Source organism: Dermacentor variabilis, chromosome 5 (assembly GCF_050947875.1).
Source record: "Dermacentor variabilis isolate Ectoservices chromosome 5, ASM5094787v1, whole genome shotgun sequence".
In the NCBI taxonomy this organism is placed as follows: Eukaryota; Metazoa; Arthropoda; class Arachnida; order Ixodida; family Ixodidae; genus Dermacentor; species Dermacentor variabilis.
Genome location: NC_134572.1, coordinates 33926159 through 33998247, shown reverse-complemented (window position 1 = coordinate 33998247; position 72089 = coordinate 33926159).

The following is a 72089-nucleotide window of genomic DNA, read 5'->3' as shown; positions in this document are numbered from 1 at the left end:
ATTCTAAGAGCAACCGTTCTCTTTTCGGCGATGAGATCCAACATCGAACATACGCTGCGTTCTCGAAGACAACCACACAAAAGGCGCAACGGAGAGAGGCATGATGTTAACTCCTGCTTGTTGAGTTCCGCGTGAGTGCCTGTGCTTGCTTATGAGCCGTTGCGTTCACCCATTTCTCGAAGATAATGTAACTGTGAAGTCTCGGAATGCAGCTACCTTGATAAAAGCACACACACAAAACAGAAACGCTCCGTGATAACAAGTGCCATGAAAGGTCGCCATTCCGGCCGAATGTTGCCGGCCGCTTGATATACAGGGACAGGCAATTGATGATGAGTGGCTTAGCCCTGAGTTGCAAGAGCGTGCCTGTCTCGTACTTGCCCTGCACGGCGGCAGAAAGCGATTAAAAAAATTATGCAGAACCGTCGCTCATGCTGAAATCGGTGTGAAGCAAAGCTTTTCTGAAGCGATTACTTAGCCGCTATAAAATCAAAAGGTGATGCCTACAATTGTCATCAACGTCATCTATGCAACGTGAAATATTATGCAATGTTTATGTTTAATAAAGTGAAAATGAGGCATTCACCTAATCGTAGCAACTGCTGCAAAGGAAACCATACGGGTTCCTCCAAAGAAAAGCCTCGCCGTTGAAAAAAATTCCTCCTGGTCTGGCACTCGAACTCAAGACCACCGCCTTTCTGGGGGCAGCCGCTCTACGATCTGAGCTAACAGGGTGGCTAGTAGATGGGAGGGTGAAGTCAAACTTATCAACAACTCGAAGCGGAGGCAAGAATTTCACGTAATAGTTCTGCGGAAACCCGCAAGGTGGAGGGAAGCAATTAATGAAGTCAAAATGAGACATCCACCCAATCGTAGCAATTGCTAGAAAGGAAACCAAAACGGGTACCTCGAAAGGAAAGCCTCGCAGTTGAAGAAAAATTCGTCCTGCTCCGGGTCTGGGTGCGTGTTTATGCACCCTACTGATGACATTATTTTGATGCAGTGTTCGTGTTTATGCACAAAACCATGCGCAATCTTAGCAGAAATTTAAATAGCAAGGTCATTCCATGCCAAATCAATCGGCATGTATTCCAGCGTCACCGATATAGTTGAAAAACATTTCCATGTGTTTGTTGGAACTCAAAACTCCCTCTCCCCGTTTATTTTTCTTCCCAAACACTTTCCATCATTCTGGCTAAAATTTATTGTTCTTTCTGAGCTGAGTCAGAAAGCATCAATCTTTTTTTTTTTTTCACAGGCGCATTGTTTGATTCAATAGTTCAAAAGGTGTGTATAGCAAGACAGTGAAGTGATGGGACTCCCAAAACAACCAATATTTCAAATGTTTGAATACATTAAGTGCTTTTGGTACCGACAAAAGGCGGTAAAATAGCAAAGTATTAATTTTTTTTGCAACGATTAGAACAACTTGTTTACGAATATATATCCGGCCATATATGTTTATGCCTATTTCATTTGAGAATAAAATTAGAGATGTAATTGAATAAGTAAATATGTACCTGGTAATTGGTTTGTTGAGCTATCCAACAATAAAAACTTGCTTCAGTGTATCTCAATTCTTATTCTAGGCCATTCGTTAGGTTTGCCTACTTAAATCAGAATTGTGAAGGGACAATAGGCTTGGTGTTACATGTGTGATACATTGAGCATTACAGAATATTTGCCCTCATCACATAACCGAAACGTTCTGCCCAACGTCGCCACGTAAGGATCAAATTGTGGACCCTCCGGCAATCAGCTATTGGTAAGTTTAGCTCTACCTAGGTTTTTAGCGATTTGCGCAGGGTTTTGTGCGTTGTGCAGATGCCGTATGTATTTATGTGCATGTATTTTGTGGAACAAAGCGGCCGCTACTGGCGATACTATAGCGGTCGAAGGCAATTCAGAAGTCGAAAGAAGAAGTTGTTCCAGAGGAAGCTATAGTGATATGCGCCATAAGCGAAAATGACAGTAAAGAAATAAATTTGCTTAAAATGACATCACTAACTGCTAGACAATCACTAAGCAATGGCGGAATAAAAACGACGGGGTGAACACTGAAAGGACGGACCCTGAAAACCTTGTTTCAAGCTGCCAAATATCCCGACTTCAATAGCAGTGAAATCTTCAGCCAAAAGTGGCCGAGCGACGTTACTGTCATGTACGTAATACGATTTGCGTGCAGTATAGTACAGAGAAGCCTCCCCAAAACACGAGTTCCTTTTTTCATTTAATTGCCGAGTAAACCTTTAGTTGTTGTTTTTTTACCGTTGCAGATCATTTTCATTTTTACCTGACGTCTGGGTGATCTCCGATAACTCATGCGTCTGCTGGGCTTGACCGCCATTTTGTGCTCGCTGGCAATAAGCTAATGCACTCGTGCCACATCAATAATTCACTCTTGCGTTTTGACTTCGTTACACGTATCTAGTGACCCGGATTATAATTTTTTGCTCACACAGAGAGCCTGCAATACAGCAATAATTAAAGTCGCTGTTTTTTGCCCTTCGCAGGTAAGATGGCTAAGGTTTCTTTAAATTTCCGGGAGAAAACTTTTCTTCCAACTTATACATGACATTAGATGGTGCCCCTAAGTGTGCACAGACCTTAATATCAGGTGGGATATGACAGGTTAAAATATCTGATTTTATGTACATTTTTTAAACTCTCAGATAAGTGCTGAGCTTGCTGTAGGGTATATTGATTATAACTATTAGTCAAGCAAAAGTCAAGTGGTGGCAATATTTTGAGATTAGAATGTTTGTCAGTATAAACAAAAATTTAAGGGTTAGTCATGAACATTACTGTTTTCCGCTCTCTGATTTGCCCGCTTTCGCGTGCCTGAAGAGATGGGAGAGGCCGGATGTGATTTGAGCATGTTCGAGTGCGAGCTTTTTTTTAGGACTTCACTGCTCAGACGTCTGTTTCCATCCCCCTGCATCGCGCCGTCTTGAGGAAAACGAGCAGGATTGATGCCGGAGGTAGCCAAGCGCCAGGGGGTGGCTATTCCGGAAATTAAATTCGCAGGGCAGTATAGATCAAGCTGCCCTCATAAAGCACGTCGTTTATCAAAACCCCCAGAAACGCAAGCACGACACGTGGCTCCCGAACACCGGAAGTGTGCAGTTCTCTTTAGACCACCCTCTGACTGTTTACTTCTAGTACTTTTTTTTTCTAATATTACGAAAGCATTCTTCTCTTCGCTTTATCAAAATAGTCGGCTTTTCCAGGTTTTAACTTTAAAATTAACGTTTAGATGGCTTTCAAGTTTGACCATTCGTTCATCATGAGACTTGAATTTGCCGAATATTGTTGACTTGCGTTTTATTCCTTACCACCGTATTTCTTTTTTCATATTATCCCTGGCTCAATAAATTTTTTGCCCCGTCTCTTTCTAGCCTTCCCAGATGTCTGAAAGGTCGGCAAAATAACTCTGGTACTTACTGTTTTCCTACATGGCCGTAAATCTAAGACTGCAATAATAAAAGGGAAAACAAGATCGACCTCGTGACGAGCCGACGCAGTGAAGGAGTCTTTCAGGATATTTGCGGTTTTTCCATGAGACTCTACACGCTCTACTCAAAAAGAACACTCAGTTTACCGCTACGCTGGATCGGTTACTATGATGCATGGGCTCTAAGGTGCCATGTGAGTATGCGCTTAAGACCCCGTGCAGACGTCAATGGCACTATTCAGCGTCGATTGTCGTTGAATACAAAAATGAAAAAAATAATAATTCGACATGCCTTCTGCTACCGTGCCACTCTGGATGTGCGTTAACGCCAGCACATCGTACCTGTGCTTTAGCGGATGCATACTATGATGACACAGCTCACATCCCCAGTTGTCAAACAACTTTCTTTGCTCTTGCTTTAGCAGGCATACAGCGATCATAGGTGCTGCTATGGCCGTTCTACAAGCCACTGGACTAGACACACGACTTTAGAGACGCCACAACGTTGGGAACTTGTATATACGCAACTATTCCTCTTATCATCATGATGCACCACCCCTTTTCCTCCCCGTTCCTTTTCCCAAGTGTAGAGTAGCAGGCCAGAGCATTCTATAGCTCAGGTGAACCTCTCGCCTTCACTGGAAATAAATATTCCTTCTCTTGACAAGGGTCATAGCCGTCTTTACACTGATGGTTTAACCACGGTGCACGGGTCAGCAGGATCAGTGATTATTGCTGCGAGAAAAACGAGCGTAAGTTACAAGACATCCCACCAGACGACATAGACACCCGCTGAGTTTCAGCGGCTGTTTTCAGCGGCTGCAATACAGCTCCACGTTGTTTGCTCTCCACCTTACGCCATGGATGCTACGAAGAACTAGTTCTAGTAATTAGAGAGTTCATCACTTCGTCGAGTAAAAACACGACGCCACGTTCTAGTGGCTCCCAAGCCACTGTGGTGTAATGGGCCACAATGGCTTGGAAGAACATGAGAAACATCCTTCAACATAAAATGAAGCTGGTCGATCTGCTCGTGTAGAGGGCGTTCAGGAACACATACTTCTGTAAAGAACTCATGCAGCAGCAAAACTTCAAGTGCTTTAGAATGGGGCCACACTATCCTTGTGGAGCAGTTTCCAGCACACACATCTGCATCATCTGAACCCTTCTCTTCCACTTCCTTCTCTGTGTGGGCTATCACCACCAGAGAAAACAGTACTTTGCCAACAGCGGCTCGGTGTAGCTTTCACAATTTTTGTTTACTTTTTGCATCAGAGGGAAAGATAGAGCTGCTTGTGGTCCCAGCAGCAGTCAGGAAACTATCGAACATGTCCTTTGCCGCTGTGCTCGCTACAACGCACATAGGCAGTTACTCGTCACCATGCTGGCCGGTCTTTTACGGGTCGCTTTCGGAACAGGCAGCCCTGGAACGCCGGCTATACACTGGTCACACCAGAAGTCTGTCAAGGCACTCTTGGAGTTATTGCTTTCGAGTGGCCTAATAAAGAGACTATAATTTTCCCAGATGCTATTCGCTTCTTCTACTTTTTTTTGCGTGTTTACTTTACTTCCCCGCTATCCTTCCCGTCTTTTCTTCCACCCTTACGCTTCCGCCAGTGTAGGGTAGCAAACCGGAAGCTTTTATTCCGGTTAATCTCCTTGCTTTTCTCATTTAATTTCTGTCGTCTTCCACTATGTTACGCAGATCAAATCGTCGCTAGGTTATACTGCATAAGCATGCTGCGACGTTACTTCTGAGCAGAGAGCGATTCGCGGCCGGTCCTGGTATGTAAGCGTGCGTCTGGGAACCAAGGCATGCCAAGATGAAACTTCTTCACTGTGGATAGCATTAAATAAAGGTAATTTCGGCATGCTAACTTGAATATTACTATCGCTTCGAATGTTATTTCCAATACGTAAATACGTTAAGTAATAGTATTGGTGCCAAACGTTCTCCATGTTTCATCGTGCATGCATTCATCATCCATGACTAAACGCACGGCATACGTCGCGCAAGCCCCCGGTGATAATTAATCTGTACAGACAAGACCCTCTCGCAGAGTGCCCAAAGAGTCCGCACCGGTGAACGAGCTTCGTACAGTCATGATGGTCGACCCCGTCCACAACCCAAACCTTCTGTCACGGCGTCTCACATCTTTAAATTGTAAAAGAAATACCAACAGGTACATATGCAGCGTCTGATCGCCGAGTAGCCTTTTTGTACGCGACGGCATCTGAACGGTTTGAATTGCAAACTAGGCTATACCATGAGATGTGCGGGAGGCGTGGTTCAAGTTCGCTGAGAGCTTTTGCGGGATGGCGGCATACGCTCTCTTAGCTAAGCTCAGACGACGTCCCTTCTCAAAGCTCGAGCTTCTTGAAGCCTGGATATAACGTGGGGTGATAAGCAGTGGGGTTCGCGCGGAAACAAACGAGAAGACAGAGAAAATAAATTTGACAAACATATCTCTCCTGCAGAAAGCAAACTTCTGCAATGAACCTTTGGCTCCTGCCTTTCCCCACCCACACTTCATTTGACAATATTAAAGCAAAGAGTCTTCTTTTCGGTGATTTTCAGCAGTTGTTTCAAACATATGCAGCAAGTCCATTGTTGTTTCTCCACCTCGGCGTTTCTAAACGGCTGAAATTGGCGAATAAGTAACATCTTAATGAGGGCTAGTTGGTTCGTATATAGAATTGAGATTGAACAGCGCGAATATAGAAAGGAGACGAAGAAACAAATAAAACAAATAAGCGCTGACCGTTAACTGGAAGATTATTTGAAATTATCCATTCATTTTATACATTTCCCGGGAGAGGCACGTCTACAGGAGTCACATATACAACAGTAATATCAGCAAAACCATAATCTTTAACACAAAAATACTTTATTTTTCCGACAAAGCGAGAGAGGGAGCGCTTACACATTTATATCCTTCCTTTCAATTGCGATATGCCTCTATTATATTCGTTTCTCTCTTACGTCTATCTTTTTACATAGGACAAACGGGACTAGTGTTTCAGTAACGGAGCTCACCGGCACTTCAGCAACTTAAATAATGGATATGGAAGTCATTTAGCGATACATTGTAACACGGGTGAACGCACTCCCATGATTGAAAAAACAAGCTTGATAGGAAAAGAAGGAAGTAAGAGGGAAAGTGAAACAATAGAGGCATATCACATTCGAAAGGAAGGAAATAGAAGTGTAAGCGCTCCATCTCTTGCTTTGTCAGAAAATGAAACAATTTTTTTGCTTGAAAGATTACAATTTTTCTTATTGTGCGGATGTATATGTGACTGATGTACGTCGGTATGGTTTAGTAGGAAAGTCATAAAAATGGTCTGGTAAACTGACATACACTTCTAGTTGGCTGTCACCGTTTTCTTGTAGCATTTGTTTCTTTATTCGTGTGGTCCTATATGACGAAACTTTATTGAAGTCCTGCAGATCGTGGGTCTTAATAAAGCGGGCCGTTCCCACGAGGGAACCACTACAGGGGAACCAAGCACACTGCTCTCTTTATTCTAATATTTCGAGAAATTTGCCGCAATGAATATACAGCAAATAATTATAGAGTATCTCAAATAAACGCATTCATCCCTGCGAGATAAGGGCAATACAACGAGTTAGCGCACTTCTACTCGCCCGCAGAAATTTAGCACCATCATCATCATCATCATCATCATCATCATCATCATCATCATCATCATCATCATCATCATCATATCTTATGTCCACTGCAGGAGGAAGACCTCTCCCTGCGATCTCCAATGACGCTTGTCCTGCGCCAACTGACTCGAACTAGCGCCAGCGAATTTCTTAATTTCATCACCCCAACTAGACTTCTGCCGTCCTCAACGGTGCTTCCCTTCCCTTGGTACCCATTCTGTAACCCTAATGGTGCACGCGTTATCTAACCTACAATGTATATGACCTGCCCAACTCCAATGTTTTTCATAATGTCAATTAGAATATCGGCTATCACCATTTGCTCTCTCATTCACATCGCCATCTTCCCGTCTCTTAATGTTACGCATAACATTATTCGTTCCATCGCTCTTTGCGCCGTCCTTAACTCGTTTTCGAGCTTCTATTTCAGTCTCCAATGTTATTACCGATGGAATGTATTGATTGTACACTTTTCAATAGTAATGGTAAGCTTCCAGTCATGATCTCACAATGTCTGCCGTATGCTCTCCAACACATTCTTATTCTTCGGTAAATTTCCTTCCCAGGATCAGTACTACCTTAGGTGAGAACAAAAAAAAGACGCTATATTTATATAGATTATTCAAATACCACGCAATCTTCTCTCGCGACAACTTATTGAGGTCTAAATAAAATGTTTCTGCGTACTTTACCAGGAAAAATCGATCGGTGTCCCAAACGGGTGTCAAAAAGCACGACTGCATCTTTTCTTTTTCGGCAAGGCTGCGCAGAATCACGCGAGGACAATGCCAACCAATTTTCTGGGAGGAAAAACAATGAGTGGGATAAAAAGGAACGAATCCAGATTGCTAGGCAATGGAAGTAATCTCAGGCCATGATCCCCCGACGACGATTCTGAGCCAGACAATCAATAATGGCGGTGATTTCATTTGTTCTTGAACCATCTGTCCAAGGTCATTTGTCGACATTTTTTTTCATCTTGCGCACTTGGCCCGAAGACCACAGTTGAAGGCTGATAATAATCCCTTCTATTCGACGGGCCGTATTTCCAACTTCTACGATGTTGCAAAAAGAAGTTGTGTACCAGGATGAAATGTTTAACAATAAATTTAGAACGGCGGTGCCATTAGTGGTAGGCACTGTTACCATAGGTGCTCCTAAGTACCTGCGCAGTTTTAACAAAATTGCATCCACTTTGGTTGAGTATTTGTAGAAATCACTACTGTAATGTCACCTTTCAAATTATTACCGAAGGAGTGAGCGCAGTTTTATATGTAGGTAGCATTAGCTGGCATAAAGGAAACTATTCGATGACCAGAAAAAGCTTGTCAATATGTTACCAGTATTATTTAGGTCCACTTTAGTGCAGGGTGCCTTACGTTATTCAAGCTATCAGGATTAAATGCCATTCGATAAATGTGTGTACCCCAGGCTGGCTGCACTCAACTCATAATTAGTGCACGTAAAAGCAAAGGAAGCTCTGCACTCACTATAAAGAAAAGCATTATCACTTATTGTACAAGTGGCGAAAAAAAAAAGAAAGCAGCACCACAATGAGGAAGAGGAACAAGCGCCGCAAGACAACGTGGACAGAAATACAAAATAATAGCACGAATGTGAGCAGTACCAACTGAAGCTTATTTACGGGAAAATCCATGTTAAAGTGCAGCCCTTCATAAAAAAACAGACAAAAGGAAAAATCTTCAGCATCACCAAATCAGCGCATTTTCCGCAGGCACAGCTGTCTGCACAGAATTACACTGCCGCACATAATGGCGTAAAATATATTTGCCACTAACACTCTCCTACTCATGGTGACGTAAAATTTGCAAATGAGTACAGTCTTGGAAATAAAGTAACTGACAGAGCCAACTTCATTACGAAATGTGAGGTTGATAGCTGGCAGTCGCGTTGGCATGTAGTACATTAGACGTTATAGTTGTGATAGCTTTGGCAACTGCCCTTAATGCTGTCACTTTCAAGCTACAGCTACACGTCAATGTCACGTTGAAATGTTAGATGTGAAGAAATTCCAAAAGAAGAAATCAGTGAACGGCACGAAAATCATAACGCTAGTCACTACTCAGGTCTTCGACTTGCGCAATAAACCTTACTACGAGTGAAGCCTCCCTAGGCGTATTTTGCGTTCACCTTTCCTTTTAAAACGACGTTTTCTTTGCTTCTTTCCCAACCTTTGCGCCTGTTGGCTAAAAATAACGTACAGCGCAAAGGACAAGGACAGCGATAGACGACATACACAGCGCTGTGTATGTCGTCTATCGCTGTCCTTGTCCTTTGCGCTGTACGTTATTTTTGATCATGAATTACCAACTAGCCCAAGCAACCACCATAGCCTGTTGGCTGCTGTCTTCCGTAATTGGCAGGTACCGGACATAATGCAAACAAGCACCAAATATTTCTAATCGAGCCGTCCCAGGGCGGCAGCTGATCTGCGTAAACGTCAAGGTAAGCAGCGACAGCACTTTGTCGTCTCTTGAAGCGTCCTATCGCTAAAACAAAAGCTAATTAAATTCAGCGGCTTTAGGTTCGTATCTGCTATCTCATCATGAGGCACGCCGTAGTGGGGAATTTCGGATTAATTTTGACCAACTGGGGTCCTTTAACATGCGCCTGAAATCTAATGTAGTAAACGAGTGTTCATACATTTCGCCCTATCGAAATGCTGCCGCCGCGGCGGTGGTGGAACCGGTGACCTCCAGCTCAGCAGCACCACGCTATATAGCCACTAAGCTACCGCGGTGGGTCATCCTATCGCCATCTCGCCTCGTCGGCGTCGCTTCTTCGTACTTTCATCGTCGTCATGTCGTCGTCGGCACTGAGCAGTGGTAATACAGTCATCGTCATGCCGTCGTGGTCATGCCGTCGTTTCCACGCCGTCTTTGTCGTAACGCTGTGATTACTATACTTCATGGCCATTACTTCGTCGTCACGTGTAGAACTCGTGCGTTTGGGCACCGGAAGTTTGCTGTGCGGGGCGTTCTCCGGTGAAAATGTGTCCAGCTAGGTTGTGTGGTCACGAAGCAGGAACAGTGTTCTTCGCAGGTAAACACAATTGAAAGCGTGGTTTACGTGATTCCTACAGGCGTGGGATTCTTAAATTTCGTAGCTCGCTTACTGTTCAAGTTACGCACTGATCGTCATGAGATACCAACCGCCTTAGAGAATCTCTTCTTATATGTCGCGGTAGTACAGTAGTCCGCTTTTATGGCGAAGAGCTGTGGGGGGTTAGAAAACGACCGATCTATCTCATTTATTCGCTCGTTCATAATATGATGTAAAAGTGTTGTATATTGAATTAAAAAAAATAAATTATGGTGTTTTACGTGTCAAAACCACTATCTGATTATGAAGCACGCCGTAGTGGAGGACTCCGGAAATTTCGACCACCTGGGATTCTTTAACGTGCACTTAAATCTAAGTACACGGGCGCTTTCGCATTTCGCCCCCATCGAAATGCGGCCGCCGTGGCCGGGATTCGATCCCGCAACCTCGTGCTCAGCAGCCCAACACCATAGTGTATATTGAATGAAGGCGTTGTGGAGAACAACAGAGAGAAATTTACTTACAGAAACATAGTGAGGCTTTGCGGAGTGCTTGCGTAAAACATTTATTTCCAGTAACGTTGATTCGCTCTGATTCCCTTAAAACGACATGAGCAAGAACTCCTGTTGTTTTCATTTTGTATAGGGTGCCAGGAAAAGCTCTCAGCAAATGTCCACGGCGCACGTGGACCTCAATGAATCCGCACTGTTTCTTTGAATTCAACAAAAGCATTAAAGAAAATGTAGCTTTTCACGATGTTAAGATCGGAAATTGAGACATATTTATAGCAACACAAATTTTAGTAAATCACAGTTCCGCTTATTACGAAAACGAAAGCCCAGTAGTTGTATGGTGGCGTCAGTCAGTGGCCGAATAGACACTATATGCATCGGTTGGGGAGCGATTGTGAAATATAGGTTGGCGTGCTTCTGAGTGTTTACAGTTGAGCCAAATTTATTTTTAGAAAAACAGTAAACAGGGCATGTTAGTACTAATTCATCATCACTGCTACTCGTGTGTGTCGCTGGAACACTGACGGAGTTCTAGTACATATTATCATTGCTTAAAATTTCAAACTCGCCGACGAAGGACATTTGTTCTTGGGAATCCATACTGTTCTACATTTTGGCTGGTAAAGGTGTGTATATATATATATATATATATATATATATATATATATATATATATATATATATATATATATATATATATATATATATATATATATATATATACATATATATATATATATATATGTATGTATATATATATATATGTATGTATATATATACACACATCAGTAAGCCGCCTTTCATGCACCTAGATGGCAATGACAAAGCTGAAGAACTGAGGCACGCCAGGCCGCAGCTTTTCATTTGACGCTTTCTGCATTGTACGTGGCTAATATTTTGGGTCAAGCATGAAGGGCTAATGAACGCACAATGTAAAAACGCCATGTAAAACAGGGTAAAACAGGTCAATTTTGTCCGATCTCTAGGGTATCAATACTGTGTGTACTTTGTATTTGTTTTGTTTTATTCTTTTCTTTTCTCTCTCTCTCCGTGTTTTTTCCAAGTATTTCTTTATTCGCAAAAGCATGTTGCACGCTTTTCGAAACATTCTTGCGCTCATGGCTGTGTGCACGAGAGCAAGGACACGTTAACCTTAGCGTGCGGTCGCAACAAGTTGCATACACGCCGACAGAAAGATGAAACCATCCAACAGTGAGATAGGGGTCTGGTGGAAGGAAACCTCGGGCTTTGCGAGCGCCCAGTGATGCATGCTGACGAAAGAGAACGTGCACTGCAGAAGACAAGGCTCACGGACGTGCGGCCAACAACAACAAAGCCGATCATGTTCCGTGCGGCGGCAGCCTGAATGCAAACGTGACGGCGCGTTGGTTCGACGCTGGTCCCGCGGCATCGACGCCACCGGGCCTCCAGCCTTTCTGTTCCCCTTTGCCTCGGAAAAATGTTTTCTAGTTCTGCGACTTGCCCGTTCACCGATTCTTTCGTTCCTGCCTTCGTTTGCGGGATATCGAAGGGGCTTGAAAGGCGCAGCCAGTGATACCAGAGACGTTCTACGCTGCATCGCTTGCTGCTGGCAGGTGGTATCGAGGGACGGGAACGAATTCCTCTGCCTCCCATGGCGGCATCTCATTCTTTGCTCTTGCTCACTTCGCCACACGGACGTGGCAACGACGTGAAGGGAATCGCTGGCGGTGCTGACGAGCCGGCCGCCGTAACAAAGGCACCGTGACAACGACGCCTCAGGGCAGAGGGAGCAGCCTGAACGCGCGGATGCGCCTGAAAGGCGAAATCGACAATGCTTCCACGGAGCATGCGTAGGGAAACATTTGGTACGTGTTAGGCCGTACAGAGTTTAATCCACTTTCCATCGTGGTATTTTTGCCACTGTTAGATTAGCTATAGGTAAAAGCTTCTGAAGAGTCTCTTTTACTGAGAGCGTCCGGGAAAACCACGTAAAACCACAATATTGACGCAACCTATGTGAAAGTATAAAGCTTGCCGTCGACCAACACCTGATTTCCTACTTCTATTGAATCAACACTATAGCGTGAAGCACTCATGCTAACAAAGCTACTGCACTTCGAAATGAAAAAGAGTGTAGTTTATGCAAATCCAGTAGACATTTTTGCATTAGAATTCTTGCACTGCACTTTGTTCTGTTCAATCTGAACTGAAGATGTGCGAAAAGGAGGATGATGATGATGTTTTTTAATTAACTGTCCTTTGAAACGAGTTAGCGACAAATTCCGATCTAGCCTGTATGAGCAAATAGTATTTTATTATCTGTGTTACAACCATAGCATTTCGCCGCTGCCTGCCTGATCTTGTGACTATACCAACGCCGGTGGCAATCCCATCCCATCTCATCCTTGCTTCCCCCCCCCTCCCACACACAATTTGCCTATAAACCTCTCTCTTGTTATCTTGACTGCTGAACAGAACACATCTCTGAGCATCAGCTGCGGCTCGTCGTCGTCGCAGATCGCGACCGCGAACCAATGGCTCAGCAACAGCGGTAGCAAGTCGAGCCCACAGGCTGCCACCGTATTAGTCACAGGCTGCCGGTTTGAACTCAACGTCGGCGTCCTTTGCCATCCATAGCGAACCCGTTAGCAAGGCCACCAAGACGGCGGATGAAGCCGCATCAGTAGCGGCGTCGGCATCAGCAGCGGGCGCCGCCGCCGTGGCTCCACTCCACTCAACTCCGACCAGGGGCCCAGCCAGGGGTAGGGGGGGGGGAGGAGGGGGCTTATGGGGCTTCAGCCTTCCCGCCTGAAATTCTTTCGTGCTAACATGCGCCGCCGACGAAAACCACCTCCGGTGCCCTAAGTCATGCTGGATTTCGTCTAGAATGTCCTTTTCGTGCTCGAAAAGACTTTTCAGTGCGAACAATGCGAAATCGGGCTGAATTTCGCGGCAACGCCCATGCACCGGTAGCCATATACTCTAACGCAAGGAGCCCCATCCGAGCCCAGTTTCAAAGGCGTTTTGATGGTGAGTGGGCTCGTCTCGACATTTCGTGGAGGACGCGGCATCTACGGAGTGCATGGATTTCACTTCTTAAACTTCATGGGTATAAAGTTCTAAACTTTTGATGCGAAAGGTCCATTGAAATTTCCAACGTCGTTCTTTAGATTTTCGATACCGGAATTTTGTGGGTTTAATGTTGTTATAAAAATTTGAAAGGGGACGCCAAAGACTTGAAAAATTATAGACCGATCAGCTTACCGTCCGTTGCCTACAAGGTATTTACTAAGGTAATCGCAAATCAGGAACACCTTAGACTTCTGACAACCAAAGACAGGATTCCGTAAAGTCTACTCAACAATAGACCATATCCAATCTATCAATCAGGCGATAGAGAAATGTGCGGAATATAACCACCCGTTATATATAGCTTTCATTGATTACGAGAAAGCGTTTGATTCAGTCGAAACCGTAGCAGTCATGGACGCATTACGCCATCAAGGTGTAGACGAGCCGTACGTAAAAGTACTGAAAGATATTTATAGCGGCTCCACAGCCACCGTAGTCCTCCATAAAGAAAGCAACAAATTTAAAAAAAAAAAGGCGTCAGGCAGGGAGATACGATCTCTCCAATGCTATTCACAGCATGTTTACAGGAGGTATTTAGAGACCGGGATTGGGAAGAATTGGGGATAAGAGTTAATGAAGAATACCTTAGTACCTTGCGATTCGCTGATGATATTGCCTTGCTTAGTAACTCAGGGGACCAACTGCAATGCATGCTCACTGATCTGGAAAGGCAAAGCAGAAGGGTGGGTCTAAAAATTAACCTGCAGAAAACTAAAGCAATGTTTAACAGTCTCGGAAGAGAGCAGCAGTTTACGATAGGTAGCAAAGCACTAGAAGTGGTAAATGAATATATCTATTTAGGGCAGGTAGTGACCGCGAATCCGGATCACGAGACTGAAGTAATCAGAAGAATAAGAATCGGCTGGAGTGCGTTTGGCGCGCATTCTCACATCATGAACAGGAGGTTGCCATTATCCCTCAAGAGAAAAGTGTATAACAGCTGTGTATTACCAGTACTCACGTACGGCGCAGAAACCTGGAGGCTTACGAAAAGGGTTCTACTTAAATTGAGGACGACGCAACGAGCTATGGAAAGAAGAATGATGGGTGTAACGTTAAGGGATAAGAAACGAGCAGATTGGGTGAGGGAAGAAACGCGACCTAATGACATGTTAGTTGAAATCAAGAAAAGGAAATGGGGCATGGGCAGGACAAGTAATGAGGAGGGAAGATAACCGATGGTCTTTAAGGGTTACGGACTGGATTCCAAGGGAAGGAAAGCGTAGCAGGGGGCGGCAGAAAGTTAGGTGGGTGGATGAGATTAAAAAGTTTGCAGAGACCACATGGCCCCAATTAGTACCTAACCGGGGCAGTTGGAGAAGTATGGGAGAGGATTTGCCCTGCAGTGGGCGTAACCAGGCTGATGATGGTGATGATGAAACATTTGACGCCAAAGGTGCACTGCCTTTTCTAAAGTCGTACATCGGACCATACAACGAGGCAATCCTAACGAACACACTATCAAACAAGTTGACAAAGCACACGGCGAGGTCTGATGAGATGAAGCGTTGTGGCGGTTCATTTGTGCCATCATGTCACACAACATCAGCAAAAGAATATCAACATTTTTTTTTTCACCTGCGCAAAAGCAACCATGTCAAGACACTAAAGCTAACAAAGGCAACTACTTTGTTATTTATTTTTCTACTTTGACTGTTATTCGCGAGCACACATTGAGCCTCTTCAATTTCTTTTTGTTCCCGCTAACCGCGGGCTGCCGGAACTAGTCAGAGCGCATGCTTTTTTCTCTTGTTTCCCCTACCACCGCGCGACACACTTCGACGCGTGTTCGTTTTTTTCTGGCCGATTGGATTTCCGCCTGGCAGAGTTTTGTATGCTTTCTGGCTAGCAGACGAGAAAAAGAAGCAACGCATTGTCGCTCGCCGCCATCATTGCGGGGACTCGACGGCTTACAACGCGTTCGCTTGAGCGCAACCTCTCTGGAAAGTCTTGTCTCGCCTGTGTAGGATACCGTGCAGTATGCGTGTGGTTCTCTGTGGACGAAGCGTTTTCCGTTTTCCTCGGCATCCCTTCGGAAGCCACATCAGGTGCCTAATGTAGGCATTCGATTGTGGCCAACATGCTTTTCTCTACGTTTCTTTTTTTTTTTATTTAGGTGCCCCCGCCCCACAGAAGAAAAGAAAAGACAGGGTTGCAGGGCACCGAATTGTCGCATGATTAAAGTTCGGTTTTGTTTCTTCTTCTTTTGCGGAAAGTAATGGGCCACGGGACGCCTTAGTTGCCGGATACTGTTACTATATTACTGTGATAGCAAGTATATGGAGACTCCAGGCGCATTTCTGCCGCCGCCATCGCCCTCATGTTCCATAAAAAGTCCGAGGGCGACAACGTCGTGACCGCAAGCGGCATGCTGTTTGCGCAAGTGAAAGCGCGCGGGGGGGCGGGGGGGGGTGGCATGGGTTATCTGACAATGGTGGCTCACTCCTATGTGCGCAAGGAAGAAAAGCGAGGAGAAAGCGTGACGCCATCTGTTGCGCGCTCCTGAACCAGCTCTTCCTCCGAGGCAGACCCCACTGCCAACAAAAATAGATACGCACGGCTTTGCATAACCTTTACAACAAGTCGGCTCTCGGACCGGAGGGGATTTCGAACAAGCTTTTGAAGAACCTGGACAACCTGTCATCAAGTACCTTACCGGGGAGGTTAACGCTATGTGGAGAGATGGGGTGGTTCCGGAGCAGTGGAAGACAGCTCTCACGATGCTGATTCCCAAGGCTGGTAAAGTCCCAAGCATTGATAACTTAAGGCCTATTTCGCTCACTTCGTGTGTGGGCAAAGTGGTCGAGCATGCGATGCTTAACCGGCTTACAAGGTACCTTGAGGAGGACGAGGTCTGCCTCCACACTATGATTGGTTTTCGGGCCGGGCTGTCGACTCAAGACGCAATGAAGCTCATGAAGCACAAGGTCATTGACGGAGATGGAAAGGGCGTTAAGGCTACCCTAGAGCTGGACCTGGAGAAGGCTTTTGACAACGTTCGGCACTCATATATTCTTAAGTCCATTTCGGATCTTGGCCTCGGCGCGCGCTTTCATGACTATGTCAGGCCCTTCCTGTCAGGCAGGAACGCTACCCTGAGGCTTGCGGAGCTAGAGTCAAAGACGTTAAATCTTGGAGACATGGACACTCCTCAGGGGGCCGTCATCTAGCCCACACTGTTCAATCTGCCCATGGTCGGATTGGCCAAGAAGCTTTTGGAGATTGAGGGGATTAAGCACACCATGTATGCAGATGACGTGACCATATGGTGTCCGGGGGGTAGTGAGGGCTATGTTGAGAGTGTTCTGCAGGTGGCAGTAGACGTAATCGAGACCTATTTGGACCCGACGGGGTTAAGGTGCTCCCCCTCCAAGTCGGAGCTGTTGATGTACAGTCCCACTAGAAGAGGACCCAAGCCAAGGGGATGGATCCCCGTGGACAAGCTGAATATTCAGCTTCGCATAAGAAATGGCGATCTCATAGCTAGGGTAGATAAGATCAGGGTTTCGTGGATGCTGATTGAGTCGAACGGCGCGAACACGCTGACGATCCAGAAGATCATTGCCAGGACAGAAAATACGGTGCGCCTAGGGAAGAGGGTGGCCAACAGGCAGACGGGGTTGAAGGAGGATAGTCTGATTAGGCTTATGCAAGCAAATGTATTGCGTCACTTTTCTGATGTGGCGGCCATGTACAAGTGGAAACCATCAGAGAAGGAGAAGCTTGACACGCAGATTAGGAAGATCATCAAGATAGTGTTGGGAGTGCCAATGTGCACCAGCAACGACCGACTTCTCTAGATGGGCATTCATAATACCTTGGATGAGATAGCTGAGGCTCAGAAGAGGACCCAGATGGTGCGTCTCTCTATGGCTAGCGCGGGTCGGCAGATTCTGAGAGTTAGGTGTTCCTCAGGAGAGCATTTCGCAGCTTCACGTCAGTATTCCCTTGAAGGTCCGTAAGCGGTATCACGTCAAGCCTGCTCCCAGGAACATGTTTCCAGAGCGAAATGCGTGTAGAAGGCCTAAGGGGCTTGCCTGCTGAGACTCATTCGCGATGAGAATCAGATAGTTGGCGTCGTCGATGCTTCTTTTAATGAGGAGAGGAAGGTGTTTGCTGTAGTTGTCGTGAACAATGAGGGCAGTGCCATTAACGCTGCTACCGTTCGGACTGATAGGCCAGACGTCGCGGAGCAAGCGGTTATTGCGCTCGCCCTGGTTGACAGGCGCAGGACTTTTGTATATAGTGATTCAAAGTCGGCCGTTAGGGCCTTTGAGAAAGGGTTGGTGGCTAAGACTGCTTTTAAAATTATGCAGACCTGTGAGATCTCTCAACACTACTTATGTTGGTTCCATGCTCATCTTAAGATGATTGAGGGAGCTCCTCCGAATTTCAATGAGTCCGCTCAGGAGGCAGCGCGAGATCTTACCCTCGGCTCTGCCCCTGCGCTATGGCGTGGCGGTACTCCCTGAGAACAGAGACAGCCCTTCCACTAAATGAGATCACGAAGTATTACCTTCTTAATCGCAGGGTTTACGGTTTGCGGCACCCTAAACTAAACAGGGCTCAGGGACTTACATTACGCTTACTACAAACTGGTACTTATGCTTGCTCACGGAGGCTGACCATGTTTTATCCTGAGACGTATACAGAGCCTTATTGCCAAGATTGTGGTGCTTTAGCCACGTTCGAACACATGCTCTGGCCTTGTGAAAGAATTGAGGACTCTGCGATCAAGGACGCGTCCAGGTGGGAGGCTGCACTTCGCAGCCCGGGCCTGGATGAACAGTTCTGGGCTTTCCAGCAGGCACACGACGTGGCCGTGAGGCTTGGTCTTCGGGCCCGACGCGGGAGCGGCCCGCTTAGTAGTTAATTATAATACTTGCAGTGCCAAATAAAGTTTTCTATCCATCCTGTTGCGCGCGATACATCAGTGGGAGTGGAGGGAGGAGTAGCTGTGATCGGTTAATATGTGCTTGCGCAGCAGCTTTATTTGCTTTGTTTGTTGTTGTTGTTGTTGTCCTGAGTGGCCGTGGCACATACCCACAGTGGGGGATTGGCCAAGGATTTGTTTGACGCATTATATACAGTGACTTCTTCTTAGATAAGTAGACTTATTAGATACTTATACGTATATTTAAATATCTTGTTTGGAAGTCTTGTGTAAACGTGCAGTGAACTTTTATGCAGTGAACGTGCAGTTTCCAGTGACACTCTTTTGCCCTTTATCAACATGTATCTTCGCATTTATAATGTACGAGGGCGCGTCAAAAGAAAGTGAGCCACCCACCCCGCGCTATAATGGTTCGGTTCATTATCTGTGAGGCATGCGCGTAGCACAGAGGCATCTGATTTAGAAAAGTGACATGCATGTGTGAGGACAAATGTCTTTTAATGCTCTCATACACTGGGTTGAACAAGGTTGCGTGGCTTAATGGACGCTGCAAAAGTTGAACAGCGTGGTGTCGTGAGGTTTTTAACTGCTGAAGATGTTTTCCCAAAAGAAATTAGTCGCCGCATACCTGCCGTGCACGTTGAACATTCCATTTCATTGGCCACTGTGAGGCGTTGGAGAAAACTGTTTAAAGGACGTGAAAGTTGCAAAGAGGATCCAAGACCGGGCCTAAAACCACCGTGCAATCACCGCAACACAATTGCAAAGGCTGATTAGATAAGAAGGGAGGATAAGCATCGATGAATTGGCAGGGCGTGTGAACATCAGTTACGGTTCGGGTCACACCATAATTCATGAACATCTCGGTTATCAGCTCTTGCGTGTGCAATGAATGACCATCATTTTGAGCTCCTGCCAGAAGACGGAGCGGTTCAGCGTTGCCTTGACTCATCTAATCCGGCATCACAATGAGGGTGACCAATTTTTTTCTGCAATTGTAACCCGGGACGAATCATGGTGCCGCTACTACGAGCCTTAAACACTACGGCAAAGGTTACACTGGAAACATTGCAATTCACCACTCTAAGGAAAGCAAAAGCCGTCATTTCTGCAAGAAAGGTGTTGTTGACTTTTTTTTTCGGTCGTCAGGAGCCATTACTGCTCGAATTTGCTAAATCTGGAGAGACTATCAATTGCTTCCGATATTGCGAAACGTCTGATCGGCTGCGTGTCGCAATCAACAACAAACGAAGTGGAAAATTAAGAAATGGGGTCATCTTAATCCCCGACAATGCCCGTCCCCACGTTGCTGATGTGGTTAGTACAAAACTGGCAAAAGTAAAGTGGCAAACGCTGCAATATCCGGCAGACAACCGAGACGTGTCGCCTTGCGACTTCCACATTTTGAAGCATTTGAAAAAACAGGTCAAGGGCATCAGATACATGTCAGACGATGACGTGAAAGGGTCAGTCAGTCTTTTTGAAGCACCAACCCAAGGAGTTTTATCAGACGGGAATCACGCGACTCGTTAGTCAGTGGGACAAATGTTTAAACGCTCTAAATTAAGGTACCCCGTTTGTCATATATTCGCATTGGCTCACTTTCATTTGACTCGCCCTCGTATATATTACAGAACTCCTGCTTGTGCGCTCTGTTGAGACTATAATTTTGGTGCAATTAATCACAATACACGACCGAAGAAAGCTGCTCCTGCGCAATACATTGTAACAAAGCAAAGCATCATTATTTTTCCCTGGTCACTCCATATGTACAAAAATGCAAACAAGGTTCTTGAATGACAGAGGAAGAGAGATGCAAATGAGAGAATGGCAGGGAGGTTACCAAAGTTGCATTAATATATTTGTCCTGAACTTGTTGATTTCATGGCCTTTACATTTTCAATATCAGCGGCATGCACTGCTTTCCTGGTTTCAAAGTAATATATTTCTAAAGCTCGTGTGATACTTTCTAGTTAAATAGACAGAAAACTTGGAATAATTAATATCAGTTACTTCAGGAACAATTTTTGAGGCATACTAGTATAATATTTTATTAAAAAATACATATTTTACTTGTCTTGACATTGCGTAGCGTTCGAGAATTCCTTCGCTGCATCTTTGGCAAAGGCAGCGCAGCTATTATTAATGTACTGCAAGCCTCGACGAATTCTCCAAGGAGGAGGCACCGCTGCAACGTGAGCCACCCCCCCCCCCCCCTACGAAATTTCTCGCTACGCTACTTACTGTGACACACGCAATCAATGCCGCAGGGCGGGGGGGGGGGAGGGGGGAGGGCGCGGTCTCACCAGCGTCACATATATGCGACCGTGTTCGACTCACGCGTGAAGCAGCGAGATCGGGACCAGGACTTGGACTGATCAGCCCAGAGCCCTGTACTCCTCGCTGGCCTACAGTAGCAGCCACGAGCAGGCCTCCTCTATCCGGTGCCGTCGTCGTCGTCTTCGGGATTGTCAGTTATCCAGGTCTCAGCGGAGGCATTACAAGACATCCCTCGCAGCAGGATTCTTGTTGCCCGAAGCCACCACTGTACCAGAGAAGCAGTAGCAGCGCTTCGGTACCTTCTTGTGTGAAGCAGCGACCAGCACCAACACCTCGTGATTCCAGCTGCACTGGTGGTGGCAATCCTTCATTTCCGATTCCTGCTACCGGTGGGCAGGCTTTCACCACCGAGCAAGCGTCAGCGGCAGACAAGGCTATTTCCCCGAACCATCCTTCATCACAGTCCCATATTTCCGAAAGCCCCCCTGCTGCACCTCTCGGCTATGTCGTCGTTAAGCGCAGCATCCACGTAGGTTTCAAGGTGCTCGTTTCAGAGTCACTGCGGCAGCCAAGGCGTGCTGACCGCAGAAAGGAAGAGGAGCCGATAACTTTGGCACCATTGCTGATCAATAGGTTCCGGTCTTCAGCCTTAGACAATGTGTAGTGATTTTCCTCCTCAGACAACAGTCCCCGCAGGCCAGACGATAAGCGAGCCCGGCATTGTAGGCTGCATCCAGCAGCTGCACGGCAGCGGCACTTCAGAATGGCTCCAACTGTGCCCTCCAGTCATTCAGAACATCAGCATCCGTGGACCACCTCTCGAACTTTTCCTGTGATAGTCATCGAAAATCTGAGGAGAAGCAGGGAAGGTTGATAGCAGTCGCATCACCCGCAGTAATCAATGCAGAACCCTGAAAGGGAATATCTTCAGTTTTGGCTGAAATTGAGAATGCTCAACGGTGGTTTTCTGACAACAGCAAACGGTATCCTGCGGCAAGACCGCTGCTTACGCACGATCAAAGCCCCAGATGGGACTCTAGACCAGATCGCGACTGCGGCCAGCCCTGGGACTTGCCCAGAGTCAGCGCAGCAATTGTGATTCGCCTCCGTAGGTCCCCGGCCATAGGTCCCGGCCGGCAGTCCAGTCGCCCACGCAGCACAGTCCAGCGGTGTTAGTGAATCATCATCGGCGAGACCTGCGACCAGCGCGCAACAGCCACTGCCGTCCGCCACAGGAGATGGTTGCGCACTGGAAGGTGCAGAAAAGACTTCACGCCCTTACAAGTTACCTGCATGTTAGTGGCCTGTAGGCAAGCGGTGCCGGTAACTTGCAGCGTGGCCGAGTGTGAAGAGATGCATTTGAACGCTTGGGCACAGACGTCAAGCGCGATAAAAGAAGACGACGAGCAAGCGAACAGACCAGCTGGCCCAGTGAACGGGTGTTTTCTCTGTTCTCTATTTTACAATATAACAATGCTACCCCGTGACCGGCTTTCAAGACTTCTTTGAACTTTGGAACTCCTAATAGCAACGCAATACATGTTTTCAGCGCATATAGAATTAGGTTATTCACTAACTAACTAAAAGAAAAGTAAGAACTTTTTTTTTGATAACTGCGTATTATAGAGAGACAAAGACAGCGGAGACTTGGAGATATTTTTATAAGACTGTTTTTGGCATGTTATAACGCTACACTCATAGCGCTCGGTAGCAGCTGCTCGGAAGATTCGCTGCTCACTTGAAAGGTAAACATACTTACATTACAAATCTTCATTTCATGGAGGTCGCGTTTCCTTTAGTTCTAAAACTACCTATCACCGTTTCCGTTACTAGGTCTCTCTTTAAAACGGGTTTTTGTCATGCTTCTTTCGTTGTCCTTCCAATAAAAGAAAGAAGTTTCATCATTACAAAACACTACATAGTTTCTTCACTTAATAAGTGCTCTAGATTTGTTACTTATCTCTTTGCAGTTATTAAGCTAGCTAGGAGCAAGCGACATACAACAGTGAGTCGTGGGATGAAAGCACAAGAGACGGCACGCAATTCTCAAGTTGCTACAATTTTTATTAGAAGAAACGCATGTTGGATCTACACTAAAGGGCAGAGAATCGCTCGTCACCAGCATCAACAAGAGTTTCATTACCAGTGAACCGGCAAGCGCCAAAGCAGTTTGATCAAAATCACTGGAACGTGTAATTTAGACTCCTCATCACTGCACCGGGCTGCCATATTGTTCCTCTTCAGTGCGCTAATAAGACTTCCGTATTCATGTAAACCATCGACTAAACTAACCTGTTTCAACCAAAACCTTATGACGGAGAACCAGATATTGCGTTGCAGATGAGCTTTTGCGTTCACAGTGAACATCGAATTATTGATAACTTGTTCGAGGCATGTGTTACATACATCACGTTTTTCTAGGTGCATTGTGGTACAAATTTACCAAAAAAATATAACAGGTATCTCAGAAGCTTCTTTTTAATCTAAGGAAAGCAGTCTTTTTTTTTTGTCAAAGGAGCGCATCAGCCTCCTAACAGGTTTCGCGACACCATAGCATTTTAGGGGTGTTTTTTTTGTTAGGTAATATACATGTCAGTCACTGCCAATTCCTACTCCTGCACATTACTTTATGCATTCTCAAATTAGACCGCACAACATCTATCAAGCTTCACAATGTATTAGCAAACTATTACCATAACTATTGTACTATATAATCCACATAGCGCATAAGAAATAGCACCAGGGTAGGATATTGATAAAAAAAAGTTCAGCAACATGTTACATGCTTGTAACACGTGAAGGCGAAAGCCTGCTGCACACTTGGTAATGTGGCATTTCGCATCGTCGCGTTGCTGGTCTCGCAATTCGGCTTGTTCGGCTCGTTTTCGGCGCTTAGCTGCGGCTTCGCGCGCTCGTATAGCGGGGTCAGATTTGCGTAAATGACGTTTCTCTTGGACTTTACGTTGCACGATCTCAGCAGGTGTTGGAAACGTGTGCTGTTCCGTGTGTTGTATGGGTGATAACAATGAATTTATGCATTGTTTGCTTCACTTCGCTGAGCGCTTATAGACTCAGCCTTACGGTCGTATGAGCCATCACATTTTTGTTTGCTTGCTGGGGTATGAGCCATTGAGAACGTCACGTGGTTTTTTGTACAACTAGACTAGACGCCGTGTTTCTGTGCGTTGTATTCGTGATTCCAATGAGTGTACGCACTGTACGATTCACTTTGCTAAGTGCTTGTGGCTTCTGCATTACGAAAGGGATGAGCCATTGCATTTTTTGCTTGCTTAGGGAAGAATGAGCCATTGCTCATGATGATAGCTTTTGTACCATTGGCGCGGACGACGCGCTTTATTTAAGGTCTTTGGGTATATGAGCCACTTAAAGCTTTCGCCTTAGCATAAATTGAAGCACATACCGTTCATTGCTATGAGGAAAGTTATAATACACTTAGTGCCACCCGATCAATGCCGTATTCCCCAATGAGGCTTTATGCCAGTTTTTAAGGGAACAGTTATGAGCACCACTAACACCAGTATCATAATAATCTTCAACGCCATCGTCGTAATCATGAGCGTGATTAAAAATGTAGGAAATGACTGTATCGACTATTAGCGGTTCCGTGCGCGGACAGGGCCATCACATCGGAACTACAGCTATATCGATTCGCAATTCTGACCCCCTTGCTCATCTGGGTACGACAAGTCTGAGCGTCGGTCCAGTTCTGCAGGAAAACCTTCATGCCCAAAAACCGCCTATCACAGTGGTCAGTAGACAGCTGCCTCCAGAATGGGCTTGTAAGGGTTATCAAATTGAGGAAGAGTACGGACAGCCCCTGAGGTGGTTTTCAGCGGACCTCATGTGTGCACTGGTGCCAGGACATCGTCGGTCTGAGAACTCCCTAAGCTCTCGCGATGGACTGTGACAGCTTCGATCCGCTCTGCCGAGGATCTTGTGCTCCTCATACGCTCCGCAGAGTGGGAAACATATCGATCGTGACCTCTCCAAGGCTTCACAGGCCGGAGAATGGTGTCAGCCAGGGATCCGAACGGAGAAGAAGTGGGGCAATTGGGCCAAAACCTTCTCCGCTGGTGTGCTCCTTCAACTATCTGCTCTTTTGTGCTCACTTTAATTTAAAAAAAGCTTTGTTCATGCCGAAACTTCTCGTTTTCTGGTCTCATCTTCGACAACTACCTTGTAGACACTTGCGCAGGACCGTCTATTGTTTTCCGATGATGGAGTGTAAGTCTCATTTGTCTAGTTGCTTCAGCTCGGCACAGCATTTAAGCTCAGCGTGACGCATGACGACAGTAGAGCTGACGGAGAAGCGACAATCATCGCTGAAATATGCATTGGTAGTGCTTCGAACGTAAGGCAAGTGTGGCACAGACAGCACAAAACAGTTTACATACCGCAAGATCCGAAAAAAAAGTTGAATTTTGGAAGAATGTGTGACCATAGCTGTCCAAACCATACAAAACTATGTTTTCAGCATAGGCTAGTACACACTGATAATCCATGTGCAAAGCTGCTAGCATAGGTTGAAGAAACATTCGGCGCCTTTTCTTTCGTTCTGCAGTTAATAACCTGTGGTACCGACCACATACAGGAATGTGTGTGGTCGGTATACGTTTTGAATAATTCTGAATAGGTTTTGCGCTTGTAGCCTGCGTTCCTAATCCGTCTTCATTCATCTGCGTTCACATGAGATTATCTGAGCTAAGGAAATAGAGTTTAGCTGAAACTCCACAATAAATGCAAGGAAACATATACAGGGTATCCTTGCTAACTTTATCCGGAGTTTACTTTACTGAATTACTTCTCTTCACCTTGCGAGTTTCCTCAGAACTACTACGTCAGAGTTTAAAATATGCGAATGCCACGTAGCTGGACAGAATCAAGGTAATGTTGTTTGCCGCCGCTTGGATATACAGAGATCATATTTTACATTCTATTTAATTACACAATTAGCCTTAATTGGTAATCAACATCTCAAATAATATAATTATATGAAAAGCATTAGTGAGAAAATTGTAGAGAAACATCAAAAACTCCCGATGCTGCTTCCCTGTTGCTCAATGCGTGCTACATAAAAGTGTTTTTCTGAGCGTGAAAGAAGCCCGCCAATACACGCAAATAGCCTCAACTGGCCCGTCGCGCGGCAATTTTGCGTGCGTTTGCGGGCTTCTTTTACGCTCGAAAAACACCTTTGTGTAACCCGTATTCACCAACATAAAGCTGTATCGGAAGTTTTCCATGTCGCTCTACAAATTTGTCATTGTCACTTCCATCTAATTATAATATTTGAGGAGCTTATTAATTAATTAGGACTAATTATCTACGCAGGCGGAATGAAAAAGTAATTTGAGTATCTCCAAGCGACGGCAAGCAAGATTGCCTTGGTTCTGTCCAGCTACGTGAAATTCGCATATTTATAAACTCTAGCTAAATTTAGCTGGGAAACCCTATACATAGGGCTGCTCATCTCCTCTACAATCGGTAATTGAGGTCAGCTGATTTTAAAACTTGTAGCAACGCATTCATTGCTTTGTGAGACTATGACGCATGTTGAGACCGTTCCTACATTGTGTATTTCTGAAAGTAACTTTCAAGACATATTTAGACTAGAAATAGCCTAAATAGGTGCCTACACAAGATGCACCCACCACGCTATTATCCTCTTCGATGCAGTTGAATGTCTAAGTCTGCATCGGCAAATGAATGCGGAGAGACGAGAAGCTAACAGAGGAGGCTAGACGAGATCACGGCGTTCGATGTTAAGGAGGGTAAGGCAAAGCACAGAACGCAGTTGGTTGCCCAAATCAGTGCCTCCATTTACCGCAGCACGAGCAATGTGCTTGCGGGGACTGACAACCCACCTCCTACTGCCTTTATTATACTTCAGAGGTGAAATACGCTAAGGACTAGACACATCTCGTTTCTTTCATTGCTGCAAACGATGTTTACGAAGTTTATGACAACAGTGTAACAAGCCGCACAGCTGCCGTATATTCCATTTCGCAGTCTCCAGAAACCCTTGAACAGAGAACGAGAGCACGTCGAAAAGTAGGTGGCGGCAACATAGAACACATGTGCAAAAGGATTGTCGCAATAGATCACCAGTTGCAGAAATTTGTATGTGTGCGTCCTTCGTGCCAGAGTGGATGCATGTCGAGAAGATAAATTCCTCTGCGCACAGAGCCACACTGATCATGCACGATGGAATGTTACTGTCAATGGAGGCGCAATTATTCCGCGCTGCGGTTGCGTTTCACAACGAGCCTGCGTGACGTAAACTCAACCAGAACTGATTGCACGGAACGTCGGAGGAGGAGCGGGGGGTGATGAAGCCGGAGGGCTGAGTGCCACACTCGTTCTCTAAAGTTGCGCCCTCGGAGTACACCCGAGGGCGCATAGCGGTGCTTTCGTCACACAACTTTTCAGGCAAGAATGCAAGGCCGGCGTTTGCGTTAAGCATGTGAGACGGTGCGGTACGACTGACTGCATGGCACGACCATGTTCGCGAGTGCAGTGACGACTTTGGTTTGTTCTCTGGTCTGCGGAAAACGCTTCGTTATGCCCCCTTTCCCCCCTCACATTTTTTGAATGAGTTGGAATTCTCGGGGCTGTTCATGACTTTCCAGGGCCTGTGCATATTCATCTCTAACCTTTTCGGAATGAGCCGGTATAAACAAAATGAAAAGTACAACAAGCATTAGTTCAACAATAGCACAAAATCGGTAAAGCGACATAAACTAAATAGTATATCAAGTGTTAGTTCAACAACGTACAAAAAAAGTGATGAAGGGGCGTGATCGATATTTTCAGAGTGTTAGTTGCTAAATCTCAAAAGAAACCGCAGCTTTTATTTCCCGTCATTAGTGCTCGAGCACGCAATATCCCAAGCTTGAACGATACGAGTGTTACAAATAAATGTCTTGTACGTAAGTCTTGAAACGGTGCTCATAAATTAGCACTTCGATGACCTGCGTGCTATCGCATTGCAAGAATTGTGCGACAAAAATTCGGTAGAGTAACTAGATTCATTTCACGAAAAAGAAGGCGCAGAATGCCCATAAAGCGCTAGAGGGGAGCCTCGTTACCGCATTACAGGTTACTCAGTGTTCGTACATATCGGCGCGCCATGCATTTTGGAGGCCACGTTTTGGAGCCATCTTTCTAATGGCTAGTTCACGTAGTTCAAAATTGATCGAATCCCGGCCACGGCGGCCGCATTTCGATGGGGGCGAAATGCGAAAACACCCGTGTGCTTAGATTTAGGTGCACGTTAAAGAACCCCAGGTGGTCGAAATTTCCGGAGTCCTCCACTACGGCGTGCCTCATAATCAGAAAGTGGTTTTGGCACGTAAAACCCCAAATATTATTATTATTACGTAGTTCAAAATTGATCGCCTTCACTATGAAATACACATAAATACATGAAGTAAAGAACGAAGGCCCGTACATTTGATCGTTAAGCTTATTTAAACGTTATTTCAATACTCTATACACTGCATTTCTTTCAACATTGTTCTATTGCTGCTGCCCCTAAAGTAAGGCTGGTATACCGCTTTCTTTTTTCTATTACTTTTGTACCGGCTCCTTCACAGTTCTAGGCAGCGAAGTTAGTGTTACTTTTGCGAGTTGTTTTCATATATGCCCCCGCCCAGCTTTCTACTATACTCTTACTATAAGTGACACTAAGCGTTTAGAAATAAGGTCAAGTGCGGGCGCTCTTCTTTCTTTTATTTTGCGACTAAGGTCTATCAACATGGCTTTTATTTTGTCCTTCTTCTACTTCTGTAGGTACAGATGCGCCCCGGAAGCGCCACTAAAAGGTCACATAGTGGCACGGCGGCCTCCAAGTTAATTGCCATCCCAAGCACGAAAAGCTTTCTCGGACCTGGAAGGCCACGTTTCGGTGTTCTCTCTATTGCTTTTGGCATCGGCGGAAGCGCACCTCATTCTCTGATGGCACCAGCCATGCACTCGGCACTACGGCACCCAAAGCAATCAAGTCCAAGTGGACAAAATCACGGACCTACAGGCGGTAGCACAAGGGGCACTTTGTCGCCGTGTCCTTTCCTGTCCCTATCCCTAGCGTCCTTTGTCTCCTCCTAGTAATCACCGAAAGAGAATTGGCTGGCGGCCGATAGACTGCAGCAACTGAAAACAGTGGTTTGAAATATTTAAGTATTTATTTAGTATTTTATTTATCGTTTATTTTGGCTGTACCCACAGCGCCAAAGCCATTACAGTTGAAAAGGAGGGACGAGGGGAAGGGTCTTGTCAAGTAAAACATTTGGATAGAAGATGACAGAGAACGTAACATTGACAAAAGGAGACAGCACAACAGAATTTCTCGCAAAAAGAAATTGTATGCTATACTACCAAAAATATATGTACAACAAATGAAAAGTGTCACATGAAATAATAAAGAATTATTCCCACAAGCGCAAAAGCTGGGGGCTAATAGATATTATCAGTCACTTAATCAAAAAATACAATACAAATTACCGTGCAAGAAAGCACTAGAATATAGAAAGGGGCCACCATTTGCAGAAAAAACTCGGCACTTATGCGATTTCATTGGACGGCAGAATAAACGGCAGAATAAGATCCCTCAGACTCACTAAAAAATACAATTGTTTGTTGATGGGCCCTACTCGAGCTCAGACTCAACAAAATTCTACTCAGTCGGCTCACTTGTTCTCAGACTCAGCCGCGCTTTATTGAAGCCAGATGTACGAGAATAACAGAATCAGACAGGCTCCCTTAGATTCATAGACTTACACAATCTCAGATTCATGGAATTACAGACACAATCAAACCAACAGTCATGGGCTCAGAGAACAATGAAATTCATGAAATTTCACACTTACTCACTTGGTCTGACCTGAAACGTAACTTGCGTAACTAATCGGAATCACCGTTTCACTAAAACGCTCACTAAAAAGCTCACTGATTCAGAGCAAAACCACAGCAAGTTGTACTCACAGTCATGTATGCTCACCCGCACTGCCACGCACTCAAACTGAAAGTTTATTGGACACCAGTGCATAAATATACAGTTGTCAGGAGCACAAACAAAAAGCACAAAAATAGGTTTGACGGGACCCGCACCTCGTAAAAAAATTCACATTGGCAACATGAACGATAGCAGCATTTGCACAATGACAAGGTAGTGTAAAGAAAGTACAGCTTATAAGAAAAAAAAAACGCACACATGCACGCACAAGGCAAGTACATCATATTGAAATAACAGCGAAACGCAAGCGCATCGCATTGAAATAATGAAAAATCTAGTCTGTTTAGACGAAATGGCAATCTGTAATGGATCGTTTGGTCACCGTATTGCGTTTGTGATTTGGGAATGCGCCATATTTCTTGGTTACGTGCGTTGTACGTGATACGACGTTTCCTGAGACTAGCTAACCTCTCAAGATCGCCTGAGTTTCCCCTTTGCAATCTGTTTAGGAGCAAATAAATGTCAAAATGATGCACCTTTTTTATTCACAAAGAGGCAAAGAGAGGCTCAATGTGAGCGTCGAATGTCAAATTCGTTATTGCAAGTAGTGCTTTCTTTTGCAACAAAAAAGTTTCATTTAATTTATCTCAGTTGTAGCGCAAACCAGGTGGCAGTAGGTGATATAGGTAGGAAAGAAAAAAGGGAAGTTGTATATGGGCAATTTAATATATTGAGGAAGAAAGAAGTGTAGTCTGACGAGGCTCCCAGGTACACGAGCAAGTTTAATAGCGACCCTATCGATATGAATATTCCACGTTAAATTTGACTCAAATATAACTCCTAAGATTTTGAGTCATGAAGTAACATCAACGTAAGCATCGCCAAATTTTAAGCCACTCTCGATGTTCACCTGACGATTTTTGTATTTAAAAAGCATAGCTTTGGTTTTGGTAGTATTAACTAAGAGACAGTTTGAGTTGTGCCATGCATTTAATTTAGTGAGCGTAGTGTTTGCTTTCGCACTAAATCTTCTGCGTGTGTCGACGTGAAGTATAGGCTGGTATCTACCGCATAGATAATAAACCGAATTGCTAGGTCAGTGTTTAGCATATCATCTATGTAAAGGTTAAATAAAAATGGTTCTAGAATACTTCCTTGCGGTACACATGATGTGACTGCGAGATTGTCCGAAGCTTCATTATTTATTACAAAATCAGATACAGATAGCTACAGATAGCTGAGAACAAATTTCAGATAGTTATAGACTAAAGCTAAAAAGAGACCCCTGAATCCATATATTTCACGTTGCATTAACAAAGTTTCATGATTTATCCGACAGAATTCCTTTTACTTGTACTCACTTGCACACTCGACTGCTGGCACTCACACGTACTGGTTCACGCTCATAATAACGTACACTCACACTCACCACTGTTAAGCGATATTTAAATTCCCGTCCATATATACTGAACAGCCCTCACTCGCAACAGTTGCCATTTGTGCTTGTCGGCACTGATTAACGACAACACAGTGGTACACGCACGCTCAACTGCAAGTATCTATACTTTGTCGCAGTTACGCATACCTAGTAATGTTCAATCTCAATGAGCCCAATTCCACCAACGTATTTAAGTAGGTGTGACTCTTAGTGGTTATAGCGGAGTTCGAGTAGATGTGAACTTAGTGAGATCATATGAATTGGAGCTTTTAATGCAGTAGCATTAGGAGAGTCTAAGTTGAAGAATGTGTATGTGTGTGAAGTCTGGGACGTAGGTCACGTGGTAGAGGTAAAGAGGAGCGAGCCTTAACGAGCGAGTATGTGTCTATGTATGTCTGCGTGTGTGCCAGCTGACGTCAGTCAGACTCTTTCCTAAAACAATTTAGAAACACGGTACAAGATAGAATTTTAATACCTACGGTGTCTGGTCGTCAGTATTCTGACGATAGAAGGCCGTAGGTCGTACGCGGTATATGCATGGTATACATATAAAGTGCCAATGACGGTGGTCTGCTCCGGACTGCTGTCAGTTACACTTCACTCCACGAAGAGGCAGGACGTCTGTCGAGTCGGCCCCTAAACAACACTTTACGTTGTGGTGAATTGGGTTAAATCATGGATCCAGGACCTCAAAAAGGTGTGACATAAAGCTAACACGATTCCCTCGCAGTTACCGCTGAATCGCCACTGGCTTATTATTTTTTTTTTCGAGTCTGGGACTCCGAATGAGATAGCTAGTGTGTCTCACACATGTGACTACATGCCTTCTTCAAATTGGCGACGCTAAACTAAAGCTGAATCTACGTTCCCTTCATTGTATTTGAGTCTGCATGTGCATTCACTTGCAATGTCTGTTCGATCTAGTAAGCTTGAGGGACAACATTCAAAGGCTTATGGCCTTTCAATCGAAGTTTGAATACATTAGCCGTCCGGTGGTCAACTGTGTAGTCAAGTTCTTGTGAATCTTACTTGTGCTACTAAAAGGACTTGCATTCCGCGCGCTCCCTATGCATCTGATGTGCAAGTATTTTCGAGCGCACTTCTGCAGCACACGCCGCTCACGCGCTTTCAATAACGTATCATTGGCGCCAATGCGGTGCTCGTTTAAAAAGTCTGGAAAAGAAAAAGAAACGGAAGCTTCACTTTCTTAAAAAGATAACAGTTCTGCCATAATGTTGAAGCAATGAATGAGATTGGAACATCTTTGAATATTACACGGAGTGTAACAGCCGTAGCTGTAGTGCCAGTATGAAGTGAAGTAAGCGTAACCTGAAAGTAAAAACGAGCTGTTAACTAGGGGTACCCTATTTCAATCCTGCCATCGGGCAATTTCCTTTATGCTTCTTAATGAACGCCACCGTCTCTCTTAGCGAATTTACCACCACTTTTCCGCATCGGGTATATTTAAAACCGTTTCTGGGCAGATTCCGGAGTTAGTGTATAGCCGCGCCAATAAAATTAAACCACTTTCACGTTTGAGCTCGGTTATTGCTTGGCACTATTAACGTTTAAGTCCCAGATGATTAAATATAAAAGGCATGCGCTATCGCTCTTTCTATTCATGGCATTGCTTGTCGGTGGCCATTATCTAAATTCTGAAGAATTTTGTCAAGAATATATGACCTGGTACGAGCAACCTTAGGTATCAAATGATGTGCCAATATAACTCGCATATAAAGCATGTCATTTATTATGGCGCAGTATATCGCATACATATGCCTAACTTTATACGGAACCTCACGGTGACGCAGACGGCGACGGCAAAACTTCGCTTGGAGTGTCCCTATAATTCTTATCGCTATAATATACGCTTTTCGCGAGCCTCAGATTTTAAAGGAGTCAAGACACCAACTTATCGGGTGACGATTTTTTACTCTTGGGCAATACACATAATCTAGGGGACCATGATAAAAATCGGCATATGCAGAATGAAATATCGCGCAATTTACACTGCCCACTTTCTCGTTTTATTGTTCCCGCTAACAGAGGTGAATAAACTTTGTCGCAACCAACGTATTTGACGTTAAAGGGTGTTTAACTGAGCTAGTTGGTTCATTCTTCGAGCATTGCAGTAGCAGATCTTGTGGAACACAGACACAGAAAGGAATGAATAGACCTAGACGCAGCTGCGCGTACGTCTATTCGTTCCTTGTTATGTCTGTGTTGTAGATGCAGCTGTGCCTACGTCTATTTTAATGTCTTTGTTCCACGACTTCTGCTACTACAATCTGCGAAGTCTTTAACATTACACTCTTTTGCGCTCAACAATGACATTTTTATCATGGCTATCTCCACGAGTCCGAAGAAGTGAGCGACGTTTCATTTCTAGACTTTAAAATTGAAATAAATAATCTTTTAGCCGTCTGCTGTCAGTCATAGCTTTTGAAAGCGTCACTCGTAAGCATCTAAAGCTTACGCTATATTTAGTTCGGGCTCTAAATTTAGTGTTTACACTCGTTTAGGGCAAGTCCGAAGTGTCTAGGGCCGAGTTATCTGAGCATAATATATGTGACAGGGCTTCGTAGACATTGTTGATTATTGCCCGATGCTGCGTATGTACAGCTCACACAATTTTGACTGTGTTCACGCAAGCATCCCCCTTAAATTATCGGTGCCCACACCCGTAGATTTTGCAAAGTGCGCAGGTCTTAGTAGACACACCAGTTCACGCAGCTTTCGTTTGAGCAGTGATGCCGGTCATGCGACTTCTGTGTATTCGCGCCCTCACTTGAGTTACTTCCCGACGCCGGCGCCTGAGCAATGGCTGCAGCGGTAGAGATAAGCTTGCTAATTGGTAGTGCAGTATTTGCGATGCCTGCAGGTTTACCAGCGACTCTAACTGCCTAGCCTTCGGCTAACGGATGGGTTGAATGTAAAACCTCCAAATCCCTGAAACTGTGTTTCCTGGGGAAAGCGATTCACGTAGCGTGAGTGCGTGTGCTTGCACAGATCCCGGAGCAAGGATTGTTTAAGAGGTTTAATATCCCGAAACTGAACCCTGGCTTATGTGGAACGCTGCAATGGAGGGCACTGGATTAACGTTGACTACCTGGGGTTCTTTAGCGGGCACCAAAAGGACGATACAGGATGCATTTTGCATTCTGTCCCCATAGACATATGGCCGCCACGGTCGGGAACTCAACCCGCAACCTTGCGCGGAGTACCGCAGCGAAATAACGGAGTGGGTGATCCCGCTGTTTACGTTGGAGATCCTGCTACTCGCGCACTACAATTGATGAGGTCCCTGCTAACGTGTCAGAGACTGCGTACGCCGAGCCCGACCTTTGTAGTGAATAACCGTGAAGCTCGTCGAATCAATACAGAGCGTGAGTGTCGGTCGAATGAAAATACCATTGAACACCAATTTTGCGGAGTCGACGGGCTATGGTGAAACTTTCGTTCAATTGGGAATCGCGCAGAATCTAAATATCGGGGCACTGCAGAGGATAAACGACAAATTTATTTATGTGCGAAAATTCGGTTATCTTGGATTGCCTACTGTTATTCAGTAAGGGCGTCACGCCGGTCTCGTAGCTCACGAGGGTGATAAAGGCCTATTTCCTTCCTTGAGAACCAGCAAATCACCTGAAGAGATAGACGACGTTCATGACATCGCTCGCTGTCGGCACGCGGTCTAAGTTTGTGTCTGTGTCGCCATCTTCTGACACTTGTTCCGAGAGGGCAACAATCTTCGCAAGGTCCTCGTCATCCAAATTTCATGTTGCGTCCATTTCTCCTCAGTGGGAGAAGTCCATGCCTGGTGGAATGGCGTCAAGCCGCCTGAGCTGTTCCCAGGAACTGCAAGTCCACTGTTCGACTGCTGCTCGGGGCTGGCATCTTCGCCTTACCAAGCTTCCTCGTGAACAATTCCGAAAGGGGTACACCTGAAGTAATTTATTATCATGGATTGCTTTGTTTACCTTGAGGCTACGGTCTCCAACTTGATCGCCATAGAAACATCGATTGCCGTAGCACGTGCGACATTTTAGTTGTTTTTTCACGTCATTTCATTTTGGTGGCTTCGTAAAGAAGGGAGCGTTGATCAAGCTCCCTGTGTGAGATTGAAGTGTTACCTGATACCCAAATGAAAAACATTTGGGAAATTGAATTTCTTTGCAAAATCGAGAAATTCGTAAAATCGTGTTTCGTAAAATACGGTTTTGTAAAATTCAGGTTCAGATGTAGTTAATGCTTTTGCAATATGAACGTTTTGCCAGTTTTTGTTTGCAGCTTTTTTAGTATCGCTAGTGCCGTCAATATTATGGGTGAAAAATTTCAGCCCCCCCTTCTAACAAGTCATTTCGCTCTTTAGTTAAGTTTATTACAAGTACAATGTGCTGCCCAACTTTCCTCTGCCTTTGCAGTTGAGGGGTGAGCCTTATCTTTGCTTTGTGTAGCAGCTTCCCTGTCATTATTGGCATTTTGCAGCAGTCGAAAACAATGACGAAAGCTTTTTCGCTCTCATTCAAAGAGTTGAATCATTATTAATAATTGGGAATAGATACGCATGTGAAAGTGAGCTCTAGTGCCACACGTAGTTGCCTGAAATTTTTTGTCTGTATAATCTCTAATCTAATCGGCTTCTTATTCCAAATGTCGTCCCTAAGTGAACCTATATTAGTTCATGTGCGTACCCTTTTGGAAGTTGCTGCAATAACTAAAAAGTGCATGATGATAATACCGATTCAGTGTGCTGGGCAAAGAGGTAAACCTATGTAAGACAAGAAGAAAGAAAAAGGTGAATATATGTTAAAATAGTAGCTTTCACTATACATAACATCTCCTTCTTTCTTTCTTATTTATCCTTTTGTCTCTAAGGAGCTTAGAATCATAGGTCTCTTCTAAACTTCAAAGGAACATTTATGTTGGTCGAGTACTTGTATTCTGCATATGTACAGTCGGAGCTTCCGTGGATAAGTGGGTGATGAGAAATTAGTGATAAATTTTTATTGGTGCAGAAGAGTTTGTTGTGGTTGCTTGAAGCATTTAAAAAGTAGATGTGAAAGGGCGAAAACATCGGTGATGATGTAATAAGGGAGAAACACATGCTTCAGCTGCGCCATGCTTAGTGCAAGACATGTTCCAGTGGGCGAGAGAGAGAGGGAGACAAATCACGTATTGGATTTATTTTTTCCTGTTGTGATGAACGTTGTGAGATTGATAAGTAGCTTGTCATTGACGAGAGCCTACGTTTTCCTAAGGCTAGTGAGGGATAACTAGATTGTCATTGACGAGAGCCTACGTTTTCCTAAGGCTAGTGAGGGATAACTAGATTGTGATTGACGAGAGCTTACGTTTTGCTAAGGCTAGTGAGGGACCTCTATGGGAGACCGGCAGAGGTTTTGATTGTCCCATATGAGACGTGTCTCGTTTATTCGGACCACTGTATTGTGATATCGCATAGTTGTAATATCGCTGGTTTACTCTTTATTGCCTAACCAACACCCAACTGGGCAGTTTCTTCTTGGAGAGATACACGAAGAAGCACGTGAACATATAAAATTTGATCTTTGATTGGCACATATATGTCATCTAAATTTCTTCCTAACAAGGCAACACTACCAGTTCGCACTCTGGTGCACTTTTTTTCAGCACAACCCTATTTTCATACGGTATTCACAAGACCATGAAGACCCATTGCAATAAGTCATCCGAAAGCCGTCCCGTCCTTGTAGATTTTTTCGCTCATGTGTTTTCCTTTCAATTATTAGCATTACAGAGGTATCGAAAAACGCACCGTCAAAGATGCTTAATTCAAGAACCTTATCTGAAATATTTCCACTCTCAACATCCTTCCTCGTTCCGCTTTCCTTCCGAAAGAAGAAAATATGGCAGTTCCAAATGAAAGAACAAAGAACTACAGATGTGTCTTTTTTTCATGCTTGTTCGGGGCTACGGGTACAAAGAAACCGCGCGCGTGAGTCGCCCGCTTCACGCGCAACCTTATCGCAGGAACGGCATTTGCAGGATTACGTCGCTGCTGTTTCCGGAAGTTCGTTGGCTCCTCGCAATTCTTGGATACGCTGTCCTTCCAAATAAACTAAATGATCGGAATACACGAGCAACTAAACCACCTTCCCTCCCACCTTCCTTCCGTATAAAGCTGTATAAAAAAATTAAAGAACGATAAAAAGACAACAAGAACAGAATAAAGACACGCATGAAAGTCAGAAGTAATGAACGATTTAAGATACGTCGTTGCGAGGCATGTGGCGTTTCCAGCGAGTTTCGCTGAAAAGATTCGGAAATAAATTACCGGCAGTGCGTAAGTAAACCGGCTCAGCAGTTGCGGTTACGCAAACGTGCAAATATTAGGTTTTTTTTCGAGTTCTTCCTCAACGCACTTGTTTGACTGTATCTTCACTGAATAGAACCTGTCCGAACGACGCTATCGCCTCAAACTTTCCTAGATTGAAATTAAACATGCCTTAGTCGCCAGAGGAAACAGCGTTTTATGTTGGAGCGGCCCTGCAGTTGAAAACGTGAAGGTGTTTCTGCGCTTTTCCCTCGTTTATGGCAGCGGTGTCTGAAGCAAAAGATAGAGAGGCAGAGGGAGAGAAATGCATTTTCGTTTTGTACGAAGACAAGCGACGTGATATTTTTGTCAGTATATGGGCAGTTCTTCGTAAAAAATAAAGGTCTCTTGAGGAAATATCTCTTTCATTACAAAATCCGCGTGTTGAATATCTGTGCGATGGATAAGTAGTTACCAGGCCTTAAGACTCAAGTGATCAGGTATTATAATTAGGGTCAAGAAAAAACAATGCCACTAAATACATACGGCACGCAGAAAACGTTTGACAAAGTACGACTGTGCTCGGATCGTTTGTTCTCTTGTATGTTGGTGAAAGAATTAAATAATGAATTATTTAGTTCTGGCGTATTACAATCCAAAACAACAATCTGCTTAAGTGACACTCGATTGCGCTTCATAATCACGTAATTTCATGAATGGGATATTTGATAAAAGAAAGTCAAATAAGATACATCAGTTTTGCTCATACACCCACACGCTGGAAAACGCTCTATCTCCTTTATTTTTTTTCACTTTTATCTTTCTTTTAATGGGTGATATCACTATTCTTTTATACAATTGGGAACCACCATGGTTCAATTTCACTGAATCACTGTTTTTCCTCCATGATTCTCTTGCGCTGCTCCTGCTAAGAAACACTGTATGGAGTTAAAAGTGTTATTCCGTTTTCTATTCATGAAAAACAGACTCAGAAATGGAAACTATACTGTGGGTGACATTAAGGACGAGCATCAAAATGCGCAAAAATCTCGTAGTGTACTTGTTGAAGATGAACCGAATTGTAGTTTTACTCATCACTTAATGTAGGGCGGCAGGAATTCATAAACCGAAATATAATCTCGTATGCTCATAACAAAAGCAAATAAATATAAAAATATTCTCTGACCTCCTTCTATGCGTTCATTCGCTGATGTAGACGCACAGCTTTAATTTAAAATTGAAGACAGTAAACGGGAAGACCACATATTGCAAGAAACTGCTAAAGATCGGAAATTAAACGTCCTTCCTCGCGAAATGTTTACGCTGAACAAAGGTTATTCATATTCTAAATGTAGCTTTCTCTGATAAATGTATGCGCCAAATCAGATGCGCTTTCTGGGTACAGAACCAGGAAACCATTCGTGGCAGTGTCTCCCATGGTGCGCGTTGTCTAATGAGAGTGCACTCAGCTGATTGGGGGAGCAATCGACTTCGCTAATGACCTAGATGACTTGGAAACTCCACCACGAAATCGCTTACTGCGAAAAAAAAAATAACGCGCTATAGTTGAGCGCAAGGCAACATCGCTGTGATGGTTATGAAAGTAATAACAAGACTTCTTTTGTAATTCGAAGGGGCTTCCGAGAAAAGTATTTAAACAGGTGGAGGAATGCGTCATTGTTCTGCCGTTTTTCTTACGAACCCGGGCTTCAAGGGAGGTTGTGCGGAGGCCTCCTGTATACATCAACGGCTGCGAAAATGCTTCAATATTTCAGTGACTGCAAAACGAGGTCGACGTTACCGAGTTCGGTTGCAATACGATGTAACTGGTTACCTTGTTATCTCGGTGAGCTGAATTCCGAAGATAATGCAGGCCATGTTATAGATCTAAGTGACAAGCTCAATCATGTCGCCTTGAGTAGAAGAATACCAATAGCCGTGAGCAACATTACGCATGCCAGAGCTGCCGTAGGTTACACGTGGCCAGCCATGCAAGCCATAAGTTCTGTCAACATATCAACTATCGTTTCAGGATGCCACTCGAAACTAGAATGCGAAGTAGGGCGTGGTAGAATTTTATACGTGAACAGAGAGAGAGAGAGAGAGAGAGAGATGCAAATGAGATAAAGGCAGGGAAGTTAACCAGACTTAAAGCCTCTGGTTTGCTACCGTGCACTAGTGGAAGGGAAAGGGCAAGGACGGCAAGAAGAGCGGGGTCCAAACGAAAGGCGTGAAAAAAGAAGGACGTGATCATTGCGTTAACAAAAACACCCCCAGCGTAGGTAAGGTAAGAAATATATTGTCATTTGTAGACAGCATGAAAGATTATTGCACTTGCAGAACGGCTCTGCCATTAGAGAATGGCCAGAGTGGAACCAGTTTGTTCCCTGTGATAAATTATGAGAAAGCGCTTGTTAAGAATATTCAAACGATCGTGCAGACGAAGGCGCTGTTGGTCACAATCAGGCGCTCAGCATATGATAATGCGATCTTCTGAAGCATCGGGATCATCGCAGGAATCAGAATGTGATAACTTTCTACTTTTGATGTAAGAGAATAAGTGAGGCGTGTAGACTGCGTCTAAGTGTAGACAATGGAGCACTGTTTCAAAACTGCATTCAAAGTTTTCGCTTGGCGAAAACTGCAAGAATAAGTCCACTCCGTACAGCATTGAAGACTATGCCTATTCATCGAACCATGCGCAATGGGTAAGTTTCTGCCGCAGAGTTTGTGGCGTTCTTGTGTTCACTAAAGTTTATATACATTGCTATGTACATATTGCACTGGTACTTTCTGTATATTTAACCCATTTTAAAAGAAAAGTACCGCTGGTTTAGGTGACCATGCCTCTTTGTTTGCAAATATTAATGCGTATCGAAGCACCAGGCTCATACTTTTTAAGACGTCCTTCTCTGGTTCAAAAACAGAAAAGCTGTAGGAAATGCGATGAAATGAATATTACTTAGAACATTTCGTTACGTGAAGTCTGAAGCATATCGTCATCAGGACACGAGTACATAATTTTGGTGTTAGATTAAATTTTTCTCATAACCGTGGAGATAACTGTGTCGATAGGTGGACAGTGCAGGCACGTTCTCCCGCCTATACCTCACCACCTCTAACGTAACAACAATAACAGCGTATGAAAAAAAGAAACATAATAACCATATTTGGATGACTCTAGCTCTATAAGAGCCGTAAAGTCATGTAAATTCGCATCACATGCTACAAGCAGTGACATTTCACTCGAGGAAGGTTGAGGTGCATACGAGACAGTTTAAAAAGCATCATTCTGCGCTGCTAGTTTCACCCTCCAATGAACCACATATGATTCAGCTTCGGGAGCATAAATAAGAACAGGCGATACAAAAGAATACCAAATATTCGAGTGATACAGCCCACATTTTTCAAAAGCGGCGTACCTTGATGCGACGGCGAGAGACCCAAGTTTTCGAGAATACATTTCCTACTTGCTACTTTCTGACGCAATCTCATGCATTCTTCGTGCGGAGGAGGGCGAAAAATCGCTGATTCTAAACACAAGGAGCTGAGTAAGCAGCAGAAGCAGCTGCGTTAGAACTAGATGGAATACCCAGGAAGTGCATACGAGTGCTGCGTCACGAGAAAGATGCGCCCAGCCGAAAAGCTCTCTGGGAATGGTGAGGCAGCATATGGTGTCGACGAAGGGCTGGTGCGCGTCACCGCACACGCATAATAAGCTTTAAGTTCTGTTCCATCATCACAAATTCTCTCGCTGTTTCTTCCTACATAGTAAAATAACAGGAGAACCAGAACACGCTTCACAACTATGCGAATCGTGTGGTTTGCTTATACATGTGGACGGAGACCACGTGCATGTGCCATGTGAGAGCGACTGCAGGCGTGGTGCTTTGGAAGTCAGGGGAATCTAAGCATGTGAGAGGGAAAGTTCTTCACTCTCTGCAAGCGACAGTCAAAGCTGGGGTTGAATGAGGAAACATTGAACAAGTCCTCGCTAAAAAATATATTGGTTGATCCCTCCTTCAGAGGAATGTGTCTTTATACGAAAGGGAATCATGTATTCTAAGAATGAGTACCAGCTTCGTTCCGCATTCACGAATACAAGTCCATAAATTTATAGCCTTCTTTTTAATTACAGTTTAATTCGTAGGGCGAAGCAATAATAGCGATAGGAAGCACACGAGGCCTCTGCTAGTGCGGAGCGTTAGCAGCATTACAGAGGCTACAAGGCGTCGTAGGTATATCGGATGTGATGGTAAGTGCGTATCTGGCAAAACTATGAACAGTGATCTGGAGAAGGAAATTACACGTAGTCGGACGATCCTTGAGAGAAAGCTTAACTGCATCGCGAGAACTATGGTGGCATCGCGCGCGAGTGCCCATACGCATTTATTTATCTTCTTTATATATTTACTCTCAGTGCCTTTCGGCATTACAGAGTGGAGTGTGTTGTACAAGAATAAGGAGGAAATATATTACGAGGTTATACACAATATTTGCTAATGATACAATGTTAGCTGGAAGTATGATAAATAGAGTAACAGAACGTGACATATATAACTAATATTAAAAAAGAAAACCAACCGTAGTTCGTACAAGTGTTTGCTATTATACAGGGTTTGCTAGTGCTTTTCGAAAATTATCATGGTTATTAATGAAAAAATTTCAAAGGTAAGTTAACTCCAATATTTCGACGTACGTAGTAAAAATAACTGTAAAAAGATATGTCATGTTACATGCACAATTCTAACTTTATGCTGATGATCAGCACAGTGAGATAAGTAATATTGTCACGTGGTGGTGACGTTGAAGAACACAGTAGCAATACTGTGAAAGACAAGACTAGCTTTTATTGGGAGAACCTGTGCCCACAAAAACAGGCTACACTTATAGCTCAACGATAGTGGCGAACACGGTCGGCGATCGTCGAAAGTCTGACCAGCGGGTCAAGCGCGTCGGCTTTTATACATCAGTCGTCGAATGTCCCAGAGTAATCGCTGGGACCCGCGTGCCTTCCACAAAGTTCTACAGTATTCGCGTCGCGCACACATGCGATCAGATTACACAAGGTTCGGTCAGAGACAGCGGATAGAAGCATCGATAACATTCCAGAAGCTTCCGATACATGCAGGCGCGTCCTGCGCTGTTGGATAAAATTTGTTAGGTGGTAAAACGTGTCGCCCGATAAAGACGAACAAGTACAAGTGTCAATATGGTCGCGACATCAATTTCGGGTGAAGAGCAGGGTGGTGATAGAGCTTATAAAAAATTAAAAGCGGGAAATTCTTCGACGTGGCTGCTAGTGGCTGAAGACCCAGATTCGATTTCATTGAAGATGGGCGCGTAGCACGGTTGTTGTCCCAAATAATAAAAAGTGTTGCGTTGTTTGCATTATTTCAAGCGAATGTATTAGGTTTTCGTGAAAGGGGCCCCATATAGCTGCAGCATGTTCTAATTTTGGCCGTAATGATGTTTTATAAAGTAGTAATATTAATGGCGAGGGAGCACGATAAAAGTTACGGCTTAAGTATCCAAGCAAGCGGTTGGCTTAGTTAATTATATATCCGACGGGATGATCCCATGTTAATTTTGATGTTATATGCACAGCTCAGTACTTACATGAATTGCTCGGTTCTAAAGCAACGTTATTCAAGTAGTACACAGGCAGGTTATCGTAAGATCGGGATACTCTCACAAGCTTACACTCGGTAATGTTGAGTTCCATTCGTCACAATCGCCACCAATTGGTGACGTTATTAAGATGGGCCTGAAGCAGGCTGATGTCGTGTTCGCTAGTTATTTCTCTGGAAATTACACAGTCGTCTGCAAGTAAGTGTAGGTCAGAAGTTATTGCTGAAGGTAGGTCATTCACATAGATAAGGAATAATAGAGGTCCCAGGACGGAGCCGTGTGGCACACCAGACTGAACGTCGCTATGAAGTGAGTCGTGACCATTAGCTGTTACGAATCCATTTTAGAACGTTACGATCTAGGTTTAATTTGCTTAGTTTATAAAAAAAAATTATGACACACTTTGTCAAAGGCTTTCGAAAAATCTAAAAAGATGCAATCGACAAGAAAATAAGGTCAAGTATTTGGTGTAGTCTGTGAATAAATGTTAATAATTGTGATTCACATGAGAGTGATTTTCGAAAACCGCGTTGTGATGGCGAAAAGTATGAATTACACTCAATAAAATTCGCAAGGTTAGCAAAAATAACATGTTCGAGTAGTTTGCAGCAGGTACTGGTTAATGATATCGGGCGATAATTTGTAGGCGATATCTGTAAATATGTATACGTCAATGGATAATAATAATAATATTTGGGGTTTTACGTGCCAAAACCACTTTCTGATTATGAGGCACGCCGTAGTGGAGGACTCCGGAAATTTTGACCACCTGGGGTTCTTTAACGTGCACCTAAATCTAAGCACACGGGTGTTTTCGCATTTCGCCCCCATCGAAATGCGGCCGCCGTGGCCGGGATTCGATCCGGCGACCTCGAGCTCAGCAGCCCAACACCATAGCCACTGAGCAACCACGGCGGGTACGTAAATGGATGACGATGGGATGTGTTTAGAAATGGCAAGAAGTACACCGCTGCCACGACGCTGTGTTCGGTCACAACGATATACTGTAAATTTTTTGCTATCATCAAATAGTTCTGAGTCATGAATGTCATTCGAGAGCCACGTTTCAGTTAGCGATATTACATTGGCTTAACACGTAACAATTGTGGATGATAATGAATCACGGATTTTACGAACACTTCTGATGTTAGTATAAATGATGCTGATTTGATTGCTTTGCGCATACTCACGCGTCCATAAGTACGAATGTGTTGCGAAGCAGCCGCGATGTGGTTGAGGCGGACGTTGCGTCCTGGCGTCTCCTATATTCTATTCGAGTTAGAATGGCACACGTAGCACTTGTTGTTTATCAGCGCTTTCCTGTAGCTGAGTTTAAACTGTGGCACGTTTGGTTGTGATTAAGCAAACTCAATTAGTTTTTTTACGGGCAAGTCGAGTTGCGCGTGAAAAGTCCTCATTAACTGCGATGTCTCTAGGTCTTAACTGTGCGCGTGATGAAAGTACTGTTTCTTTGGTTTTGTAGTTAGTAAATTTAGCAATAATGGGCGACATTTGTTAGTTTAGTAAGTGCTGAGCCCGTAGGATCACTGGATTGAATTGCTGGGAAAAGAACGAAGAGCAACGCTAAGCGCTGAGGCTTCCTTCAAGTCAGGCAGGCCACAATAAATAATTAATTATCGCGACGATACCTGTCTTCCAGATCCTCAAGACACGATAATAAGGAGCTGTTCTGAGCAGTGAGGCTGTCTACATTGTCTTGCGTTCGTCTTAGATTAATGTTGAAGTGGTCAATGGGATTTCGATTTCTCATATAAATCATCAAGCCTGTTTCTAATACCTACTAGCTCAGTTTGTATATTTTTTCTGTCCGTTTTAATGGCTTTCACGTCCGATACAACTTCGGTTTGACATTTCGAAGACTGTAGTGAACGAGAGTGTACGTCTTTAAGCGGCTTAAACATAATCTTCGTTTGGTCTGCGGGACCATCATGTAAATTAACTAGGTCAGACAAAGCGACAGTACGTGTGTTAGGTCCTGCTTTAGATTCGATGTCACCTGCACATAACAATAAAGTAGCCATTGCGTAGCAATGGCGCTACGAGTAGCACAACACCCGTGTGCAGGGGAAGAAAATCAGGCAGAGTTCATCAGTTCCTTTAGGGTATGGCAAGAACCGTGTACGCACCTGCATTGCAAAAACGGGTCGATTAAGCACAACGCTGCCAACGATGGTCCCGTACCCACTGAAGAGCGTGTCGGAGTGCCATCTGTTTAAATTCACAGGAAGAAGTGATGGCGTTGACGATGGCACTGGATAGCCCGGCGGGAGCTGTGCGATGGAAATTGAGTCTAGGAAAGGCACATCCCCGCACAGGTTTGCGCATGCGCCGTGATAACAGTTAGGAATGCGCATGCGTTTGACCTTGATTCTTCGGGACGTCAGGGACCCTTTCTTGCATACTGTGTGTCGGATGAGAACGATCAAAGCGCCACCAGATGTTATTGTTGCCACGAACAGCGTTCCCTGAACCCTTACGGGCAATTTTAAGGAGGTTGTCACCACTGTGTGCTTCTTAAGCGTACTTTTTTCCAAAGAATGTCTGAGTTCTGCCAAAAACTAAAAAAATGCTGTAAAGGGATGTGTGCGATACTGAATTTCCCGTGCCATTACATAGATCCCTTTACAGTGGCAGCCATGGTCAGAATATACTAATAAGGGTAAAGAGTACGAAAATTTCACCAGGGGTAAAAACTGCTTTGTATCAAAGTTCATGCAGTAAAGACAGCTTTGAAAGAAAGGGGTTTACTTTTTGTACCGTGGGGAACAAATTTATTTTGTACAGAGCCCGAGGCAATCGATCACGTTTTCCTGCATTGTTGTAAATTAGCCTATTATTGGAATGTTTTGCAAAGGACATTTAGAAAGAAACCTCCGCTCTATTCCCACGGATTCAGGTATCTAGGAATACAAAATGACGACAGGCTTCTTTTTTTAGCAAGTGATGCTCGTTGGCTTTCACATCCCCTGGCGTTCCAGAATGGCTGGGGATACTGTAACCCAGAGGCACGTCCAGCGCGAATATGCTTCCGTGTAAGTATAAACGACTATCTGGAGGCACAAAAAGCGCACGAATGCCATCCGGAATGATTGTCAAGGTTAGAACCCTTGGCTAAACAAAGATAATGTTGATTTGATTACAATCATGCTGGTTGGTGGAGGTTACATATTTCTTTTGCGCGCTTGTTTTTTGAACTCGGGTGCTTATAAGAAATGAAATTGCAAACGAAACAATAAAGACAAAAAATAAAAACGACGGTGGCGACGACGATGGCGAAAATTCGCTTGGGGTGTCCATATAATTGCTCTCGCTATAGGGCAAATGTTACCTTGGGTACACCCCAAAGAAATGGTACATTCTTAGTGCATTTTTATTTATTCAGTAATCCGTAATTTTTTGTTTCGCACGTCTGGTTTTTAGGCTCGACGTTTAAGTGGACTACAGCTATACGCAGCTACGGTGGTAAAGAACAGCCTTCGTGGCAGTCCTGAAGTGGCAAGAAGTATGACAAGGTTGTCGGTGAGGCGTCTAGGCAGCGTCAGTGATGCACCATCCCTATATATGGTGACAGCCTAAGATTAAAAGGTTATAATTACTCTGACCAACTCAAACAAAATTCGCATAGATATGCCAGCCAATTAGGGTTGCCTATTTAAGTGGCTTCAAGCAGCTTTTCGAGTTTAAAGCGGCTGTTTTATACGTAAATGTGTGGGGCTGAATTCACAAAGCTTCTCGATCGTAAGTGCACTTTGCGATTGATCGGTCGCCTTTGCAAATAATATGTCCATCTTTAGCATCAGTCGGATTTTTTTTTTACAATTCTTGCATCTGAAGTTTTTGTGAATACCGATCCTGATCAGTCTTTGTGTCAATGGCTGTAGGATGAAACCTGGACGTCTTGGCAAATTTTATGGGTGCTCCTGGTATTAACGCTCAGCCAAAGGCATTGTTTAAGCTTGGAACAACGAGCTTTTAGTTTTCGATTAGCCTAGCATTTACATTAACAGAACAAAGTCATTAAGCTGTGAGTGGATTTCCGCTTCATCGGCCCTCCTTCGGAGGTGAAGGTCAGGTGCGCCGCGTTTTTTTTTTTGTGTGTGTGTGGATGGAGCATGTAATTAATTCTTAGGTTATATTGTTCGGCGTGTTCATATCGCAACAATGTGGGACGTAACAAGGCCCATCAATGCATCCGACTTCAAGAAAAGATGCAGGGCTAGGTTTTCATCTTTCATATTGATAAATTGACAAGCCACCGCAGAACAAAACTTCTTATGCACTTTCAGCGCTCTTTACGAGAACTCCCTCACTGCACCGACTAGAAGGCACGCTTTATTAAATGAGCGATCTGAAGCGACTTTCTCCTTTGGTGCAGCGGCTACCACTCGGGTTACATTTGAGGCGCCCTTTAATGAACAGCTGCTGTTAAGGTGTTTTATTTTAATCGAAGTAAAGCTGACTGAGCAAGGAACCTTCCGCTATTCACTTCATTATTCAGGGGCTAGTGAAACGGTACGCGAAGAAAAGTGCCGGTAAAGATACTGGAACTGAAAGAACAAAACACGACAGTATAGAAGCAGTGCCAGAGCTGGGGGGGGGGGGGGGGGCATTGAGTCAACAAAGCTCACAAGGGAAATCAAACACATCAGAGCAGGTAACACTAATGCAATGTTGAATAACATTCGCCAGGAAAAGAGGAAAGCAAACACCGCAGCACAGTTCAATTGGAGAAAAAGCGAGAACACCCACTCAAATGCTCAGTCCAGTGGTGACATAAGAGAGCTTGCTGATGAGAAAGAAATTTACAGAAACTCAAAAATTGCTTGGTATGCATGCGGTTGGCATCACCGTATCCCTACTTGGAGTTTACCACTATCATTGAAAAGTGTGCAAACATTGCGTTCTACCAGCGGTAGCATATGCGGCGGAAACTTGGAGGTTAACCAAGAAGCTCGAGAACAAGCAAAGGACCGCGCAAAGAGGGATGGAAGGAAAAATCTTTGGCGTAATGTTAAGAGACGGCAAGAGAGCGGTGTCGATCACAAAGCAAACGGCGATAGCCGATATTCTAGTTCACATGAAGAGAAAAAAGTAATTTCCCCTATGTTGTCTTTGGTGTCAGTGTTTATTGGCTTCTTATGATATGGCTAATAAAAATCGGGCTGATATGACTAATAAAACGAGTGTCTCGAATCCAGCTACATTGATGCCTTCAGGTAGCATATGTGGGTTTATTGACCAGTTGCCTTCACCTCCTCCCCCCCCCCCCCAAAAAAAAAAGATCACGTTCTCGTGACGCCTGCGGCAGAAAGGACGTTCCACGTCCGCCGGCAAGGTCTGTGGGTGGTGGCGCTGGCTAACACTCCCAGGGTTCTACTAGGACACATAAATACCCAAGTAAGTGGATGGGGGAAACAGCGCCGCGGTAGCTCAATGGGTAGAGCATCGCACGCGAAATACGAATAGTGGGTTCGGTTCCCACCTGCAGCAAGTTGTTTTTTCATCCACTTTAATTTCCATTAATTTATCGTTTCTATATTTCGTTTATTAAGCACAAGTAATTTCCCCTATGTTAACCTTGGTGTCAGTGTTTGTTGGCTTCTTATGATATGACTAATAAAAATCGGGTCCCTCGGTTAACGCCCTTTTTTTCGCAGTGGCTATGTTGTTGGGCTGCTAAGCACGAGGTCGCGGGACCGAATGCCGGCCATGGCGGCCTCATATCGATGTGCGAAAACTCCCGGTTACTTAGATGTTGTACATCTATATATATATATATATATATATATATATATATATATATATATATATATATATATATATATATATATATAGTTCTCGGACCCGCGGACAGCTCAAGGGCAGAATCGCATAGAAAGTCGGTTTCTATTAATAACTGGTTTAAAACTAACGTGAAAAAACTATTTTTTATTCAAGTTAATCGATTAGATGTCACAATCGAGGTCTCAACGTACGCGAGTTGAGCGGCCAAGTCGGGTATGAAGAAAACTGCTCTTGTTTGTGTATACCGCGGTGAAGATGCGCCACCGTGTGGTGCGTTGCCATGCTTGTGCTGCATGAAGAACTTTCATAACATTTCACTGTATTCGAAGCACACGTCATCTTTGCTTTTCATATTCTGCGTCTCTGGGATGGCACAACGGTAAGGTCACAATTTTTACGAAAGCTGGCCGCTAAAACATACCTAAACCAGTCAAATTGGTGATTTGGGTGGTAATTTATGCACTGAGGCAATTGTTTTTGGACTAGAAGACGCGGACAATGAAAAGGGGTACACGACACACGAAGCGCTAGCTAGAGCTCCTAAACCACTTTCATACATTTCCGCAAGCATGTGATTTCATATTTCCTAGGAATATTTTTCTGTAATCGCCTCTGAATAAAAGCTGAATCAGATTTAAGCTAAGGTGGAATATAATGTATGGAGGCTCTCAGGATGGTATTGTCCTGAATTCGACTGTATTCCGACCCCCATATGTGAGAAATGGATCGCTCAAGATAAATTTGCGGGAACTTTATTATTCTGCAAGAAAATATTTTATTTGGTTTTGCTGGTGCAACTTCACTTTATTTTCATGCGCTTGTGCTATCATAAACGGGACAAAGCAATAAAAACAAAGGGGGCCACGCATTTGCGTCCGTAAAGTCGGGAAGAATGATGCACAAACAAGCCGAACAAATTAAGAATACTTGGTAAAACTTGTGCAAATTTCAGCAATTACATACTATAGGAGGCAAACAGCTGTCCTGCCACAAGCTACAGAGATCATGCTGTTATGATAACATCAACATTACGGGTCAACATCACGTGTCAATAACGACGCAACGCTGGACCACTATCATGAGGTGCTCAAAGCGCGCTATCATCTACAAGCCGGTACTTAAGAGGAAGCTTTAGCTCAGGCGCAACTCCGACGCGACCTCTTCAAGCACATATAAAATGCAAATACGCTTTTCTGAGATAACCCCCGGCCCGATTTTAATGAAATGTGTTGCCGTTGAGAGATAAAGTTACATTATAGTGACTATTGGAAGCCGAATTTCGATTTAGTATTTGAATCTTGCTACAAGAATTTGGAAGTACTTTGGAAGTACCAAAAGTACTTCCAAATTCTTGTAGCAAGATCTGAACCTGGCAACGTTTAACGTTAGAACGCTATCTAGTGAGGCGAGTCTAGCAGTGTTATTGGAGGAATTAGAGGGTAGTAAATGGGATATAATAGGGCTCAGTGAGGTTAGGAGGACAAAAGAAGCATATACAGTGCTAAAAAGCGGGCATGTACTGTGTTACAGGGGCTTAGCGGAGAGACGAGAACTAGGAGTCGGATTCCTGATTAATAAGGAAATAGCTGGGAACATACAGGAATTCTATAGCATTAACGAGAGGGTGGCAGGTCTTGTTGTGAAACTTAATAAGAGGTACAAATTGAAGGTGGTACAAGTCTATGCCCCTACATGCAGTCATGATGACCAGGAAGTCGAAAGCTTTTATGAAGACGTGGAATCGGCGATGGGTAAAGTCAAAACAAAATACACTATACTGATGGGCGACTTCAATGCCAGGGTAGGCAAGAAGCAGGCTGGAGACAAGTCAGTGGGGGAATATGGCATAGGCTCTAGGAATAGCAGAGGAGAATTATTAGTAGAGTTTGCAGAACAGAATAATATGCGGATAATGAACACCTTTTTCCGCAAGCGGGTTAGTCGAAAGTGGACGTGGAGGAGCCCGAATGGTGAGACTAGAAATGAAATCGACTTCATACTCTGCGCGAACCCTGGCATCATACAAGATGTAGACGTACTCGGCAAGGTACGCTGCAGTGACCATAGGATGGTAAGAACTCGAATTAGCCTAGACTTGAGGAGGGAACGGAAGAAACTGGTACACAAGAAGCCAATCAATGAGTTAGCGGTAAGAGGGAAACTAGAGAAATTCCGGATCAAGCTACAGAACAGGTATTCGGCTTTAACTCAGGAAGAGGACCTTAGTGTTGAAGCAATGAACGACTATCTCATGGGAACCATTAAGGAGTGCGCAATAGAAGTCGGTGGTAACTCCGTTAGACAGGAAACCAGTAAGCTATCGCAGGAGACGAAAGATCTGATCAAGAAACGCCAATGTATGAAAGCCTCTAACCCTACAGCTAGAATAGAACTGGCAGAACTTTCTAAGTTAATCAACAAGCGTAAGACAGCGGACATCAGGAACTATAATATGGATAGAATTGAACAGGCTCTCAGGAACGGAGGAAGCCTAAAAACAGTGAAGAAGAAACTAGGAATAGGCAAGAATCAGATGTGTGCGTTAAGAGACAAAGCCGGCAATATCGTTACTAATATGGATGAGATAGTTCAAGTGGCTGAGGAGTTCTATAGAGATTTATATAGTACCAGTGGCACCCACGACGATAGTGGAAGAGAGAATAGCCTAGAGGAATTCGAAATCCCACAGGTAACGCCAGAAGAAGTAAAGAAAGCCTTAGGAGCTATGCAAAGGGGGAAGGCAGCTGGGGAGGATCAGGTAACAGCAGATTTGTTGAAGGATGGTGGTCAGATTGTTCTAGAGAAACTGGCCACCCTGTATACGCAATGCCTCATAACCTCGAGCGTACCGGAATCTTGGAAGAACGCTAACATAATCCTAATCCATAAGAAAGGCGACGCCAAAGACTTGAAAAATTATAGACCGATCAGCTTACTGTCCGTTGCCTACAAAGTATTTACTAAGGTAATCGCAAATAGAATCAGGAACACCTTAGACTTCTGTCAACCAAAGGACCAGGCAGGATTCCGTAAAGGCTACTCAACAATAGACCATATTCACACTATCAATCAAGTGATAGAGAAATGTGCAGAATATAACCAACCGTTATATATAGCTTTCATTGATTACGAGAAAGCGTTTGATTCAGTCGAAACCTCAGCAGTCATGGAGGCATTACGGAATCAGGGTGTAGATGAGCCATATGTAAAGATACTGGAAGATATCTATAGCGGCTCCACAGCCACCGTAGTCCTCCACAAAGAAAGCAACAAAATCCCTATAAAGAAAGGCGTCAGACAGGGAGATACGATATCTCCAATGCTATTCACAGCATGTTTACAGGAGGTATTCAGAGGCCTGGAGTGGGAAGAATTGGGGATAAAAGTTGATGGAGAATACCTTAGCAACTTGCGATTCGCTGATGATATTGCCTTGCTTAGTAACTCAGGAGACCAATTGCAATGCATGCTCACTGACCTGGAGAGGCAAAGCAGAAGGGTGGGTCTGAAAATTAATCTGCAGAAAACTAAAGTAATGTTTAACAGGCTCGGAAGAGAACAGCAGTTTACGATAGGTAGCGAAGCACTGGAAGGGGTAAGGGACTACATCTACTTAGGGCAGGTAGTGACCACGGATCCGGATCATGAGACTGAAATAACCAGAAGAATAAGAATGGGCTGGGGTGCGTTTGGCAGGCATTCTCAAATCATGAACAGCAGGATGCCACTATCCCTCAAAAGGAAAGTGTATAACAGCTGTGTGTTACCAGTACTCACATATGGGGCAGAAACCTGGAGACTTACGAAAAGGGTTCTGCTGAAATTGAGGACGACGCAACGAGCTATGGAAAGAAGAATGATAGGTGTGACATTAAGGGATAAGAAAAGAGCAGATTGGGTGAGGCAACAAACGCGGGTAAACGACATCTTAGTTGAAATCAAGAAAAAGAAATGGGCATGGGCCGGACATGTAATGAGGAGGGAAGATAACCGATGGTCACTAAGGGTTACGGACTGGATTCCAAGGGAAGGGATGCGTAGCAGGGGGCGGCAGAAAGTTAGGTGGGCGGATGACATTAAGACGTTTGCAGGGACAACATGGCCACAATTAGTACATGACCGGGGTAGTTGGAGAAGTATGGGAGAGGCCTTTGCCCTGCAGTGGGCGTAACTAGGCTGATGATGATGATGACATGACAAGAATTTTAAATACTTCGCGAGTTAAAAAAAATTAGACGTACGAAGTTTTTAAATTAACAGCTCTCCATCAAGAACAGATATCCTAGTTCTGCAAACGGCATCTATTATATCATTCAAAGCGGATAAATTCATATATCGATTTATATCGTACATGAATTTTTTAAGTTGTGTACAAAGGTTCTGCAAGAGCTGTATGTTTATATTACTGATTTTTTTCAGATTCAAGTGTAACATACATATTTTGTCTGCTTTAGGTGCACTGTCAGACGAAATTTACAGAATTGCGCTAACATTTTTTCTTGCTGAGTTAAGAGTTGAAACTTGATAGTTACGTTTTCTGAATATTTGCAATATTTGCCGATGTGTAATAAAAGAAATTCACAACCGAGATCAGAAATTCGAAACCAACCTCACTAGATGTTAAGTTTTCTTTTAAATAAACAAACTTCGTAAAATTTGGCACAGTATTTGCCAAGAAAAACAAATTATCCTCTTGAATGTATCTAGATAGGAGCACCCGAGCTAAAGCTTCCTCTTAAGTGCAGTTAGCCAAGGCAACAGTGGCTCCACGACATGATACTTTCACATTTGTATCACTTCTGACACCGAGCTCGTCATAGCTTGCGGTGTTCTCTCCAAATCTTTTCACATTACCTGGTTCTTCCCCACCCTCGGAACCCTTTACTATTTAGCTATGGTGTTGGGATGCTAAGCACGAGGTCGCGGGATTGAATCCCGGCCACGGCGGCCGCATTTCGATGGGGGCGATATGCGAAAACACCCGTGCACTTAGATTTAGGTGGACTTTAAAGAACCCCAGGTGGTCCAAATTTTCGGAGTCCCTCACTACGATATGCCTTGTAATCCGGTTGTGTTTTTGGCACATAAAGCCCCTGAATTTAATTTTTAACCCCTATAGTTGTCCCAATAAATTAATGAGTCCTTGCCTGTTAGGCTGACGTGTCAACCCTAAAGTGAGACAGGTATCCCTATATTCCAACCATTACTTCTTGCACCTTCTTTTCGTACCTAGTCGGCGGTTCAATAGTCTCGCCTGTAATATGGCACGAATCACAGCATGTAGCCTGGGGAACAGGTATTTTATACCGTGTCCACCGTATTCTCTGTGTTTATTCTTCTTCATAAAATAATAAAACATAATACCCAAACGCGGAATAAGAAAAACATTTGTTTAAAATTTGTGATTTATTTATTTATTTATTTATTTATTTATTTATTTATTTATTTATCATATTTGATGTTTTCTTCTATTCGCAAGACTGAGTGCAGTATTACGTATTACTTTATTTGGTTTATGATGAATTTTCTTCGCTTTTACATTTACCCTTTTATTTATAGTAATACCTGTAGCTTGCTTGCCTGCTCCTTACGCTGTGTTGGTGCCTTATTTCAAGGAAAACATCTTCATCATTGTTATCATTATCACCACCAACAGCGCCACCATAGTCATTATTACAACCTTGCTTCCAGAGTTTGCGCTTCGTCGATACTGTCATGTCGCAGTTGTAGACGAATGTTCCGGTACCGATAATGCTTGAAGTCACTCACTGTATTCGAACTTTTATATTTTAACTTAGCATCGTCGTGTCAGCTTCATGATTACATCTTGTTGCGTGGAAGACATGGCGAAAAAGCTTCGGTGCAGAGTATGACAGCCATTCACTGTAGTGCAGCTACGACATTTTTTTTTTACTAAGCTTGCGCTGTGCCATTCAAGCTGTAGTCTGCGGTGGGCTACTTGAGTTCTCATTTCTGAAAGGGTTCCAGCAGAACTTTTTGTTGGGCTAGTTGGTGCATGTTACTGAAGTACTACAGCGCCAAACCGACGACACAAGAAGAGACACGAACGAGCGCTTACTAACAACTGATGCTTTAATGACGGAAACACACAATATATATACGCAAATCTGGCGGCGCAACTCACACGTTGTCTAAAATCAAATGGTGACTAGGGAAAAGGCGATAAAACGATTGTAAATGACACGTGATGTATAGGGCCAAATGACAATAAATGATAATGGTTACGCGATACACAAACACTGCCGTAAGGGAGCACCCCATTAAAAACTAAAAGATTAAGAATTTTCCCAAGCGGAACCAAGAAAGGGTTCTCTGCCTTTAGGTCACTCTAAATTCGCTTGTAGCTTAGCTGTTGTAATCGTACGCACGCTTGTCTGTATGCACACACATTGAATCTATAAACATTCCCCAATTATTCAATTGTGAGTGTTTTTGGTTTTACTTTAGCCTACGTCTGCGGCAGCTTGCGCTTTTTGGAATGGAATATTGCGCATCAATAAATGTACTGCAGTTGAGTGTGACGGCTGGCGGTGCTAGCTTTAGACGCCGAATGCGTAGAGCAAGGAAAAATGAGGATGAGAGAGGGGTTGCTCTCAACAGCGTTCCTCTAACCGACTACTCGGCGCTAAGGGAAGCTGAGGAAAAGAAAGAGGAACAGAATGGGTGACAATGACGAGACGCAGAAGAAAGGAAGAACATTAAGCGAATGTCTACTCTGCGCGTAGAATAACGCTGTCAGCAAATAAGCCTCACCTATTTTATTTCATGGAGAGCTCATAACTTTCTCTTATGACTCTTTGCCATATTCTGAGTAAATTGCTTTACTTTCTTCATAACTGTGTTGTTCTTTTTTTTTTTGCCAGCAACTCTCAGACCTTCATCGTTATTTCCTCAGCATCGTGGTCGCCTGTAAGTGGCAAAGGTGTAGGGTCAGTGACCGCTCTGGAGGAAAAAATGATAGAGCGAAAAAAGGAAGCTAATGCGCGATGGCCTCGAGCACCGACTCGGAGTGGCGTCCTGAATGTAGGAATTCTAGCGGCCGGGTCATATTGGCAAATGTACTCGGGTCTCGAGCCAGCTTCACCGACGTTCTCAGAACTCTCGATGACTTTGGTGAGTGCTCTAAAGTACTTTCCCTCTCAGATTTCCCAGACTAGGAAAAAGCAGGAGGACTTTAGTGATTCATCTGTGATTTTCCGGCGTTACACAGCATTTCATTTATTAGATTTCTTTGGCGGTGGTGATTAGATGCTTGCAAAACTATGTGCAAAAGCTTGCAAAAGTATCAAAAATCATGTGGGCTCTGAGTAGAGGTCAGAGAACAAGCATGTATTAATTTTACTTTAAGTTCATGGATTCTTAGGAGCCCGTAGAGTAAACATCTCACGTTATAACAATCGTTGGGGGGCTTTAGTAGTGTTACAGTCTCGTCAGAACACCCTGGTGACGCATTCTGTTGACTGTGGCTGAGAGGATTCCACGCTTAGGAGTACCTAGACTTCAGCAAAACATAGCATTTGATAAGCACCTATAAGTAGATCTTGGTGATGTTTCTCCACGTGTACTTCTACTCAATATGCACAAATTAAGCACGTGTTACACGTTTGTAAAACGTTAAGGCGCAAGCCTAATCACGCATTCGGCACAGTTTTTGCCACCATAAGTATACGTTTACGAAGAATTGCGGGAACTGTCCATGGGAGCGCACGACAGAACTCACCGAAATCGCCGTAGCTACTGGCAGTGGGCAAATGCCGTCAGCGCCTTCGCGGAGGGAGGGGCAGTATGGGAACGCTGGCATGAATAGCGGCATCGCAGGCAGCGGTGGAAGAAGAGGACAACGAACACTAGAGCAGTGGCACGAATGTGCGGGGCAGTATGGGAACGCTGGTATGACGAGCGTCAGCGGAGCCAGCTGTGGAAGACGACGCCGAACGCGCGAGCATTGGCAAGGGCGTATCTCTGTGACCGCGTACACCCTTAGTGCACACCCTTAGTGAGCTAGAACCGTGGAGCAGCCGTGGCTTCAGGGTAGTGTGTTCGTCTCGCACTCCGGAGGCCTGGGCTCTACTCCCAACCAGACCGATATGGAACAACCTTCCTATATACCGTACCAACCTAAGCGTGCAAATGCATGATTCATTTGAACCATATACGGCATAACTTCGAAAAACACGTGCGTATTGCGGACCAAATCACAGAAGGATTGCGGCAACTTCAGCTTAGACATCTGCGAGACTGTGTGAAAAAGAACCACCGGACACCTACCTTCAAGGTTCACGTTGACGATGCAATTCACCTTCCTGAAGGAATCCGTAAAGTTATTGCACATGGACCGACATTGACCGTGGAAATCAAGAGGACCGGGCCTGAGCAGCTTTCCCTGGTGCGTCAATGAAGCCGGCAGAGTGACCTCTGAAGGTGTCGGTGCTCTAAAACGCTGTAAGCCTCAACCTTCAAGGGTATCTGTATGTCGCGAAGCTTCGTATTTGGTAGATAATTCGTTGTGTGTAGTACCCGCCGACAAGGAGGGTGATTTGCAGTCATGACTTATGGGTCTATTTTCTAAAACGATAACGCAGCCATCTCAGCCGTGTTTAGGCAACATAAAAGCATCTCGTTAGCTAAAGACCAAGCACAAGCCATTGATTTGTGCAAAAAAAATTAATCTGAATAACGTTGTAACAGGTATACAGAACAGCGGGAAGTGTTGAGGCATTTTTTTTTATCTCGAATACACGCAAAACTAACGTCCCCTTTAGGGTAATCGTGTCTGAGAAAGGGACCTGGCAGAAGGAAATAGCCACCTACCTGCTAAAATCACTAAACCTTCTCGACAATAATGACCCCTTCTTTGTGGAGAGTTCCGCCCAAGCTTTAGAATTTGTTGAAGTGCGCTCTGACAAGGGGCTGAAAGTATTCTCCGCTGACATAAAAGACCTTTATTGCTCTATTCCTCAATCTGACCTGTTAACTTGCGTTGAAGAAAGCATTGACGAATTTCGTGCAGTGAGATTCTGCAATGAAACCGGAAATTCTGTTCAGAGTTTTTTAGTCTTACTTGAGGAATACATGACCGCAATATTTATGCAATGGAATAATGTTCCGTTTCCACAAAAGCAAGGCGCATGTATCGGGTCTTGTTTGGCATCCCTGCTCAGCAAGCTGCATCTTGCAAAAGCAGACAGAGTCTTGGCAGAGAGGCTCAAAAGAACCTCAGTCCGCGCATTCCGATATGCTGATGATTTCCTTTAAATTTGTTTCTTGACTGCACTCCTCATTGTTTTCAAAAAGAATGTGAAGGTGTTACAAGCATAATTTGTTAATGTATTTGTGCCCTCTATGTGACCTTCGAAATGCCACTAGATAGGAGTATCCGCTTTCTCGATCTACAAGTTGTGTTGTCCGACGATCACATCTGCTGGTGTTGTCAACCTAGAGCTAATTTTATCGTACAGTTCGGCTCATTACAAGCTTAGTAAAAGGAGCATAGAGAAAAAGTGCTTGAACACTGCACTAAAGAAGTCGAGCCCTCATTTAATTTCTTCCAGTTTTCAACGACAGGTAGTGCGATTGAGTAAGGCTGGTTTTACAAACAATTTAATTATGTCAATTGCTGAACCACTGCTCAAAGCAACACAGTCAGGAGAAGATGGTTTATCGACGTCACCCAACGCAGAGTCCATTAAAGCGAAAAATTTTGACGTCATTCCTTGCATCCACCGCTTACCGCATAACCAGAAGAAGATATGACTACGTGGAAAGATTGACGTAGTGTTCACTGCTGCAAACAATGTTATCAGTTTGTGTTCAAAAACAAGACCATATCGTAAAACAAAGGACGCGTGAAAAAAGTAGCACAGAAAAGGGTGCACTAACTGTAGGATCTGTGTTATTTACGGAATTACATTGCCCTGTGGAAAGAGTTATATCGGACAAACCGGCAGATGCATTAATGATAGGCTTAGGGAGCACTCCAATAATGTTAACAAGTCTTCACCGGATGGCTTCCTCGCAATTCATTTTCGTAATTGCGGATGCGTTCCGCGATTTGAAGATAGAGTTATTATCGGGAGAAGCAAATGCGAATTAACTCGTCTCATCATTGAATGTGCTCACATTGAAGAGTTTGGCAATGCTTGTGTTAACCAATCGTACATGTCACTACCAAAGAAGGAATTGGAATTTCTGCACATGGGTTAAACATAATAGCTTTTGCCTAGTCTGCAAGAGAGTTGTACTACCATTTGCTCTGTTACCTTGTGAGTGGACATGTGCTTAAAGAAAGCAAGAGAAAAAGAAAAGTGAGGGTATAAAAGTGGCGTCCGTCCCGGAAATAAATTGTCGTTCAAAGTTAGCGCCTGTGTACGTCTGTTTTCTCTTCTGCGGGCTCGTGCGTTTTACGCAACGGGACAAACTGCAATATGTTACACCTACAAGCCCAAATTTCTACACTGATGGTATCTTCAAAACCACTAATTTACTTTGCTCACAGGAACCTAACCGAGGAATGTGGCTTCAATCCGATCATTTGTTAACGTGATTTTACTCTTTGATGCCTCGGCCATTTTTCATCAAGGGCGCACTTTGCAGAAGGTCGCCACCAAGGGCACCGCCATCATAGACACCTAAGGCCTTCACCTTAATAACACCAAAAATTCGATATCTATATTTAGCATGTAAGCTTCCGCGACGGTTTCATATGCGATAGCTGAACAGAGTAAAGAGAACGTTAAAATCACAAAAGCAAAAGTTTCGGAGAACTCTGCGCACGATAGCCAGAACTAGAGCGGGGAGCGGCACGCGACTTTTCTCCGGCACCTCGAGGCAGGCGATCATAACATTCTCTCTTGAGGAGACAGCGACGAAGTCTCAAACATTAACACTCACGGCAAAAACATCGAGTTCGCAAAAGAAACTGAAATCTGAGCAACACAGAAAACGACTTTCAAAGGAACGTCAAACGAGAAGCACTGAATTCTCGCGGTATGTCAAGCCACCTGAAGTCGGCTGAACATCTCGCGCGGGAACATACGCCAAGTACGGAGCCACACACGTTGTTTGTGACGTGCAGCCGCGATACTCAGCTCTCACGTCACTTGACAAATGACATTCTCGCTGTGTGAGACAGCGCAGAGGCCCGTGCCTGCTCGCGCATCTCTATTTGTGCTCTTCGCATCGCAAGTGATGTTTTCGCATGAGAGGTGGAAGTATATTATAATACACTTCCTCGGGTGGCCAAAGCAAAATAACAGTAGCTTGGCATTTGAATGACGTGTATAAAAAGCATGATTCCGCGAAGCTAAGACGCAACCAGGGGCGGAAAGAAGCTTTTGAAACGGAAAAAAGTTTCTGACGCTCCTTCCTGTCCTAAAGCTTTTTTCCACCCCTGGTTGCGTCTTAACTTCGCGGAATAAGATTAAACGACCAGCCCAGCAACAAGTATTGATGCGTTAAAAACCTGAGTTTGGTGAAGAGTCAAATGTATATGCAAAAACAAAAAAAAACTTTTAAGGAATTTCATCAAGAGCGGCCGGCTTGTATTTATCCTCCCGCATATTTCTCTTCATCCCAAAATGAAATAATGAGGGCAAGTTATTTGTAAGAGAACACTGATAAAAAAGAACAATAATCGGAGAGAATCATCAACTCACGTTTCTGTATACAGCGATAAGGGAAAACGAAGCAACTTTAGGCAATTATAATACTGCGACACAATTGCATTCTGATGCCTGTCAAGTAATACCATATGTTAGGTAGATGAGAAAGAGAACAAGAAAATAGCTCCCAAGGACACGGAAGCAGGGAAGGGCACCTGAATTATTATACTTTGAGTGCATAAGCACACGAAGCTGTTACTAATTGAAGGCGCCTTGAATAGGCGAGTGAACTCCCGTATTGTCAACCTGCGGAGTAATGTAGTCATTGGTACGCAATTTTAGACGTTGAGAGATTACTGCAGTAAAGTGTTAAGTTTGAAAGGGGGTGTTGGCACCGTTCTTTCTTTAAGACAATTGTATGCATGGATCATAAGTCGCGTAAAACTTCTGCTTGCAATTTTATTTCTAGAAGCTCCAAGAATGTTGCCTGTCATTGCCGTTTAAGGACTATGATTAGACAGCTGACACGCCCTTCATGCTATCAATGACGATTCAGACAAGCAGTGACGATGAAAGAAGGATGTAAAAGAACAACAATCTTCCATAGTGCTCGAAATGGTAGTTGAAGCTGCTAAAGTTTTATTTCAGCGCAGTAGAACCAACATTTGTAGATAAGTTCTTCTAAGATTGTGAAGTTCCCTCCACCTCTGCCTAGCCACCAGTTTTCAAGAGCAATTTTTTTATCATTCTGTCTGACCCAGTCTTCTCTCTAAATCAATTTAGTTCCGCGAATAAATTGATATCGCATGGTATCAGCTTATTTCGGATACTTCTACTTGCCAGATAGCTTTGTTACTGTTTCTGGCGATCATTCGATTTCATGTCTCATTATGTTGTGCGTGTTTTCAGCAATAAATTCTGCTGTTTTTCGTGCGCCTCTTTAAAACGCACTCAATTTACCTCCATCAGTGCAAATAAGCAGAAAACAAATTATGCAGATCCAACGCACTGTGGGAATCGATGTAAGCGAAGCATTCCGCGCTGGATGCTATGATTGCCGATAATTAGCGGTGATGTTGACGGCTAAAGCTTAATTTCTTCAACGTTTAGTCTAACACGAGAGTCGTGAGTTGATGTTAAACGTTACCTTGCGGGCATCACTGCTGTTTGTCTGCGTAGTACACAGAACACACAGGGAGAGGTGTTTGCTTTAGGCATTGCTGTGCGCCACATTTCATAACCTCTGAGAGGGTTGAGCATAGGCATTGCCTTACGTGGCACATCGCATTGTGGCAGAAGCATTAAACTTGGATTATGGGGCTGTACGTGCCGAAATCACAATCGGACTACGAGGCACGCCCTAGTGGCGGATTCCGGATTAATTTTGACACAGTGATATTCTTTAACGTGTCCCAAAATCTAAGTGCACATGCGTGTTCTATTTCGCCCCTGTCGAAATACGGTTGGCGCGATGGGGATCAAATCCACGGCCTCTAGAAATACCATAGCTGCAAAGTTAGCGCGGTGGGCACAGAAGTGTTGCTTTGAGGATCGATCGCTTCCGTAGTGTCGCCTGGACCCTGCCGTGCGCTTTAATGAATGCGGCTCTGCTTCTGCACACCCTGCTTAGTTTGTCTGCATGACATATTTGCATGGTGTTTATTTTTCAGAAGTAGCAGCAACGTACTGTACCATACCTTGAACTTAAGCTTATCCAGTTTCCCCGCAACAGCCCTCCTATAGTAGTAGGGTTTGCTTGCCTTCTCACATCAACTCCCACCGCGCCTCCCTTGTATGGAAACTGCCTCTTCTCCTCCCTACAGTTCTATCTAACGTCCCCTCTGGACTCGCACCTTAGTACAAAGGGAAGCGCTGCAGTTTCTACAATGCTTCTGAGCATTGCAAATAACTAAAGCTGTCAAGAGGCTAATGTGGCGACTGCCAGGGAGCTCCAGAGTGCAGTGTACGCATTCGACGCGTTGGGGAGGAAATGAGTTTCTAGCGTCGCCTTTTCTCTCTGACTCGCTCCTCCCCTCCTGACTCGCATCCCCACCCCCCTCGACGTGGTGTGCCTGACAGCAGCAGCCACAGCAACAACAGCAGTAGCAGTGGGAAGTTGAAGGAAGCGGCAAAGAAAGTTTTACTTTAATATAGCACATAGAAGAAAGCAAAGCATTTTTTTAGGAACAGATAAACGAAACGAAACTATGAAGGCTATGGGTGGAGTGCATTTGCATTTGTTTTTATTCCTTCAAGACGCAATTCATTTGGAAGCACAGTAGATGCAGGATGCAGATTGCTAAAAAATTGGCTTATAACAAAATTTTGTTTACCCAACGAGTTCAAACGAATGCATCTTTGACATTTGATGATGCTAAAGAGCGGCTTTGATACAATTCATCTTGCGTTGCACCCACAGGTGGGGGAAGGTGTTACGGAAGTCGCGCAAAGATTTGTAATATCGGTTCATGCAGTTTCTCGAGACTGCCATAACTGAGTGCGATTTTCGCAAGAGTAACTGCCACTTTTGCATTGGGCTTCTTTTGTTTACCCCAATGGTGTAGATAAATAAAATGTACAGCCCTAATCATCTCTTAAGCGCAAGATTTCAAGTTTGGCTTCTGTCAACTAGAAATCGAAGTGGACATTTGTGGATGCAGAAAAAAGAAAGCTCAAAACTTTAAAAGACAAGGAAGCGTCATCTCACACAAACGGTGAATATCTAAAGAGGAATTCCGGTCCAGGCTAACCTCTCGTCGTTGCGCGACTACAAAAGTTACGGCAAAAACCAAGTCGGTCTTAGAAAAGAATAGCAAAATTTTTTAACACTAGAACTTAACAAATTCTAGTAACGAGACGAAACGTCTTTGACAGAGATAAATCGGATCCCCGGTACAATAAAACCCGTACTAAGTGTCAACCTCTTTTTATTTTCTTATTCTTCTGATATTTCTTGCCTTTCTTTGTGTTTTTATTACGATGTGTCAATATGGCTCACTCACAAGCCCCGTTCGGTAATTATAAAGTGTAAGTTACTCACAAATTTACCTTCCAAGTACCAAACCCGAGCTGCACTCGTATCGGTTCTTCCAAGATCGCCGAAAACGAGCCGTAGTCGTCCAAAACGAGACCCAAGTAGTTTTAGTGCGGCAACAAATATAGGGCCGGAGGCGCCAACAACTCCACCGTGAAGCTCTCGACCCTTATCCCACTGGAGGCTGGCGCCTTCCCACTTACGAAGTCTTACGTTCCTGCATCATGAATTTAATAATAGCCGTTTTGAATGCGCCATCTTGAACAAAATCATGTTAATTTAATCGTCCTTTCCTGGTTTCGCATCCACCACCATAATTGTACAAAGGTATCGCGTCTAGCGTCTTTTTCGCCTTTCTTGAGTCTGTTAGGATGCCTCAGTTATCCATTCTTCTTCTTTTATGAACATAAAATACATTCGACGAATTTGCCCACAGATAACGCCGGCTATCATGAAACCATAGTTAGGAAAAAGGACAGTGTAAGAAAAAAAATAATAAACATGCATAACATAGTCAACAGTTTATTACAGGATGTAAAAAAAAAACAAGCCCCTGTATTATGGAGCGAAAGAAAATAATGAAAGTTTATATGAGATCAAGAACAACGCAAGCTTGGAAAGGTCATGTAAACGTAGACAAAATGAACATTGCACGTATAACTACTGTTCACCAAGAATTTATCAATTAAGAGCCTACGATAAAATCATGTAGAGCCTTCAGAGATAGTCTGTATTTGTTGGGGCACGACTAAGGTCAAAGCACTTTCATCTCCGTTTTCTTCGCTTGGGCAGAGTGTCTCGTAGGTGGCACATACACACCGGCAGAATTATCTAAATTCTATTGAGGGACTTTCTCTCTTTGCCCTTCGTCTGATGTTTTATCTACATAAAGTCGTAGTGAGAGAGAGGGAGAGAAAAGTACATTTAATGATAAGTGGGAATCTTAAGATAACTTCATTATTTCCCAAAGCTGGGTCTACGGCATATTGCATGACAACGGATCGAAATCAGCATTTAACGTAATCACTGTATTTACTAGTGTGATTTCATACCTCATATTCCAAACGTTAAACCTGCGTGGTCACTGTATGTTCCGTCACACCGGCCCCGTACTTACGTGAATTCATGGGTCATTTGTATGCGTAGTCATTTTGCTTTGGAGCTGGCGCTTTGACAGCAGTGCTCGTCCTTACCCGCGCTTTTTATTGTACAATGGTGGAGGTTACCTCTTCAGTTAGAAATAGTCCTCATTACCGTCGTCAAGCCGCGACCGGTATTTGTCATGCATTAAACATGCACTGTTTAATTTCACGAGTACCTACATCGTTAAACTTCCACTTACTCTTCGGTCCAAGACTTCCTGTGTACAGACATTTTTTTACTCCCGAGGCACTTCTTCTACAGAATAGTTGTTGATGTAGTGTTAATGAGAAGTCAAAATATATTGGCGAAGCTAAATAGAAATTACAAGAAATAAAAGTTACAACTGTGTGGCGGAAAAAAGATTTTCCAAGGAGTGTTTTAGGAGTTTATTCTTTCTCAGATCAGTACGTTACTGCCACAAGTTTCCAGAGCATGCTGTCACGGCGGGGAACCAGGGTTTGTTCTCCTCCAATTGGTTCTCGATTATTGTGTTAACGCCAACTAAAGTTCAGTAATTATTTTCCACACGCACTGTATGCATGTCATTGTATAACTGCCACCTTTCCATTGAGATAGTGTTAATGTGTCGTTTATTATTAAATAATTGCCTTCGTAGCAGCTAAATAAGGAGTTATTGTGTACGCGTGTATACCTATTGATTTGTTGCCATTATATTGCAAGTAACTCGTATATTTTCAATGTATACTTTATTTATTTGTTATTGGGTCATTGTGGAATAAATAATTGCGTTCGTGGAACCTAAATGGCGAGTTATTTAAATATTTGTTAGCTATCATTTTGTGCGATTTCAATTGTTAATGACTTGTATATTTTGTATTCACTCTACCCCTCCCATCCCAGTCCAGAGTAGGAGAAATAGTAGCTATAAAACGCTACTCACACACATAAAAACAAGTAAACAAACAAACAAATAAATATCTCAATAAATAAATAAAATAATAATGAAGAAATTCGCACTTCTGCAATCCAGGTAAGTTGGCGTGAATTCGTCAAATCCTTACCCCCAGGAATAACTTCTTTCTCTTCTTTTCTTTTGCGGTGAAGTAGTTTTCTATATCAACACGGTAAAACAACCGCTGCAAAAAGATTTACGCAAGCTTAAACTATATGGTACAACACCTTTGAAGTCAGGGACGAGAGTAGAGAACGTTTTGGCCTTGAGCTGGGAAAATACTGCTTGCGTGGCATGTGCAGCAGCAGTTCTTTTTTCTTCACTACAACCACAGTTCACACGTGATGAAAACTGACACCGTACAAATGCTATAAGGGAAGCACTCTTGAAAGAAATATCCCATGCCTCCATGCCCCACTTATTTCCGGCAAGACAGTGTTGACAAGTACGCACTGCCCCAGCGTCGACAAGGGAAGGCGTTTACCAAGTCCGATCACTGCTAGCTGCTGCACAGAGCCTGCTGTGCTCAGGATAGGCGCGCGTGTAACCGTAAACAGGAACAACTCTGGCCCCTCTCTTGTCGGGTGCGAGGCATCCGGATGGGAGCGAAGACGGACGCGTTCGCTTTGAGTGGGAGCTCGTAATCAGGTACGAATGTGGGACGAGTATGTTTGCGAAGGAGCGAGCAGTGATGAGGCTTGGCGTCGCTGTGCGCTTCGTGGCATCAGGAGGAGGACAAGCCGTAAAACGGAAGTACGGGCGCTGGCATTGCTCGCGTAAACAGAGGGTGTAGGCCTACACGGGAAGGGGGCGCACTGAATTCTGCCGGTGAGGATGTGCAATTGAGTGCAGGGTAGAGGCAAGCCCGAGGGAACTTCTATGTTGGAAAGCGGAGTGAATACCAGATTGGGGAAAAGTATGTTTTCCTACACACTGCATGCTTTTGGAATATAGAGGAACATTAGTGTATAACTCGAACGGTAAATGTGAAATTACTGTGATTACTGTGCGATTCTTCTCGCGTCCTTGCCGCACTGTCGTGCAGAAAAGCTTTCCCATTAGACGACACACTGCAATATCAAAATGTGTTTGTTATTTTCTCGCTGACATATGTCTTTAAAATATTGGTACTATTAGTGTGGGTACCCAGGAAGGTAGGCTTTTTAATTTCTTTTTTCATTTCCTAAATATTTAGCCATCAAAAAATCAGAACATACTGCATGCGCTTTCCCTGACTGTTTCGTTTGATCTAGTTAGAAATAAGGTATTCGATTCAGGAGGAGTCGCACGTTATCCTATCATTAGAAAACTTTCTTTACGACACAGATACGACAGAGAACTTTTTAAACCTTCCTGTCAAATGTCCGGAAAGCGTAATGCTTCTATTGTAGAATCTATGTGTCGCCTACACTGTATTGAAATGACAGAAAAACGCCGACAGCATATATTTGTTCGTAATGAGAAATTTCCAAACACATTCTTACCATAGTGGCTGTCAGTGCACATCAAGTAACTTAAATTCTGGGAAAGGGTTTAGTCGCGCCCCTCAGCTTTCATGTAAGAGCACATTTTATTTGCTTGAAGCGGGAATATTTTCTTGTGTGTGTATTTGTAGCACCGAACGATTTTCGCATCCAATTCCGTCCGAGATTAGGTCATGTAAGTTTCCTTTGCATTTGAATAGAACAGTTCTGTTGGAAGGATTCTTGCGTAACTAGATCCAAACATATTTGCCTTGCTATCCAATATACTCGTCATATCGACCTTGCGTCGTCGCCCGACTTATAAGCTGCAAGCTGGCAGGGCTGAAAATGCAAGTCGGCAATGCGGTGGCTATTTCAGCGTCTCTCTTTATTTGATTTGTTGTTCTATATGCTAGCATCGGCATTATGATAGTGTGGGGTTTGCAACCAGTCAGACGGAGTGGTAGAATATCAATGCAACGCTGTCACCGTGCCGAAACTTTTGTGCCACTTTGTCTTATACAGGTGCTGTCAAAAGCATCTGTTTGCGCGACTGCCATAAACTGGTGACTGCGAGTCAAGCCGTAGTCACTGTCTGAACATTCCTTTTCTCTTTTTTGATGACGTGCCTTTAAGGCTATCTCAAGAAACAAAGCTAATAAAAAATCTAGGGCGAGACCTTTGACTTCTTTTGTAGAAGAATGTCGTCTACGGAATAGTAGAATGTAGAATGGTATATATACACCCGTTGTTCCATCGAACACTTTCAACATTTTTTAGGGGTTGTGTGTGGCAGACAGAACAATTCTTGTTCATGAGCGCGTGTACTGAAAGAGGCAGGTATTACTTAGACAAAAAAATTCAAATGCATAATCGACTAATGTAAAAAACTTCATTAATTAGGTTTTCAACTAATTACTTTTATGCCATATTGCAATTTACAAATTCTAGCCGTCGAGTACATAAGGCGGGTTGACTTAGAGCGAAGCCTGAGAATGACACCAGCTTCGAAATATGAATTCCCGAATTTTGCGGGAAAATGCAGCCGTGTTTCATTACTTCCTTACGAAACCCTTGTTTTGTGCATCCAAGCTTAAAGGTAACTGGAACGCCAATGCATTTCTCCGCAGAGTTGGAGCAATAATATCTCGAAACTGGCGTCATCTTCCGAATTCGTTCCAAGTCAATGCGCCTTGCAAACCCCACGGCTATAATTTGTAAACTGAAATATGGGCCATACGGTAATTAGTTAAAATTTAATTACTGAATATTTGTTAAGTGTTCGAATATGCATTTGATTTTTTGTGCAAGTAGTGTCCACCGCTTCGAGTAGACCACACGAACTAGAATTACGTTATATGCCACAGACAACCTTCGAGAATTTTTGAAAGTGTTCGCTGAAACACCCAGTATTATTGAGGGAGTGCTTATTGCACTTTCTTAGTTTCTTGGGACATTGTACCCAGTGGCCTAGCGAGGTGCAATATAGTGAAGTAAATAATTTGATTGTTACCATTATCTGAAGAGTGCTTGTGTGTAGTTTGTAGTTACCTGCTATCTGAGCTCCAATTACAATGTAGAACGGTATTCACGCATGAAGATAGGTGGCGCGGTATTAAAACTCTGCTACGGAGTTTTCTTACTCACGAATTCACAACAGGAGGCATACTTGTGCTTGACTAATTGTTTTTTGGGTTGTCGTTGCCCTTGAAGTGCAAGCAAGGAGCAAAGTTGCTCTAGCCACTTTCCTGCCATTGTTATCGCAGGCATTGTCTTACTTTTAATTATCCAACGTAATGCTAATAACTACAGAACAGGTAAAATTGAATTGTGCCCATTGCAATTTATCATGACAAGTAATGCTCAGATGGAAGATCGAAATTCACAAACAAAGATACTGTCATGAACTTAAATTCTCATCAAGTTCTACTCTATTCAAAGCCTTTTCTACGGCAGAAAGAAACGAAATTCTTGTATATATTTGTCAATTTTTTTCTTACAGGCATTACTCTGTTTGACCTTAACTGTTCCTACTTGGAAAGTTGTACAATGATACAGGTATCTATTGCACGTATGTCTATAATGTATGCTATAAACTTACAATGAATGCTGTTGACTTTTATCTATGCTATATTGTATGGTTTTCAACTTCATCGTTGAACAGCGTACGGGTGACAAGGGCTTAGTCGGTCAGACAATGTTCAGCCTTTAGCCTTGCCATCCAATACGGTCACTGCGTCTGAATGAATGCTAAATAAATAAATAAATAAATAAATAAATAAATAAATAAATAAACGCTTCGTTTCTCTGAAAACCAGGACACGGAATAAAAGGTACGTCCCTGCTACACTTGTTCCTATCAGCCATCGACAAAGCAAGTGCTTCACTTCCACCAAAATTGAACTATGTTCCACACTATTATATGGGGACAAGATGCCGAGAGCCAAGATGGCGCTGCGCTGCCATAGAAATAGCTTCACTTGGTTCTGTCAAAAGCAGTTGTTACGCCGATACGCTGAGATTAATAGTAGTATACTTGTGCAGAGCTATGGTGCGCAGTACTGAAGTTCTGCACGACACACACCAATAACCAGTAAAAGCGAACGAGTGAAACACCAAAAAGGGTCTAAACTTCAGTAGACAAGAATTAGCGAGAGCACATGAGTACCGCAAATAACGAGAGACTGAAGCAAACGCAAGAAGTATTGCCAGAGGGGCTGCAATCATGCATCGGGTCAGTGTTGCTGAACGAAATGACGGTCAATTTATCCTCTCAGTGTGGGAAAGCTACGCCATCAGAAGTCTTTCGGATAGCGCGCTGCAATTCCCTCTGTAATTCATGCGCTAATCCAATTTTTGTTTCGTTAAGAGCTACTTTTATAGCCCCTGATATTACATGCTGTTTCTTGTCTTTAACTTCTTGTTTGTGAAGGAAGAAACGCGCCTCTATAAAAGGATGCAACTAATAAATAAATAAATAAATAAATAAATAAATAAATGCATCTTATTTACTAAATCTCATTCGCTGATCAGGTTATTTAGTGGGAATTGCTCTTCCTTTACATCACATTACATCATTACACATTACATTACATCACATTACATCAGATGCTTTTCGTTACTGTTCTTTCGTTATGGTTTTCAATTCACATATTTCTTTTTAATTGCCTATGACAAATAACATAATTAGGCATGTTCAGGTGGATTACCTGAAGAACCGGAGATTATCTATGCGACAAATGTCTATGTACAGGTGGCAATCAAAAACATTCAAACATTTTAATTATTGACTTTATGATATGTGTTTGCAATGCGAAGTTGAAGACGGCTCATAGGGAAAAAAGTTTGCTTAGCAGAAATCTAACGGCTAGTGCCACTTTACAGATATTTGTCTCTTGAATATGTTCCAATATACATTCCCATTAATACCCCTGTCGGGCTGTTTGACGTGCAGTTTTACTAAACTGTTAACTGGAAAGCTAATTTATTTCGCTACACACTTTACGGCAGCATATTCCTAATGTTGCGTTTCTCTTGTATTTTTGCAAGGGTACTTGTATTTATTGGTACCTCAAATACCCCATTTGGGGTTTTACATGAGGGGTGGGCATATTTACATAATATTTTCAATAAATGCCTTGAACGATGAATGACTGGAGTGGTGCACCGCTTCAGAAGGTAGATGATTCCAGTCGCTGTTTGAATGAAGAAAGAGTTAAGATGAGCGGAGGTGCGAGCTGGAGGGGGATAAACAGCCTTTGAATGGCCATGACGGGATGAAGTGCGATGCAATACCTGAATATCGCAACTTGGGGTGCAAGTAACGTCTGTATATTCTATTTATCCTCCTGAACAGACCAAATTGACAAACGAGCGATCTTTATTAAAAAAAGTTGTTCTAGCCGGAAAGAAATTCAAGTTTTCTATTCCTTGTTTTCTTTTCTTTCTTTAGCGTAATCCGCACCATAGCCGCGCAACGGGCCGCTCGAGGAATTTTGTGTCTATTCGTGGGCTTATTTCGCGCTCGGAAAAACACTTTTATGTAGCACTTATTGAGGAACAGAAAGCTGTAGCGGTAGTTTTTCACTTTGTTCTACAATTTTTGCATTGGTATTTTTCATCTAACTATAATATTTAAGAAGTTGAATAATTAATTAGGACCAATTATCTAATTAGGCGGAATGGAAAAAAACAGTTTGAGTATCTCGAAGCGACGGCAAACAAGCATTACATTTGTTCTGTCCATCTACGTAGCCTTTGCACACTTCTAAACTCTGGCTAAATTAGCAGGGACACCCTGTATAACCAAGCGAACATGTCTTCCAAAGTACATGTTTCAACTGCTCCGTTGAGAGCATTCGTAGATCATTAGCGTATATGATATGGTCTGTATTGTAACTACACCGTAACATGAACACGTCGAATAAATATGACAGCCAGAAACTTCACGTATGCACTGCTAACCACAAAAGGCATTCACTCTATAAAGAAGAAATAGGAAAGAAAATAAGGATCTGGAAGAAGGATAATAGGAACAGCGTCAAAGTATTTTCAGAAGAGAAAGACAACATGCCCAGAACGAAGAATATATATATATATATATATATATATATATATATATATATATATATATATATATATATATATATATATATATATATATATATATATATATATATATATATATATATATATAGGAGTAGACGTAGAAAGAAACTGGACGGTCATTATCAAAATTCACTAAAAAGAAAAATGCGCCCGAAAGTAAGGGGTACAGCCGATTGA